Source organism: Dromaius novaehollandiae, chromosome 22, assembly GCF_036370855.1.
Source record: "Dromaius novaehollandiae isolate bDroNov1 chromosome 22, bDroNov1.hap1, whole genome shotgun sequence".
NCBI classification, from domain to species: domain Eukaryota; kingdom Metazoa; phylum Chordata; class Aves; order Casuariiformes; family Dromaiidae; genus Dromaius; species Dromaius novaehollandiae.
In genome coordinates, this window is record NC_088119.1 from 9,805,080 (window position 1) to 9,863,398 (window position 58,319).

At 52.8% G+C, this 58,319-nt stretch overlaps 1 protein-coding gene and 1 long non-coding RNA gene across 7 annotated transcripts; one reads left to right on the forward strand and one right to left on the reverse strand.

The window, feature by feature from the left end:
- The first annotated feature begins 8,416 nt into the window (after positions 1 to 8,416).
- Positions 8,417 to 56,219, forward strand: MLLT6 (MLLT6, PHD finger containing). 4 transcript variants are annotated; one of them, XM_064524686.1, is made up of 20 exons: positions 8,417 to 8,601; positions 12,308 to 12,387; positions 17,184 to 17,238; positions 18,861 to 18,970; positions 19,392 to 19,495; positions 20,196 to 20,289; positions 21,634 to 21,741; positions 30,613 to 30,711; positions 38,558 to 38,732; positions 39,520 to 40,110; positions 42,435 to 42,616; positions 43,389 to 43,506; positions 47,371 to 47,437; positions 47,829 to 47,971; positions 48,264 to 48,446; positions 48,666 to 48,754; positions 49,174 to 49,529; positions 49,668 to 49,776; positions 51,322 to 51,702; positions 52,549 to 56,219. In XM_064524686.1, exons 1-20 carry the CDS (start codon positions 8,493 to 8,495, stop codon positions 52,591 to 52,593), a joined length of 3,198 nt encoding a protein of 1,065 aa, XP_064380756.1. In that variant the 5' UTR covers positions 8,417 to 8,492; the 3' UTR covers positions 52,594 to 56,219. The 4 variants fall into 4 exon arrangements, with proteins under 4 accessions (XP_064380756.1, XP_064380755.1, XP_064380757.1 ...); XM_064524685.1 differs by having other exon boundaries at positions 21,637 to 21,741; positions 48,258 to 48,446; XM_064524687.1 differs by having other exon boundaries at positions 8,418 to 8,601; positions 48,258 to 48,446.
- On the reverse strand, positions 19,489 to 23,671 carry LOC135330610 (uncharacterized). Of its 3 annotated transcripts, XR_010392589.1 has the most exons (4): positions 23,411 to 23,671; positions 21,629 to 22,178; positions 20,069 to 20,365; positions 19,489 to 19,951 (listed from the first exon to the last, which is right to left on the reverse strand). It is a non-coding gene; the product is annotated as an uncharacterized LOC135330610 (long non-coding RNA). The 3 variants fall into 3 exon arrangements; XR_010392588.1 differs by lacking the exon at positions 19,489 to 19,951 and having other exon boundaries at positions 20,000 to 20,365; positions 21,629 to 21,853; XR_010392587.1 differs by lacking the exon at positions 19,489 to 19,951 and having other exon boundaries at positions 20,000 to 20,365.
- Positions 56,220 to 58,319: the final 2,100 nt, after the last annotated feature.

Here is a 58,319-nt window from a genome sequence, read left to right on the forward strand (position 1 = left end):
AATACGCCTGAATCAGGTTTTGCACGGGTGTGATTCACCAGCGGAGTCCGGTCGGTACAAAAACATCCGTCTGGACCCTTGTCCCGAAGTAGCTCGGGCGGCCTTGCCCTCGGAAATCCTCGCACCCAGATTTTCGACACTTTCAGAAATCATTCACGGGTCCGGGCAAAAATATTTGAGCATTTAGATAGATAGGCATGTTTTAATCATGGCTAAACGGATTTAATCTGGGTATTAGTTCCTCGTGACTTAGGCTGAGAACATGAGGGCCGTATTTGGACGCCTCGGCTCTCCCCGGGAAGCACCGGACAGAAAAGCGGTCCCGGTGACTCCGCACGAGCTGTTTTGGGAGCGAGCCGCAGGGACGTCAGAGTTTGGCCTTTGATTTTCCAGGGGACAAGATGACTCACCAGTGACTAAGTGACAAGTTACAACCTCAGAATTTCTGATGAGTAACAGGGCGTGTAAGAACATCGTCCAACTCGCTCTTAGCGGCCGCTGGATAGAGGCGCGATGAAGAGGGTGATGCTCACGGCGATGCAGGCTGCCGGCGTCCAGGAAAATCAGCAGCGTTACCAGCAAAGGAAACAGTCGCTTCCTCTGACAAGCAACTAGGAGGTTCATAGCAAACAGGCACCTCAGAGCGGCCCATGCAAATCTCCCAAGAGCAGCGAGCAGAGGGTGGGGGTTGGGCTGTGCTTGCTTTGCCGTCCCCGGAGGTCTCACTGCAGACCAGAGCCCCTCCCTCGCTACGGAGGTGCGGGAGGGTGCGCGCAGCCCCCCCGGCCCCGGCCCCGGGGGTCCGGTGGGGACCAGGCAGGGAGGGAGGGAGGTGGGTAGGTAGGTGGGTAGATGGATGGATGGATGGATGGATAGATAGATGGATGGATAGATAGATGGATGGATGGACGGACTGATAGATTCATGGATGGCTAAGTAGATGCACAGATAGACGGATGGATGGGTACATGGATAGATTGATTGATTGATACATGGATGGATGGATGGATAGATTATTGATAGATATGTGGAAAGATAGACAGATGGATAGATGCATGAATGGATAGACAGAAAGACTGATAGACGGACAGATTGAGTGCTTGCTTGATCGATAGATGGACAGACAGATGGACAGACAGACAGATGGACAGGCGCACGGCTGACGCACAGACAGACAGACGTGCTCCGGGGAGGCGCATCGCCTCTGCCGTCTGTGGGGCGGGCGGGGGGCGCCTCGACCCAGCCCCCGGCCCCCCCCGCGGCGGCCCCGGGGCGCCGCTTCCTGCCGGTGCCGGTGCCGGTGCCGGTGCCGCCCCCGCCGCCGCCCGCGGCGCCGCGCGGGGCAGGATGTCGTCGCCGAACCGCAGCGCTGCCGCTCGCGGCCCGAGAAGCCGCCGAGCGCTTCCTGCCGCCGCGCACGGGGCCCCGGCAGCTCCCGCCCCGCGCCCGCCCCGGGCTCCCTCCCCCCGGGCCCCTCCCGGCCCGCACCCCCCCCGCACCGGCGCGGAGAGCGGGCGCCCGGGGCGCGTTTCCCCGGGCACGGCAGGGAGCCGGAGGGAGCCGGGGTGCAGCTGCCGCCGCCGGCCGTGCAGAGAGCGTGCGGAGCAGCAGAGCTTTGTGCAGCTCCGTGCACGGCCTCCTCTGCAGAGCTCTGCAACGGGCTCTTTTGCATGCTGGAAACCAGCTTGAGAGGTCATTTAAATATATACACATGCATATATACACCTATGTATACATACACATATATATATGCAGCCTGGGAGGGGGGAGGAGGAAGAACGACCCTGTGCAGATTCAGCGCCCAGGAACACGCACAGCCTCCACCCACGGGCCCGTCCCCGTCCCGTGCGGCCTCCCCTGCCCTGCGCTGCCCGGGTGTTTCAGCCCCGGGGAGGCAGCGGCGACCTGGAACAGCCGCTTGCTTTTGTGCAGTCGCTGCGAGCTGTTACCTTCAGGCTTTTACCTCGGGTTTCCGGTCTTAGAGGCAGTTTCCGACAGCGCAGCCAAGAGCCCAACGCACAAGTGCAAGCTCAGCTGACGCAACATTTCAAGCCAACGAGAGGATGTCAAAACACGACGTTTAATGAAACTGGTTTGTGACCAATTACATGAGGGCAACTGGTGGGTGCAGGCAAAGCTTCAATTGCTGCCAAGTATTTTATAAAGGTGCTAAAAATGGAGGAATGTGAGGAAAAAGTCCCAAGGCGCAAAGGGAAACAGGTGCCTAACTCCCATTAAAAAAATCTGTTTGCGATTAGAAGTTCCTGCTCTCAAATCGGGACCTGGGCTGAAGAATCAGGGCCTGAATCAAAGCAGCACCTTGTACTCGGCAGAGCCTGTGTCCCGGGAGAGTCTAAGCGCCCTCGGGAGCCCTGGTCCCGCTCCGTGTGCACCAGCGACACCGGCACACGCGGACAGGGGAGCAGCTCTAGTGCCTGTGTGAGGCTGTACGAAGGAAGTTTTGGGTTTAAAGCCAGGACACCTGTTTGGTACAGGAGAATGAGCTTAAAAGCCTGACTTTTAGCCTTGCTCTCTGGACACACACTACGTTACTTATTCTCTGTTAGTTGTTGTGTAGCTTCACTGACTAATGCAAATAATAGTAATAATAACATGACACTAATGGTAAGTGCTTGCTTCTGCCCCCCGTAGGGAATTGGGCTAATTGGTCTCCTGAAGTTCCCTCCAAGGCAATGTTTATGTGATTTTATGGCTATCCCATTAGATTTGGGAAACTGGGCTTGTTTTAGAGATGTTCCTCACTTACACAGTCCGTACCACGCTCTCTCTTTTGTGGGAAGAAGGGAATAAATAGCTAAAGCACTTTGGAGTACATGACCCACAGGAATCCCCCTTTCCCGGTGGGAGAGGACAGCGAGGCGAGTGGGCTGGGAGGCGGTCAGAAATACACGTCTGTCACAAAAGCGCGGGAGCTGCAGCTTTCGGAGCAGAGAGAGGGTGCTTCTAATAACCCATTGCAACTATTTCCACTTGCAAAAATGAGCTTAATACCAAAACCGAATTCATTGTCTTCCTGTAGAATTACCTACTGTATTGACCAGCTTTACTGTTTTAAATGCATCAGACCCTGAAGGCGAACATGACATACCATCTCGCTTAATCTGAGCTGTGAGAAGAAAAAGGAGACAGGCCCAGAAGATATTTCAGCGGCTAATTTTTTCCTTGGTAGGTCATTAATGGCACGATTTCCTTTCAAAGCTGTTAATGACATCACTGTTTCCTTCCAAAGTCCTTAATGACAATGTTTAATGAATAATAGCTTGAATAACGTGCACTTGCACAGCACTTTCCAGACAAACAGCTCGAGAGGGCTCTGCGGCAGGGAGTTCCTCTCGCAGAGGGGGAAAACGGGGCACAAAGGGAGGAAGTGACTTGTCCGCGGCCGGAGAGCGGCTGTCGGAGCAGGGCCCGGAGCCCCCGCGCGTGGCCTTGGCCCTCCGAAGCGTTTTGTGTGTGTTCCTACGTGACAACTGCAGCATTTAGCCCACAGCAGAGCCAGCACCGCGTAACCCTTCTGATAAACACAAGCACTGATTCAGCAGCCTGTTCTAAGCACCGATTGCTTCTTTTCCTACGATTAAGCATCTCCACTAAAATGAGCTGTTTCTGAGGAAATACCTCGGTAAAGCGCTGTTTGCTAGGACACGAGCGGGCAGAGGCGAGCCGAACCCGTGGGCTTCCGTGGGTGTGGTGCGGGAACAGCGCGGGCAAAGGTCTCCCTTGCTTTCCCTTCGGAGCAACGCGCTGCTGAAGCTCCTGTTCAAACAGAGACTTTGGCTCTGCGGAGCGCAGCCGGGCCCCGGCTCGGCGCCCTGCAGGTGCACGCGGCCTCTGCAAACCTCGGCGGGAGCTCGCCTTGCCCGACAACGGGAAAGGAGAGCTGAGAGGCCCCATATGCTGCGGAAAAAACAGAAACCCCGGCACCGATTGCGACTGGGATTTCACTGAACTGGAAGATGGCAATCTCACCTCTCCCATCGCCGGATAGAGAAAAATCAAGATTTTGACACCACGTCCCTACCTGCCTGTGACTGCAGAGCATTTGTTGCTAGGAAACAGAAACAGGTTTTGGTGGAGAGAAAGGGAAAATGTTTTAAAATGTGCATCCTTTAAAAACTTACCACAGAGGTAGCCAGAGCCTAAAACTCTCCTCTTAGCAACATTGTATGAGGGAGAGGTAAGAAATAAAGCTGGGTAAGTTTTTCTGTGTTTCACTGAATCATGCTTAACTACTTACATCACTCTCATTGCCATCATTTCCATTTTTGGTCCTAGAACAATTATTATTAATTATGTTGATATAAAATACAGAGACTCTGATTAACACCAAGACCCCCCTGCCCCTGGGACCATGCGAAAGCAGTGCTAAAACAGCCTTCCTCCCTCAAAGGCCCAGTCACCTAAACAGAGACGGGACAAGGGAATTTACCCGAAGCAAACGGGTCACTGGCAGAGCAGCAGCAGGACCCACCTTCCCAGGCTCCCAGAGGAATCCTCTGACCAAGAGCTATCTGCAGCTTCAAGGAGCTCGCTCAAATTAACCCAACGAGGGACACTTGTTGGCATTGAGATTTGGCAGCTACCATCCTCTTCCTCACTGTTCTGAGACACGACGGAGCCTGGAACAAAGGATACAGAGAAAAACAGCAAGGGAAAACTTTAAAAGAAGCTGAATTAAATTATTTGCTTTAAATGATGCATGTAATTAGTGTGTGTAGTCTCATTGCTGTGCTAGTGGGCATTTGCAGAGACATGAAGGAGCCAAATCTATAAAGATCTTTGTGAGAAAGATGAAAAGTTTGGTCTAAAACGAGAAAGCAACTTTTTGAAGAGATGCTGCTCAGAGAGTCCTGCGATTCTGCCACATTCTCCCAGAGGCTGCTGCTTGCGGAGGATAAGCGTTCGCTGTTGCTATCTGCTGAACCGACCCCTCGCTTCGAACTGGAGACTTAGGCTTTGAAGCAGCAGTTGTGGGTAGCGACTCGGAGGAGTTTGGCTGCCTGGCTACGGCCGCCGCTCCTCTCTGCACCGTTCCTCCTGCCTTCCACCCGCCCGAGAGCAGCCAGATAAAATCTGACAGAACAAACAGGTTTGTTAAACGGGGGCACAGATTGGCCTGTCTGCAAATAGGCAAGTTGTAGCCCTGTTTGTAACCAGATAAACTGCAGTCCTTACTCTCGCTGATCTCAAGTGACAGTTCCCTCATGAGCAAAGGCGAGGGGGAGGCTTCGCCCCGGGAGGAACCGCTGGAAGGGCCTCGGCGCTGGGCGGAGAGGCAGGCCGGCGCTGCGAGCCGTTGATGTGCAGCCCGGGATTTCCTTGGCACTCGTGTAACCTAGGCCATAAGCACTTTTTCCAATATAGATCAGCCTTTAAACGCCTTAAGAGCATTTGGTGGTATTGCAAGCAAGAAGACTGATTCTGGTGATTTTTTTGTTCTTTTTTAACACAAGATATATATATTTTATATATAGAATGGCTGAAGTATGACTAATATGAAAAATACACTGGTTTGGTCTTACACCCCAAAATACGGCCTGGTAGAGTATTTTATTCACTATATCTCAAGGATTTCCGTGTCAGCCACCTAGATAATAACTAAGTTTCTGTTATTCTTAAATACTAATCCAGCAAATGCAAAAGCCCCCCCTGAAAATAAAAGATCATCTGAGACAAAGACTCTGCAGTCAGAAACCGGTCCAGCAGCTCCGTTCGTGCTGCATGAGCCTGTGGAGAATCCAGCTCCCTTATCCAAAATTTTCTATATATAGTAATAAACTACTAAGATTAGTAATAATTTTCGTAACTTAAGTCTGCAGTTATGACTGAGCTACACAAGGACAGTGGTTCTCATGAGTCAATAAATATCACTTTAATTTTGCCCGCTTCCTAAATATGGCCACATTTTCAGAACGCTGGCTGACAAAATAACAACCAAACAAAATAAATTAAATATCTCCATGTCTCCATTTTCACAGTCGCAACTTTCCCCCAAATTTCTCTCAAGAAGCAGTCGTGCCCTTTCCTCTCCGGCCTGGCCTTTCCTCACCGCAGGGATTAGTTATGTAAATTGGGACTTAATCCCCTGAAGGCAAATTTGCAGTTCAAGTCCAAGTGTCTGCTCGCATGGCCAACTGGAACCAAGACCGTCAGGGGATGGCGGATGTTTCGCGTTTTGTCCCGTAGTCTGAGACAACCTCACACCACAAGGATCTCCTTCAGGTTACAAAGGCACCCAGCCAGATTTCCCCCTTGCTTTTAAACAAGTTCATAACACAATAGATAAAAGAGAATAGAGGGGGAGAGGAGGGGAAACCCTCCTGGAAAAGTGAGCTAAGGCTCCGTGAATTTCCAGCAATGTGGCGAACGTATTGTCTGCCCCCGCGGCTCTCAAAGGAAGGCAATAAAAGGAGGACAGCGGCCCAGCGGGCAGCGTCTCGGGGAGCCGTCTGCCTTCCAGCCCCTTGCTGCAACGCTTGAACAGGTGCAGTATAAAGGATGCTAAACTGCTGATTATTAGGGCTGTTGGAACGGGTTTCCTCCCTGCGCTCTGATGAGAAGAGGTTTTTAAGGAACTACGTGGTGGGATACGCCGGCCTTTTAAAGAGTACCTATTGCAGGGGAAAGCTTTGAGCAGGGAGAAAAAGGTTGCCTGTCTGAGAGACATGGACACTGTTCCTGGTCTTGTTTAAGTTACCGTAAATCGGGAACAGTTCGCATGAAGCCACGAGGAGTGACAGGCCTGGAGGCAGAGGAGCAGCAGTGCTGATGCTGGGCTCCACCTAAAGTGTATTTCTGCGGAAACACTGATCCCTTTAAAGCCCGACTTTCAAGTAAGGATTTAACCTCCTGACCATTCACATATGTGTCAGCACCGGAAAATACTTTTGTCTGCTTGTGGGAGTAGAGAGAATGGCTTTTAAGTCTTTTTAAGATGTTTCGTTCACTGCCACAACCATCCCTCTTCAGAGCTCAGATCCCAGCAAAGAATAAGGGAAAAATATTCCACGTGGTCCAGTGATTCCATGAATTCCGTAATTTTCCTAAGCAAGATGCCATACAGTCTTCTTTGGATCTAATTCACATTAATTCCCTTTTAAAACACCAAGGATGTATTGGAACAGAATGGAAAAGCAGTAGTGCAAATCAGAGAGCTTTATATGCCTCTTTTACTGGTGGTCCTGTGTACCATCGCTCCGTCCACTCCCGTCTGTCCCAAAAGTATCGCTATAACAGAACTATGCGATATAGCAAATTAAGAGGATCAGACACCTTTTTCTTCATCAATGCAGATGAAAAAATGTTCACTTCGTTGCATTTTTACTGCTTCTCCGCCCAGCCTGGCACCGGGCACTTCCCTGGGACAGCGGGGGTGGCCGGGTGCGGACCTGGGCCCTGCGCTCGGAGCTGCTCCGTGTCCCTGGGCGAGCTGAGACCTCAGGCACCGCTGCTCCGATCCTGCCGGGGCACAGGAGCGCGCAGCACGAATTCTCCGGGTTTCTCCTAGGCCTTTCTTTTTAGATTTCATTGTTCACGTGCTCTGTGCTCTGATTTTCCTCATTCTCCTGGCCGGCTCTGGGTGATGCTTTCAAGGCAAGGGCTGTTTCTCGCGGTGCACCGGGGCACTGGCGATGCTCTGCGCAGACGTGTCTCCAGCTGCACCTCCGGCGGCAGCACCGCTCGCTGTGCTCCAGGGTTATTTCTGCCTGCTGGTTTCCAGCTGCTTTTCGGCGTTTGTCCGCACTCCGTCCTGCCGCCCTGGGTGCGACCCGCCAAGGGGGCATCTCCCTCCTCCTCCCCCGGAAAGATGTCCTCCCCGAGCAGGTGCCAGCGGGTCCAACGCTGCTCCTGGAGCCTCCGCGCGCGGGACGGGCGGTGGCGCTCGCGGCGCCGGGAGCTGTCAAAGCGGCGCCGCGGCCATAAGGGGCCTTGGGGACCGGGACCGGGACCGGGACCGGCCCGGGGGGGACCCGCGGGCTGCGCGCACCCGGCCCGGACACACGCTGCGCCCGGGCTGCCGGCTGGGGCTGCGGGGGGGGGGGGGGGGAGAAGGGGGGAAAAGAAAAGAAAAGAGAGCGAGAGAAAGAAAGGCAGAGCCGAACAGCGGCGGCGGGGAAGGGGCGGGGGGACGCGACACGCAGAGCGGGCGATGCAGCGCGCTGCCGGCCCGGGCGGGCTGCAAGCCCCGAACCTCGAATTTCACAAGTGCGCAGCCATGATTGCTGTATAGGCTGGTGTGTGCGTGTGTGTGTGTGTGTGTGTGTCTGCCTGTGTGCGTGTGTGTGTGTGTGTGTGTGTGTGTGTGTGTGTGTGTGTGTGTGTGTGTGTGTGCGTGTGTGCGCGCAGGGGCGCGCGTGTGAGAGGCGGGCGGCAGCGAGGCGAGGAGGGGGGAGGCGAGGAGGAGGAGGAGGAGGAGGAGGAGGAGTGTGTGCGTAGAGGGAGGAGGGGGGGGAGGAAACCCTCATGGAAGTATGAAGGAGATGGTGGGAGGCTGCTGTGTCTGTTCTGATGAGCGGGGCTGGGCGGAGAACCCGCTGGTGTACTGCGATGGGCACGGCTGCAATGTGGCTGTGCACCAAGGTAAGGCGGCCGCCGCGGCCCCCCCGGCCCGGCGCGGCCCCCCCGGCCCGGGCGGCGGGCGGCGAGCGGCGGCACCGGGCCGGGCCGCGGGGCAGAGCGGAGCCGGGGGCGCGGGCAGCGCCGCCTCCGCCGCGGGCGGCCCGGGGAGGCGGGAGGTGCGCGGGGAGGGGGGGGGGGGCTTTGTTTTATCTCTATTGTTCAAAATAACGGTGTTAGCGGCGGAGCGCGGCGGCGGGAGGGGGCGCGGGGGGCCGCGGAGCGGCGCGGGGCGCTGCCGGGGCCGGGGGGGCGGCGCGGCGGCGGCGGCGGAGCCGGGTCCCCCCCGGCGCTGCCCGCGGAGGCAGCGCGGAGCCGCAGCGGGGCCCTCGCCCGGCGCTGCCGCCGGCCCGCGGCCGCGCGTGGCCCCGCTTAACCCTGCCGGGGCGGCCGCGGGGCCCGGAGCCGCGTCCTCCAAGGGCAGGGAGGAAGCCGGCCCTTCTCCGCCGAGAGATAAGGGCTATTTGCATTTTAAATGACTCGACGCACGCCCCGAGCACCGGTGCAGGCTGCAAAGTTTGCCCTCCCCGGCTCCCCGGAGGAGAAAAAAAAAAAAAAAAGCAGTGTTTGCTTTCGCTTGAACGCGGCGAAAAGGGATGGCGATGGTCGCGTTTGGTTTTGTTTTGAACAGCGCGAAGCTCTCCGGCCCCCTCCGCCGTGCCTGCTCTCCCGTCTGTGGTTCCCTGGCCGCGCCGCGGCCCGTCCCGACCCCTCCGGGCTCCCCCTGCCCCGCGCGCGGCTCCGCCCGCCGCTGCCCCCGGCTCGGGGCTCCGGCGCTTTGTTTTGCTCCTCCGCGCTCGGTGCGTCGCTGCCGCCGGCCTCGGCGAGGGGTCGCGCACGGCCGGGTGGCTGCGGGGGTCGGACGGGGAGGCGAGGCCGGGGGGGGGCTTCTCCCTTCGGGGAGCCGCTGCTGGGGGTCTCCTGCCGTCAGAGCCCCCCAGCAGCGCGCAGCGACGCTCGTCTCCCCCGTGATTTCGGCGGCGTAATTCTGCCACTCTCCCTGCTGTTTATCAAACCACATGTTGGAAGATGGCTTTCCTCATCACCCCGTTTTGGAGGCACATAAAGGGCGCCGGCATCTTCGTGCCCATGCCCGAGACGAACATAGATACTGTTGTTTGCCGGCGAGAGCAGTTTCAGATTTGTGATGCTGTTCTGGGTTTAGGTGCCTCCTTTAGGCCCCCACAGGTGCGGAGACCGTCCGTGTTTTCTGCTGCTACCGTGAAGCAGGCGTGCGGCGTTGTTTTGGTGGCGTTAAAACACGTTAGCAAAGTCCGGAGACGGCACTGCGTGTGTGTTTAGAAAGCGTAGCTGTATACTGAGGACTTGGAAGACTCCTCCAGGATATAATAATTCACAAGGAATATAATTATTCCTAATGGATGCTGAAGACACCTTCAGCCCTCTCTTTGAAGGCTAGTCACAGACGGAGCAATAGCGTGGTGTTTTGGTAGAATTTTAGGTACTGAATAGAAACAAAGCACTATAGGGTGGTTCATCTGTCTCATCCTCTGCAATCCCACGCCGGATTTGGTATCAATTTGTACTGCTTTTAAAGGTTTGCAAAGCCAAAGTTATCTTTTGAAATAATTGTACAATTAAATAAAGAACCCTCTATGTTTTAATCTTATGTTGAAGCTATACATTAGGGCTGATTAAAAAAAAATCCGTACCATTTCTGTGACATTGTTTACAAATGTCTTTTCATAGAAAATTCAAAATATTAACAGAAACTTCGAACTGGAAATGAAGAACCTTGTAAGATAGCTGAGCATGTTGAAAAACAATGTCTTCAGCTCTACCTTTTGCATGTTCTGTGTTTTTGCTTGTTTTCTTGTTTTCTTTCTTTTTGAAGCAGTGGGCACAGGAGCTAGTACTGTCTCCAGCTGAGTGCTTGCTTTTGGCCCCAAGCCCACTGCTAAAGATGGACTCAAGGCAGGCTCCTCTGTCACTGCTTTTATGTAGTTTCTATTTTCTTATGTATGTGCCTTGGCTCATCTCGGAGTCAGCTCTCTTGGTTTAACTCCACAATCACGTTCGCTTTCCTGGCTCATGCGGAGTAATAGACATTAGAGAGATGGAGGAAACCTATTGGGGGTCATGTCTGGTCCGTCCCCCAGGGAACATCACAGGATTGCTTCCAGCAGGATATTTTCAGATGCTTTGTCCAACGCAGTTTCAAATGTCTCGAGTGATTGAGATTCCATTCCAACTGCCAGCTCAGATTTGGAGGAGGAATAAGGAAGATATAATTTCTGCTTTCCTGGATGCTCCTATACCCTAGCCGGAGGACACACAACCCCATTGTTTACCCCTGCCTTTACTTGCCTCTCTTGCTTTAAGCCCACTTGCTTGGTGGCTAAGGGCCCTTTCAGAGTCAGAAACGCTTCCTTCAGGACTCGCAAAGGCCAGCAGCCCTGGCCGGGTAGAGAGAGGAGGGTGCCAAAAGCGGTGGAGGGTCTTCAAGCAACCTTGTCCCCCCTAAAGCAGTGGGAGCTTCAGCTTGCGGAGGGAGACCCTGAGACAAGCAGGAGAGACACAGAAAGCAGGGAGAGAGGGGTGCAAGGAATTGCTGGAGACCTCAATAAAATAGCAATTCTGTTGAAATTTTCTGGGTTCTCAACTGGAGACTCTTATATTAACACAGAACCTGTTCCCAGCATTAAACAGCCTGAACTCAGTGATCTTCAAAGCGTGCTGCGAAAGGCTGCCGTTGGTATGACTGACGAAATTGAGGGTATGCAGGGTAAATGGGAGTTTCTCTGGGTGTTTATCTGAATTCTCATTGAGATGATTTCCTCCTTGCTGCTGAGATTTTATCTTAGTCTTAATTATGGTTAAGGTGCCTAATACCTATATATTTCATTATTTTGTATTTAGATCACCAGTGACACCCGAAAAGTTAAGGAGTAAGAAATTACAGAAATCACTCCTATTGTATTCAGTAGGCCAGAATTAGACCAAGTTTATGAAGCACTCTGTTCCCATTTAGACCAGATTTTCAGAAGAATTTTTCGTACTGGGCATGAGCTTATTTGAAAACTTGGATAAACTTATCACACTGTGGATCGCTCAGTTTGAGCACTTTCAAAAACTTGGCAACTTACTTAGGTGCTGAGTTCTCAAAAATGCAGCTCAGAGGAGAACTCTTCACTTTTACAACCTCCCACTTCTTGAAACAGGCATGCAGAGATGAGTCTGTTGAAGAGCAGCAATACGGTCTGGTGGGGGCAGGTTATTGGCCTCTGGATTCTAATTCCAGCTGTGCAGCGAGAACTTAAGCAAGTTACTTCACTGCTTCGTGTCCACGTTTACTGGCTGAAATAATATGGCCCGTGTTACATAGGAGTTCATATCTAATGGTTTCTCTTGACCTTAAAAATCAGCTTCAGAGTGGACATCTTTTCGAGCGCAGGTCGGACCAGAGTCAGCTATCCTAGGAAAAGACATTGAGCAGGGAGGTAGAGGAACGGGACCTTTACAAAGGGCTGTCTGCTGTTGCTAGATGTTGGAAACTAAAAAAGGGAATAAATTGCTATTTGGATCTAATTTTTGTTTTTGTCATCCCTCTCTGGCTGACAGAGTTCCTTCAGGCAAACTTTCATGTACACCTGAGAAATTAAACAGCCGGTTTGAAGGTGGTCAAATGAACTCTCTGCTTTTCTTCCAGCTTGCTATGGAATTGTCCAGGTTCCAACCGGCCCCTGGTTCTGCAGAAAATGTGAATCCCAAGAGAGAGCCGCCAGGGTGGTGAGTACGAAACACACTTGCATTTACACTAGCTAGGTTAGTCTGCTGCCCTTCATCTCTGTGCTGGAAGCAGTGTGGTCCACTGACAGGAGCGATAGAGCCTGGCATTCAGAACCACTGGGATTGTAATCCTGGCTCTAGCTGCTGTATAACTTGGGACAAGGCACTCGCCCCTCACCTGTCTGAGAGACCAGCTCTCTTTTAAAATCTTTTCCTTGATTTCTTGCTTAGACAATAGGAATAATTATATCAAACAATTTTATACAGTGGTCTTAGCCATTTTGATGAACATGCTGCCATAGGGACTTTTAAGCAAGTTATTCGTGACCAAAGTTTTGAGTCTAGATCCCTCAATCTTCTAAAAAATAATGACATTCTTCTCAAATGTGGCGTCCCTGCAGCTTTTCCCATACAAGTCCTCAGAAAGTTTTGGAGTGAAGGAAAGTTGGCATCACCTGAGATGCTGCTGTATTGTATAAATTATCACACTGACTGACAGGGTGGATTGGCATTCACGTCTCACTTGCAGCAACTGTCTCCTGCATAAAGTCTTCTGAGTTTGTTAAACAGCACAGAGAGTGACAGGAAGCTGGATCAGGGCTTAGTTTGTGTCCAAGTAGCAATTTAGCAGTGTAGAACACTTTACAAATGTTCTTAATTAATTCTGGCATTTCCCGGTGAGGCAGGAAAGTGGAAACAATCAGGCCGGGGCTGCTGCTTAGGTCTGTCTATGTGGCAAAGTTGCTTGTGCAGTAAACTAGGCTCTGAGTTTATAGCACACTAACTGCTCTGCAATAACTTCCCAGGTGAGTCCTCATCAGATACAGCTGCCCAGCCGCATGCGAAGGGGCCAGGGTGTGGAGCTTTATGCTAGTTATGCCACAGATGCTGCTTGTGTATATACACTTACCATACAATAAATCCAAGATAGCTCTCCCCCCTTCACTTCATTAAAAATGCGTTTAATTTAAACTTTGGCTTTTCTCAGATACACAAGGCCTAAATCAACTCAAACATTTATCAATGCATGCACTGCCTTCTGAACTGATTTAGCGAAATCTGTGCTATAGTACACACCTAGTAAAGCTGATGTAGGTGAACTCCAAATGCACATATCTGTGCAGGCCTAAGCAAACAGTGTACTCCATCTCAGCTGGGTTCTCTGTGCTCGCTGCAATACAAAAGTTTAATCTGTTTCGCAGATGGGCGAAGAACTTGGCAAAGATGAGTGAATGGGGGAATTAGGTATCTGTACCATGCTTTCTACGTTGCATTAACTCATTCCTCTTTGGAAGTGGGAGTGTAAACAAGACCAGACTTTCAGACCCGAGTTCTTTTACCATTGTAAAATACTGCTCTTATGCACACTGCAGTAAAGAAGATCAAATGTGTCTTTGAGTGGTTTTACATCATGCATATAGTAGCATAGCGAAGAGAGAAATTTGGATTTCCCGTGCCTCCTTCCCCCCACCCTGGTTCCCAGCTGTGCAGGCAAAGAGCAGCTCTTCAGTGTTAGTTACAATTCGAATGGCATCTAAGCTGGAGTCATACATGTACACACAAGTCCTCCTCACCTGTGCTCCTTGCAAGAAGGATTGTAACTTTTCACTTGTACGTTATACGCTTCAAACTGCCTCCAAGGTATCCAGAAAACAATACCCTGCAGGTGGCTCCTTATTCAACTCGCCCCCGGTAAAATGTGTTAGACAACGCGTGGTGGGCCTCAGTCATGCCATTCAGTCCTGTGGCAATCAGCCCTGCTACTATAGCTGAACAGTGATAATCTTCCTTCCTAAGCAGAGCTGGGGATGATTTCCTATCTAAATCCCTCACCTTTTGAGTTAAACACCAGCAGTCATAGCAACAGACACGCAGATGGGTAAAGACATGAAAAGAATCTAGTTCTTTGATGTAGGGAACAGCATGATCAGAGTAAGGGAAATGAGTCAGGTCTTAGGAGATCTGTGCTTGGCTCCGCTACTAAAACACTATTTGAATTTGTGCTTCGTAGTCCGGAGAGACCGGAGGGTGTGGCTCTTCCACTGCCCTTGTGTTTCCCTACCCCTCTCCGTGCCTTGCTTTCTCCAGCTGTGGAAGGAGCATTAGCCGCCCACAGACACTGCTTTGAGGATCTTGAGCGAGAGAGGCTGCGCTCTGAGTGCAAAATACATTGCCAAGAGGAGGATGGACTGATACTCATATTTCTCTGACAAAGACTCTATGGCAAACTCCTTTGAAAAACAGTAATGTTTTTCTTCCCACGTGTGTCTTCATATAAGAATCTTAAAGCAGTTTACAAGCTTCATCCATAACAAACATGTTTATTGGCTAAATATTGATGTTTTGGCTTTGACAATGAGACTTGAAGGCATGAAGAATGCTGCAGGTCTTAGTGAAGGTTTTAAAACATAGGTCTCCTGATTTCGGTATCTCTCCTTCAGCTAGCCTAGACTCCATCTCCTGCTTCAGTTTAGGAAAGAGAAACCGGGAGTCCTAACTGCAGTTGGTCAGTCTGATCACTTGGTGGTACATCCTCTGAGGCAGAAGACCTGGCGGGTCAGAAGCTCTAACCTTAGCCACCACAACCTGGTTTTAATCAACCAGCTCTGCTCTTTTCCCAGAGCTGGAATAAAAACCTCGGAGACTGCCTAGGCCTAGGCAGGTCGAATAAAAGGAAGAGGTACCACTAATCCCCGCTCATAAACCCTCCTCAGATGTGCAGGTCCCTAAAGGATGCCGTGGACGCTATTGTGCTTACAGTAAGCAACTGAAAGCCCATCCACTTTGTAATCAAATTGTCTAGGAAGCCCGGTGAGCCGCAATGGCCAGAGGGCACTCATGTGAGGGATCATGTGAAGGCTTTAGCTGTCATTTAGAAGCAGGGCTATTAAAAGTCTTGTGTGGGGCCCGATGGAGCTGTTAACCCCTCTTGTTACAATCAGAGCTTTGCTAATCGCGTGGTGGGAGAGCCGCTTTGATCTGAGGGGTGGAGGGGAGAACGGAGGGGCCTTTTCAAGTGCAAATTTCTTATTACAGTGTCTCAGTTAACCCAGCTCTTTCTGTCTTGGCTTTGCCGGGCTTTCCACGGTAATGGCGAGAGCAGCTCTCCGCTGCGCTGCCGGGCTGGGCCCAGCCAGCGGTGGTGGGAGATACCTCCTGGGGTCACCCATATTTCAGACTAAGTTGCGTGGAAAGTGATGCCGGCGGCGTTGGCCTTTGCCCCCTCATCTCTTATTTATACGTTATCACTTGGGTTTTGTGCGGGCCGCAGGTGACAACCCTGCGCGCTCGACTCCCACGGAAATTTTTTGCTCCCCGGCTCAGCCTCCCTGCTCTACACGGTCCTGCAGCAGTTTTATTTACTGTGCCGGTCTGCCAAGAGTTAAAAATTTCAACAGAGCAAAGCTTGAGCTTGCTTTAAGAAGCCCACCTTTGTGGAAGGTCCTCAAGGACTATCTGGTGACAGGTGCCTTGGCTGGGGGGGCCAGTTACTGCTTAATGTATTGGTGTTTTTTTTGGTGGTTTGGGAACATCTGTCCCGCTGAGCGCTAGATCCGCTAGAGCCGATGAGCGCAGCAGAAAAAGCGCGCGGGCAGGAGCAGCAGCCCGCGCACACTCATAGCAGTACAAGCCACCGCCTCACTGCCGCTGCCTTCGTGGCGACAGCTCATTTCAAAACTTTCTGATGAAGCATATTTTTCACAGAAAGACAGCTTTTTTTTTTCAAAAAAAAAAAAAAACAAATTAGATGTTTCCATTAAGAAAGGAAAGAAAAATCCTTTCGCTCTGCAGAAACCGAACAACAACAAAAAACCCCGAAAAGATGTTTTCCCTGGATGACAGCATGGGGCGGGGGGAAGCCCGTTTTCAGGCCACTCATGCCTTTCCGGGCCGCGGCGCTGGGGCCGGAGGCCGTCCCCAGGCACGGCAGGACGCCCCGAAAGCTGCCCTGGTGGCCGGGAAGCCACCTGAAGCGGTAATGGGGCCGACAGGGCTGAAATTAGTAAAAATGACCGCGAGGACTCACTGTCTAGCTGCCAGGCGAGGCGCTTGGCCCAGGCGGTGCCTCAGAGGCCTCCTGCCCGTCGCGAGGGGACGTCGCGGGGGGCTCGTCCCCCGGGGCGGTGGCGGCTCCCCTCGCCCCGTGCTGTGGAGAACCTGCCCTCTTTTGCCCCCACGGTCTCCCCCGAAGGCAGCGAGCGGGCGGGCGGCACGTGGAGGGCGGCCCCGGGGAGGAGACGCGGCGCTGGGCCCGGCGAGGCCTCGCCTCGTCCTCCCTCGCAGCCCGGCCATGGCGGGGCCTGCGGGACACCCCGGCGGCCCTCCCGTCCTCCCCGTCCCGCCTCAGCCTTTCCCCACCCCGGGGAGAAGGGGCCGGGAGTGTTGGGGCTGGGCTCGCCCGCAATTCGTGAGATTGGAAAAAAAAAATCGCAAGATAAAGAAAGAAGGAAGGAAGGAAGGAGGAAAAAGATAGGTAATGGGTGCTTTTTGTTTGCCTTCTGCTTTCTGAGTCATGATTTTCAGTTTTACTCCCTGACCGCAAGGACTAGAAACTTTCTTTAAAAAGCCCCATGAAAGTCAGGGTTCTCCTAGAGCCTCGGACCAAGCGGCAGCCAGACACGGCGATATCTAGCTGTGTCAGAGCATCTTGTTGCACCCAAACCATTCTGCGCCCTTCTCCCACTTCCTCTCTTTGAAAGCAATTTTCATAACTGTACTGTAAATGAATCATCTCTTTCTGATCCGGGGCTCCTGGGACTTTAGACTAAACTTCTTGTTTCTCTCTTTATTTCAAGAGATGTGAGCTGTGCCCCCACAAAGACGGAGCCCTGAAGCGGACCGACAATGGTGGTGAGTACCTCTGTGCCCAGCGGCCGCCCGTCACTTCTCGTGTTGCCTCTGGGCTCTCGGCAGCTCTTCCCGGCGTGGCATAATTCGTTTCAGAACCGACATCGCCAGAAAGGGAAGGGTGGAGGCTGCAGAGAAATGAGAAACGCTGCCGTTTCTCACAAAACTTCACCTTTGGAAACCTCTGCTGTTCCCCGGGTGGGGAAACCTGCCCGAGCTCTAGCTGACGTTGAAGCCCAGGCCGCGAAACGTGCTGTTCCTTAAGTTCAGCCCTGCTACAATCACTGCACGGTCTGGCCTTGCTTACAGAAATGCGGAGGTTGCTGGGTTATTTGCTGCACGGTTGCACAGCAGCAGCGTGATCCTCCAGTTAGCTGAACCTCAGCCTTGCACTGGAGACGCGTCCCCGTCCAAGAGCAGGGGACCGGGACGAAGTGAAGATGTTTTCTCTCTGCAGGACTTATCTCCTCATCGTTGATGCGTGTCAGCCTCTGGTGCCACGAAGCACTGTGGAGTTTGGTTTCAGTTATCAGAGCCTGCAGCTACTGATGTTATCAGCTGTATGGATCAAACTTTGTTTTTCTCAAAATCTTATTATTTTTCAGAAAGGCTTCTTTACCTACCTGCCACTTACCTTAATACACAAAGAGTCAAATTAGGCAAGAAGGCCTTTATTCTGATAGATCCCATATTTAGAGAAGAAGCTCTGAGTCCATGATATTTTGTAGAAGTATCAGTTAGAGTTGGTCAGAGCAGTGCCAAGAGCCTTACTGCAATAGTCGAAGTATCGTGTTGGGGGATTGTTTTATAATAACATAGCATCTTCTTCCAAACATGTTATTATGTGGTTTGGTCAGGTCTGCAGACAGGCACAAGAAGTGTTATAACCATGTCACTATACAGAATTATATAGCCCAAGTGCTTACAGTTTTGTAAAATGATTCTGTAATCACGGAGTTTGGATTCCGCCTACCCAGGTGAATCCGTCCTACTTCTAGCAAAATCCTTCCAATGCAGTAGACATAGCAGTACGCATATGCCCCCAAAGGCTCCTGACCTTCTAGCGTTCTCAGTTCTACCCTGACCAGATGGAATTTCAACTTGTACGTCTGATTTGGGAAGTGCAGTGTTTCTTGGTGGATTTAGATTTTAATCTAACTTGGCTTGCTGAAAAAGAGCCTTCTTTAGCCGTTGATAACAGCCAATAATGGGAGCTTTGTTTCCAGTGGTATGGGACTGCATGTCAAACCTGTCCCATCAGCATCATCTGCTGTTTAGATGCTTTTCCTGTGTTTAGTTAGGTCTTCAGCAAGTCTGGGCATCACATCCTGAGGGGGTGTATTTAAGGAGAATGAATGTTGTGCATATCCTTTCCCAAAGAAATCTCTACTTTCATATTTAATCTGGAGGTGGTATTTGTCTCTCTGTTCATCCACAAATGATTTGATTCATAACCAAGTTAAAACAAGCAGTATTTCAAATCTAACATTTAACATAGGTTGGCTCCCTTCCTACACCCTCTTCCTTCTCTCCCTCCTATGCTTGTCTGCAGCCCTTTCTGGGTTTAACCATCTTGTGAGTTGCTCCATGTGAATCTCTGCTCTCTGTCTCGTTCGCTTCCGCAGGGTGGGCCCACGTCGTCTGTGCTTTGTACATCCCAGAGGTTCAGTTTGCCAACGTGCTCACCATGGAGCCAATTGTCCTGCAGTATGTACCCCACGACCGTTTTAACAAGGTGAGACCACCTCTTTCTCCTGCTGCCCTAAGTATACTTGTCTTGCCTTGCCTTTTTCGGGTCTTCTTATTCTTCCGTGTCTCCTTCCTGAGTACCTTCCAGGTACTCAAATCCCTTTAAAAATAAGTTACAAAGTAAATCCCCATTCTTTCAAATAACTTTTGGTCCTTCATTTCTGTCTCCTCCAACTCCGCAGCCTGAGAAATCCCCTCCTTGGAGAGGGATTTGGGATTTGGGGAGAAAAAGAAGATGCATGGATTTTGTGCAACCCACTGAGAAATAAGCCAGAGGTGTTGGCGTAGGAAGGAGATGACTGGACACAAAGTTATGAGTTCTTGAAGGCTTTGCCTCCTGAAGAACAGTGAGAGTGAAGCAGATGCTTTGGCTGCCTCTTTAAAGGAGCACTTCTCCTTTTTTGCAGACCTGCTACATCTGTGAAGAGCAGGGCAGGGAGAGCAAAGCAGCCTCAGGAGCCTGCATGGCCTGTAACCGACACGGCTGCCGACAAGCTTTCCACGTCACCTGGTGAGTTCCCCACAGCATCGCCTCAGGAGCCGCCCCAGATATTGTTTTTACTGCTATGGCTTTGGGGCCACACAAAACAGGTGGCATGGGGAGTTGGACACATCACCCTTGATCACCCTGGGTATATCACCCCTGCTCAATTCATGAAGGGAACTTCCCCAGGATGGCTGAAATTTCACCAGCGAGCCTTCCCTGGGGAGAATGAAGGGGTGGGGATTTCCCTAGGACTGTGTGGAATACAAGGAGAGAAGAGATGAGTCACAAGCCAGGAATGTTCTTTCTTGAGCACAGCACATGCAAGAGTGTCATCTAAATGATGTGATTTTAAGGGCTGATATCCTCATGTAGCCTGGGAGCCTCAAAACAACATTCTGGAGAGTAAGGGGATTCCCAGCTTTACATGAATTCCTTGTTCATGATGTGTCTTTCGCCAGAATTGTTACTGGTCCCCCAGGCCTGCCTTAAGAAAAACAGAAATTGCAACACAATCTGGTAGAAAAGTACTCAGAATTTCGGAGATCTTAATTTGAATTAAAAATACGGTAAACTTTTTCCTCCCTCCTTGCAAACCACTTGCCAAGCGGGACAGGAGACTCCAAGATCCTGCCTGAGTATCCTGAGCAATTGTTCACCTGTTGATGGGCTGTGTAGTCTGGCTGTACAATTTGCTTTATCAACCTCCCGACTCTGTGTATTTCAGTGCCCAGATGGCTGGCCTCTTATGTGAAGAGGAAGTCCTAGAAGTCGACAATGTCAAATATTGTGGCTACTGCAAGTACCACTTCAATAAAATGGTGAGTCTCTTCATCCCTCCAGTGGAGTTTTTTGTCACATGTAAGGCATCATCTTCATCCTAGATTGTATCTGTGCCTGGAACGATAAGAAATGTCAAAAACATATAAACAAGGTCTGCAGCCTGCTTCCCTTTTCTGCCATTCAGGCAGAGTCACTTAGGAATAAGGCTTAATATAGATCTTGCATTTCTATAGCATCTTTAGACTTATTTTCAAAATTAGGGGTTGAATTCTTCCCATCTGCTTGGGCTTCCCTGGCCCTCTCTGTATGGCTGAAAGACAAGCCCCAAGAAGTCAAAGGGATGTTTTCTCTTTGAAGAAAGATGCTAAAGCACTGTTTCTGGTGCAAGGGGCAGTGTGTGACTAGAAAGGAGAGCACCAAGGTGTTTGATGTTCCAGAGTTAGAGGTACAGCTCAGGGACCTCGTGGGGGAGGCTGTAATGCGGAACAATCATAACTTTTGCCTGAGGATGGTGGCAGCCCAGAGGAGACCTGGAGCCACTCAGCATTTGGAGAATATTTGCAGCAAAGGATTTCCCCCTATTAATTACAGGACCGAGAAGAAGGAGAACCCTTTTCCTTTTCTGTATAATTAGTAGATACCTGTACTCCCCCCTCCAGCAAAAAAGAAACTTAATCCTTTCACTGCATCTTTATGTCTCAGTGGCTCCTTTGTTTCTGGCCTTTCCCGCTTTCCTTCCTGCTTATCAGTGCTGTCACATATAGTAACTGATGTCTTCAGCTTCTCAAAGTCAAACTGGAGGACACCTTCCCTGCCTTTCAGATACCCTCAGTATCCAAGACAAGTGTAGCTCTATATCGAGTCTGCTGGTGCTGAGATAGGTAGCAGGAGTTGTGCTAATGCCTGGGGTCTGGGAACAGGGCAGCTGTCCACGCAGCCCCCCACCCCGCTGTGCATGGGCGCTGGCTGTTGCTCAGGGCCTATATCACGGGTGTAGGCTTGGCGCTGGAAGCCGGACACGGCTGTTCAGGATGACCGGCTTGTCAAAGCAATGTTGCTGCTACCATTTAACATCTTGTTTACAGAACACTCTCCCAGCAGCTGGGCCTTTCTTCTTACATGGGTTGGTGTGTGTGGGCCACCAAGAACCCAGGATTTGGGGAGTTAGATTTACACGCTGTTTGTAAGCCACTGTGATTCCCCCCCTTAGGAACCAGGCTGGGCATCTGGTACTCACAGAACTTGGTCCTGCATGTTGTAGACAAGCCCTTTACCATAACATTGTTTAACAGTGAAAGCTGGAATCTATAGGCACTGTTTTCTCTCTCTGTTTTTTTTTTTTCCTATTCTCCATCTCCTCTCCCCTTCCCCACTTACCTCAGAAGACCTCGCGTCACTCTGGTGGTAGCTCCTTCATTGCTGGCAGAAGGAGCCGATCCACGTCCCCTGCTCAAGAGAAGCATGTATCCCACCACGAAAGGCCAAAGAAGGTAAGAGCTGCCCAGGGTCTGTCAGTCCAGAAAAGCAGAGTCATATGGAATGGAGGTGAGGAGGGGAAGAGCTTGCAGAGAGCGCTGATAGCTCCACAGGTGAACTCTGGCTCTGCAAAGAGTTTCACAGTCAGAGATTTGAACGGTGGCTGCATTTTTAAACAGGCCTCTAGAAATGTGTATGCAAATACACCAGCTCAGCCACTGGGGACCGTGAAGCCAGTTTGCATGTTCAAATTATGCCGGAGGGGTCCTGGCAGAAGATGCCTATAAAATGCGTGACTTTCCCCTTTTTCTCTTGTGCCCGGTCCACTTCGAGGATGACATTGTGCTGTGGCTTCGAGCTACTGAGTTGATCAGTTGACTTGCGTGGAAGCACTTTGGGCTGTGGTTTTAAATGCAGCAGCTAGAGAGCATAAACTGAAGGTCATTGTCCTCTGATCCCAGAGTTCAAGTTTTAAAGGAGAAAAAGATACTGATTAATAATCTGTATCACAGCCAGCAGTTTAATTGTAGGCAACAACAGTTAGTAATAATAAGGAAAGTATTTTATTAGTCACATTGAGCCAGTCACGAGGATTCCACCTGCTTCAAGCTTATCTGTGAAAATAACGTATCTTCATTTAACGATTATTTAGAAGGGCATCACATGCCAGGTCTGCCTGGTATAGTAGTTTTTTAAACTCTGCTGGTTAAGACATACTCATCAGAAGTGCTGCAACGTTGCAGGACATGTTAACAGCACACCAAGGTTCATAATTAACCAACTGACTCATGTGACGCAGGCTCATATTTCAAAGAAAAACAGCAGCAAACATGTCATGCAGAATCCCAAGCAAAGTCCCGGGTTTGAGAGGGATGCAGGTTCCAGTGTGGAAGAGTCTATACAGAAAGAAATGAGGTGGCCAGAGGTTTACGGGCTATTTATTATTTCTAACAATAAATTGCCCTGAAAGGCAGGACACACACTCTTTGGAGGATTCAGGTTCTAGGGCAAGTTTTAACAGAATAAGAAATTTTCACTATCCCTTGAGGAATAGAGCTTTTTCATTATCAAGAACGCCTAACATAGAACTGCCGCCTTCCTTTGCACCGTCTATCCAAAACAGTGGTATTAAAATCTGAAGCAGAAATAGCTTATACGGGGATGCTTTCTGTATGGTCAGTTCAGGTTCTGAATATATTCCACTAAACTGACAGCCAAATTTACCGTGTTGTATAAACACAAATGGTGACACCCCTGCACATCACAGCGCGAATCCTCTAAGCCTCGCCGTGGGTGCCTAGCTGTTTACTACCTTTTTGCTTGTTTGCTTTTGTTGCGAGAGGCATCCTCGCAAAAAACAAACAAACAAATGAATTTGAGTGGTAATGATAGTGACCCACAGCCAGAACAGCCTGACGGCACTCCAGCGGGTTATGTGCAATAAGTCTGGTGGATCTCAGCCCAGTTCCAGGGGACGAGGGCATCCAGGCTTTCAGAAGCAATATGGCCATCGGTTAACACCAACTGGCACCCTCCTGGCAGCCCAGCTGAGAGTCCAGGAACTGCCTTGCCATGAAAGTCATCCCCGCTCTTTTTATTTACAGAGGTTAATCCCTCTCTATCCAGTTTGAAACGCTGCCCAACGTGCCCGTTTCGCGTTGGGGAAGCTTGCCCAAACTGTACCTGATACGTGGGCACACGAGGCAAACCTCACTGTCCAAAAGTGCACGTACGAAGTCGTGCGTACCCCGCGGCCGACATCAGCTCGGTGAATTTCCTGCCGTCGGCAAGGCTGAAAGGCGCTGGCAGTGTTTGCTGCTGGTGTATATTCAGCTGCTGCGAGGAGAGGAGGAGGCAGGAGGGAGAAGGCGCATCTGTGCCGCGGACGGGGCGCGGGAGCGCTTGGCACAAGGTGAACGGCTGCGCCGGAATGTGCTATTTTTAGCCAGCAACGCGGCGGAGGGGGCGAGGGCAGCAGCGGTGATTGACGGGGCTTTGGAGAGCTCAGCTGTAATTATAACTGACAGACGGAGCAAGGCCGAGGCTGGGGACTGACTGCAAGAGCTTTCTATATTTGCACAGCGTCTGGTCGCGGGGCGGGAACTCGGTCACGTGCGGGCAGGTAGGAGCGGGGAGGTGCTGCTTGCGAGCTGTAGCTGGAAAGCAGGTCAGCGCCAGGGGGAGAGCGAAAGCAGCAGGAATATGGATTTATTTATAGGCTTTTCAGTGGTGCTCGGCACTCGCGTTAGCCTCTGGGCTCGTCACAAGCGTGCGGGAACGCTCCCCTCCCGACGGCTCGTGCCCTGTTTGTGAGCAGCAGATGCAGGGGCCTGTCCGGGGGCAACGCAAGGGCAAAATCATCCCCTGCCACCTGCGGAGAAGGAATTGGCACGGAAAGGGGTGCAAAGGCGCCCGAAAGTGTGTGAAGCAGCTGAGATGGGCGGGAGGAGGAAAGCACTCGCTGCCGCCGGAGGCGTCCGGTGGTTTGGAGGTCTGGGAGCAGTTGTGACGTGCGGGGGGGACTGGCGATGTGACGGCGTGGGGCTGGGGCACCCAAGGGGCCCCCAAAGAGGGGTGAGCCGTGGCTTCCCTCGCAGCTTCGGGGTGCGTGAGCGGCGGTGAGTGATCTGATGGCGCACGGGGCCCCGGGCGCGCTGCTGCGCTGACCTGACCTGTCACCTGCACATTTAGGGCCATGGCTGTTTACTTAGGCTCTACCGAAGAAAAACTGCCTGCAGCGACGACTAAGTTAGGAGCACAGCATTTAACACAGTGGCTTCAGTGGGAGTAGTAAGAGTGAAGACTCAGGGTTTGGATTCCTAAATGCTGCTGTATAATAGCTCGACATTTCTGAAGAGTCTTGTTCTCCGCGGGACAAGGGACGATTGTGGTGTGGGACGCGGAGCCGGTGCTGGGATCGCCCGCCCCTTGCAAGCGCGGATGACGCCCACTCGAGCGTTTCCTTCTGCGCTGCCCTGAAAATGGGCGAGCTCCAGGCCTTGGGTTTTCCTCCGAACGTAGCAGGCCTCAGCAAACATTTATTTCTTTGGTGTTGGTTTTGCAATATGTGTGCTCTGCCCTGTGGGGGCCTTTGCAGGGTTTGTTTGTTTAAAAAAAGAAGAAGAAAAGAAAGAAAACAAGAACTAAATACCAAGAAAACGCTGGATGACGCACAGGGCTTGAATGAAGTACAGATGTTGTCACCTATATTGTCTGCTTGAAACTCGCAAAAAAATTTGCCATGCTCCGTGGGATGAAGTTTGTCACACCAGCAACAGGCGGAAGCACAGACCTCTCTGAAATGCTACAGCGTTTTTAGGCACATACCCCATGGGAGAGGCACGCAGCCCGCGCTGTTCTTGGAAACACCTGGAACCCAGGACCAAACTCGGGGGCCTTTGGTGTCGGCTGTGGGACATCCTTAGGAGAGGAGCAGCCTGGAGACTTCTAGGGACATGGAAAGGAGAGACAGGCGCTCGAGCAAATACACCCACCTGCAGCTGTACCTCGGTCCAGGTGCAGAAATCCTAACCCACCTTCAGCTCCCGAACTTTAGCCACACGGATGACTTCAGGGAGGTGCACGACTGTGGCTGTCCCGTCCCCTGCTCCCTTTGGTCCTGCCAGTGCCCGAGCCCCGGGGCCGCGGTGGCCCGGCAGATGTGGGGCAGAGCCGCCCCCCCGCCGTAGCCTGTCTGTCCGGAGCTGGTGCCAGGGGAGGGACCGAGCCGAGGATCCGGCCTGGCGGATTTTGCACAGTGGAGAAGTTGCAGCAGGCTGAAATCCCAACCGGGAGGGTTTTGCGCGGGGCTCTGTGTTCGCGTTGGCGTGGGCGACCCAACGCGGGTGACCCAGGCGTGCCTCTGGGAGCTTCGTCTCCACGCCGGCACCGAAGGGCAAGGTGGACATTTTTCTGAGCGGGACGCGGATGACTGCTTGCAAGACCAGCACAGATATGGGAGAAGGGCTGCGCCGAAATCTGCTTTCTAGTCTAACCGTAGAAGCCTTGTTTTATAGCATCCCCAGGCGCCTTTCTGTGCAGGCCCCCCAGCAAAGCGTCAGGGAGCAGGGGTGCAGCACCAGCGCGAGGGCACAGCGCAAAACCGCTCAGCACTCGGAGGGCATCTCGGCCCCCGCGACGTGCAAAACGGCTCCCGGAGCGCCCCGAGCAGCCGTGGCGCAGGCGAGGTTGGCGGCGGGGGCACAGTGCCCCTCTGCCCCCGGCTGCCTCCCTCCTCCCCGCCGCTGCCGTGGCTGCAGCCCGAGCCCGGCCTCCTCCGCCGGCGAGGGAGTTCAGGGAGCCTGGGAAGGAGGGAGGGAGCAGCAGAGCCGCTTGGCTCTTCCCGGCTCGCGGCTCTGCCCTGCCTCCTTCCCTGCCTGAGCTGCTTTCCGTGCTCCCATTGCTGGTGTCCAGCGGAGTGGAAGAGGGGGCTCCGGGAAGGGGGGACGGCGGCGGGGGCAGCGGGAGGAACTGCGCACAGCCCTTTTTGGCAGCGAGGGATGCTGTTTCGTTCCTCCTGCGCCGAGGAGCTCGAAGGGAGCTCGTGCGGCCGGCACGCCCCCGGTGCGGCCGCGCTCCCCCCGCCGCAGGCCGGCCTGCTCCGTGCCCACATGCCAAGCCCCGGCGGCTCGGCCCTGCACGGGCAGCGCGTGTCTCCGATGCGGTTTGCCGCTGGGGACAGGTCCATGCTCCCGGCAGAGCCCGGCTCGCCAAGCCCGGCAGCCCGCGGCAGGGCGGCTCCAAGGTAGGCTCGGCTTTCGCTCGCAGGGGTGGGAGGGGGCCATCAAAGGTTTGCTGCTCTCACATGCATCCTCCTTCCCTCCTCCTCCTCCCCGAGCCCTGCCAGCCCCCGCGTCGTGGCCCGGCCAGGCGGGCAGGCAGGGCTGCTGGCAGGGGCTCTGGTGGCTGCACTGCCTGTGAAGCTGCCTGGAGGGAAGATTAGCAGAGGAGAGGGTGTGTGTGCAGGGCAGAGAGGTGCTGGGACAGAAGAGCAGGGTGGGGAGGGGGGGCTTGACAGGCAGGGGAGAGCTGCCTGCCTCCTCTGGCGCTCGCCCTCGCCGGTCCCTTTGCACCCGGTGGCTCTTGCAGGAAGCATTTGGAGCCTTCCGGCTCCCGGAGGGAACCCGCACGTTTGTGGTGCGCGCTGGGGAGCGCCCCGGGCCGGCTGAGTGCCTGCCGACACAGGCAGGATACCCAGGAGTGACAAGGGCGGTGACAGCCTCGGTGCCAAGCCGCTGTCTCTGTGGCGGCCAGCACAACCTGCCCAGCGGCGCCCAGGTCTGGTGCAGCCTGGCCCGTCTGCAAGGCACCCGCCGGGTGACGGGGTGGAATGACGTGCCCGGTTCACACGGGGCAGTGCGTTTCCCTGGTAATATTGAAGCAGGTGTCACATCCCTTTGCCTGGCTGACCCCAAAATATTGGAGAGTAGCTGGTCCCATCGCGGGTGGGAGGCCGCACTCCTGCGTGTGCACCGGCAGCGAGCACCCAGGCTCTGGCAAAGCTTCGGGGCAGCTGGCTGCAGCCCAGCAAGCTCCTGGCCTCCAGGGTCTGCGGTTTCTGCCCTGCCCGAGCAGGGTGACGCGGGAGCCCGCTGCCGGAGGTGGCGTGGGAAGGGGAGAAACACTCGGTGAGCACAGTGAGGAGCAAGGTCTGCTGCGGCCCGCCCGGGGCTCTGCACCGACGCAGAGCAGTTGGGCTCCTCGTCCGGCTGCGGTGGTTCTGGTTTCTTTGAGCAGAGCACGGAGACTGGTCTCTGTGGGACAGATTTGCTAAACAGTCCAAGCGCAGTTGCTCAGCACATGTAGTGGGGCCAGATCTTCAAAAGAGCTCAACACCAAGTGCTGAGCTTTTTGGAAAACCTGACCGTTTATTCAAGCATCGAAATGGGAGCTGAGGCGTTCCAGAAATCTGGTCGCTATTGTGCAGGCTGGGCTCTTGCTGAATACGCACATATGTATGCACTCCTACAGACAACCAGGGGACTGCTCAGTTAGCGGCTGTGCGTTCTGCGTTGGTGACAGTGAAGGGAGATTTTCAGGCAGGAGACAGCCAAGATTTGGGAGCTGGCGGATGTGTGTTTGGTTGTTGCCATCAGAATGAAATCCTGGGAAGTTTTATTGTTCAGTATGGTGACAGTCATGACATTTCTGCTTTTCCCTCACATGCACATGTGTGTTTGCATGTGCGTGTGTTTAGGTTTGTATATGTTCATTGTCATTAATCAAAAATGGCTTCGCTCTGACTTGTTTCATCTCAACCACAGTGGGGAAATTAGATGATTGCAGTGCTGTCTCTGCTGGCATTTGCAGCGTTGTATCGTATTCCTTCCTGTTGCACCTTCCTGACTGAAATACATTTGGGATTTGGCAGGGCTAAAAAGAAGAAAATAAATTTTGCGGTAGTCAGGAAGTTTTGGGACCTGGGTTTGTGCAGTTATTTGGCGAAATGCATTGTAATGAGGTGTCTGGCTCCTGTTTCTAGTTTTGTTTCTGGCTTCTGAGAGTGGCATTGGCAGCATCTGCAAGTAGGCAAGTGTATATCCAGGAGGGGTTGGGATCCCTGACTTATTTTCCTGATTTTTCTGCTGATTCTCTGTGAAAGTTTTGCAGGTTATTTCATCCCATGTGCCCTGGTTTCCCCATTTGTAAAATGAGATGTACGTATTAAACACCTCTCTGGAGCTCATTGAAACCCTCTGCTGTGTACTATTGAGTGCAAATTATTGCCACTACTAGAGTAATGAACTACCAGTTCCAGCTCTGCCACTGATGGGCACATGGTCTCTGGCAAGACACTTAACTGGGCCAGTTTCCCCATCTTCCTGTCCTAGAAGGCCCATGACACTCAGCATTAGTGCTTTGCAGCCCCAAGCCTTTAAAACATTATAAGATTTTAGTAAAGAATTCATTTTAATTTGTCTTTCAGTGCTTGGTCGTTAGAAATCACATTCACAAACTTTCCTTGCTCACTGCCAAAGATAGAAATGTACTTTAAAAGAAAAAGGAAACAGAGATTCTTGCAGAATACTGTTGTTCCAGGAACTGAACAGCTTTAGCAGAAACGCTAGACATCGGGAGTCTTGTGATAAAATGATGGGTGCTGGCAGCACTGCTCGTGCTCGGTTGGGCACTCAGCAAGCGCAGTGAAGTTCTCGGCTGGATTTGCCTCCGTTCCCCACCAGCTGATGTTGGTGAGAGCTGCTGCGGCAGATTTACGCTAGTAGAAACGAGAGCAGAGTCACCGCTGGCTGCGGCCTGGGTCTCCTTTCCAAGTGCATTGAAAATTCAGCCAAAACCACAGTGGAAGGCGCTGATTTTTGGAGCACTTCTGCTTCACCTCTGCTTCACTTCCTGCTTTCTCTAGCCTTTTCTTCCTGCCCTGACCCTCCTCATGCCCCATTTTTCCCATCTAGCTTATTGTCTCCTGAACTAATTATTCCAGACACTTCTCTCTTCAAAAAACATGCTACGAATCTCTCATATATGCTGCAATCGCATCCTCCCTCAGACAGCATCCCGTCTTTGGCATATGCTGGCAGCAGTAGCCTCAGGGCTTTGCCTGCATGAGGAAGCAATCAACATCCTTCTGGAGAATCGATGAGCTCCCATGGACAGGACACACCTTCAGTCCAGAATAAGGGCTCCACTTCAGCTTCTAGAATAAATCATGCATGTGAGGGAGTTGTATCAGTATAAGCATCCTTTCCCCCAGAAAGGTCTCAGAAGCAAGAGGATGGATTTTGCTAAGCCCAGCATCTCGTGCAGGTATATGTGTGACAGCAGCTCTTCGCCCACACACCAGTGACCAAACTGGGAAATGGGGAACTGCACATAAAAGTTTCTGCAGCTTCAGCCAAGAAGGCCCCATCGTTAGCTGAGATCAGTGGCACAGAAAAGCTCTTGCGGTTCACTGGGTCTGTCTGCGTGGGAACATGCAGCTGAGGGGCCGGGGAGGAAGCAAGAGTGCTTGCTGGAGCGTGCTGCTCTCTCCATCCATCCCGTGTGCCAGATGGCCCAGGCACCCACAGACCCCGCTGGCTTCAGTGGGAGCCACGGCCCTTCGCACAGCCCCACGTTTTCAGTAATGTCCGTTCACTGAAATCATCTCGTTTTTAGCACAAACATCTAGAAAGCACCATAAAAGAATAGTCACCTTGGTTACAGTTTATTCCCCAGGAGAATATAAAATCAGGACTCGGTGTTTCTCAGGCCATGATTTTTCCTTGGTTTGCAATCTGGAGAGTCCCATTGGCTTCACTGGGGCTTTAGTGAGAGAAAAAACAGGATGCAGAAATCAAACAAAATAGCCTGGCTCCTGCTAATGGGGATGGACCCGGAGCAGCTGTTGTCTGTTGGGAGGGGAAACGTGGAGGATCTCTGGGTTAGGTTGAAGCCTAGTTTCTGAGATCTCCACTGGCTGATTTTCTTACCTGTGCATGTGCAGCATGTGCTGAAAACAGGATCATTCCACGGGCTGTACAGGGTGGATCTGAGAAACGTTTGAAGAAGGTGAAGCGCAAGGGCAAGGGGGCACAGAGCCCCTTTGGGGAAATAGCAAGAGGAAAGCTCAGGTTTCTTGAAACCAGCCAGAGCTTGTTAAATCTTTCCCTATCATCTTACCATAAACTGATTGTGGGGCTTCTGTTGATATTCTGCACTCCAGATGTTGGCTGCAGCTGGGGTAGAGATAGTGGGACATTCCCAGCCAGAAACTGGGATGTGGGGGAGGAGATACTGGGCTTGTGTGGATGGGTGGAGAAGGAAAGAGGAATATGAATGTATGGTTGTAAATCCACCCCTACACACCCTCCTTTCTTCTCCCTTGCAACTGCTGCTCTCAGCAGAGGAAAAGTTAGCCTGCTAGTGTTCTCTGGTTTCTTTTGCAGAGTCGGAAGGACAAGGAAAGACCTAAACAGAAGCACAAAAAACGTCCAGAGTCTCCCACCAGCCTCACGCCATCCTCGGTGCCCGTCGCGGCTGAGAAGGTACTGGACCCGCAGGATGCTAGTGCGAGGATGCAGGGCAGAGGGAGGGTGGCGGAGACTGTCAACACTGGCTTTGCTCGGAAGTGGGAAGGACAACGCAGAAGAGCTGAGAATGGGCTTTGTCCACTTATTTTGATTCCTGATTTGTCACATTCTTGCTCTCTCTGCCCGACTCCCCATCTCAACGCCCACTTTGGGAATTTAACGTGGCAGCTGTCTTGATTTCTGTCAGCACTGACGACACAATCATGAAGCTAAACTCCCAAGTGATTGAACTCTAAGTGCCAGCCTGTTCTGCAGCAGATGTTCAGATTTAAAGCTCTCGCAGAATAGATAAATAGCCATTCTTTGGCCTTTTCTGCTGCCACATTGTAAACAGCTCAGGCAGGTGGATAAGCAAGGCAAGGCTTGTGGGAGGTGTTATTCTTTATTAGACAAAGTGGTATAGCTGGGAGGAAAAAACAGACAATCTTACAAGCATGTAAAGTCTTCAAATGCATAGTAGAGGTAGCTTTACTGTGTGGTAATTAGGGACAACAGGAGTTTGAGTCCCATTTAGTAATATTGACCCTTCGCTAATTCTTTCTGCCCAGTGCTCTCAAGGCATTTCATGTCCGTTTATCAGTGGGCCTGATGAAGCTTCAGGATACCCCCACCAGGCTCTCCGTTTTGGGGAAAATTCAGGCAGAGAGGTACAGCATGGCAGCCTATTTTGCTCCTGAGGTATAGAGGCAGTCCAGTGGGAAGACCTCCCTGGATCACGTGGGCCCTGATTCTGCCCCATGCCCAGGGTTCATGGGACTGGTGGGGCACGGTCAGGATATCAGTGTATTTCTGCTATTCACTGCTGGAGCCGTACTGCTGACTTGGGCTTTTGCACCTGGCTGTAAATCAGAACGGCCCTGAGCTTTCTGTAACTCGTGCCAGCTCCAAACTCCAGTAAAGCAGAGTAGACACAGTGGAACTTGCCTCAAACTTGCATGCAACAAGGTGAAGGCCAAGTTTGCACTTGTACCGGGTCAGGGAATGAGTGAGGTTACTCCAGCACCTTGACCTTTGGAGTCATACTCGCCTCTCTGTATCAGGAAAGCAAAATAAAGCAACTCCTTAGCAGGCCTGTTCTGGTATAAGTGAGAGTAGGACTAGGGCTAGTTCCTGCTAGAATAAATAAACAATGAGTCCCGAGGTGCACTGGAATGCTACTTGGGAAGGCTTGTGTGTCTTCCCCATGGCAGAACTGCCTCGTGGAAATGCAAATGCACGGGCTAGCAGTATCTTCACGTGTGAGAAGCAGTGCAGGGGCAGTGTGGAGGAACAGAAGCTCCTGCAGGTCAGCGCAGGGCTGCTTTGGGTTAGGCTTGAAGAGAGTTTTCTATGTTCTTTGCAAAGCTAAACTCGGAAATGGGGAAGAGATGCCCGTTAGAGCTGAAATGGCAAAGCTAGTCACATGGGTCTCAGGCGGTGAGAAGCAGAAAGTTGCAGTGGGACAGGCTGGAGGAATATCCTCTGAGCTGCAATTGCTCCTGGCTTACCTGCGATCAGGTTAGGGCAGCTCAGCTCTGACTTTTGGGAGTAGCAGATTCGCTCAGTTAGCAGAGCTGTCAGTAACTGAGGGCTTAAGAAGATTATTTTCAAGCTAAACTGAAATCCAAAACCTGACTCTTGGCCAGCGAGAGTAGTTGTTAGACAATTACCCACTGTCTCCTCCAGAGCCCTGCCAGACCTTTATAAATAAGGAGGGAACGATGTAATTCAGTTTTACAGGCAGCTTTCAACTCTTTGTAAGCTAAAATTTAGGAGATCCTAATTACTGTAGCTGTGCTTGAGTGACAAGGTTTTAGTGTTTCCTTAGGGAGTTATTATTAATCGTCATAACAGTGAGTTTGTTCCCTTGCTTTTTTGTGCATAGATCCCAAAACATTGTTCAAACCCCTTGTGACCAAAAGATTCTCACTCTGGATCAATAAGAGCTGCTCAGCAGCCTGCTACAACCCTCTACAAACCCCTCGGTTGATGGTTGCGTGAGATTTTCTGGATAGTTGCACAAGTGTAACGTTGTACTGGTTGGTCTAATGTAAAACCGTGAGATGCACTAAGGTAGCGTGTCCACACAGGTTTCCTCTTCAAAGCCAAAACCATCTTTGTCCTTTGTGGGGCTTAGATTAGTAGTTCTTAGAGTCTGAAGAGAGTTAGAGTCTGTTCCTTTCTTTACCATTTTCTTGTTGTAAGATCTTGGACAACTCTTTTATCCCCTCCGTGGTTTCCTCCCATCCCGAGAACCACCGAGTTACCCAGTGAACCAGAGCATAAACTCCCCAGGGATGATCCCTGCAGGTGACACAGCCACGGGTCTTTTGGGGGGAGCGGCCGGGCGAGCGCAGGCCCCCACGGCCCGCAGCAGCCGGGGCAGCCGGTCGTCTCCGGGTGTCTGGGGGAAAGGCGCCAGCCCAGAGCAGCCGTGCGGAGCCGCAGGAGGCTGGCGCAGCCCGGGGCGTCCCTGCCAGGCCGATGCCGCCAGCTCGCTGTGCCTCACGCCAAGGTGGCACCGCATCCGAGGTTTCTTGAGTTCCCGTCCCAGTGCACAGGCTGTACTGGAGCTGGCGGGCTGGGCTGGAGGCACTGAGCCTCGCTGGTGTTTTGGTGCCAGCAGCAAGGAGCAGGAGGAACAACGCTTTCTACCTCCTGATCCTCCCGTCCGCCTGTTCCCGACTCTCCTGCTGCCTGCGAGTGACACTGGTGCTATTTCAGCCAAATCTCCCAAGTCACCTTTAGGGCTCGGGGAAGTGCCGATGACAACTGGATTTTGAATGTCACTGGGCTGAGAAATTCCTCCTTGGCTCCTCCTGCAAAGAGGCAGCCCCTCCGCCGTCCTGCCGCATCACTTGCGTTGGTGAGACAAGGCAGCAGAAGGGCCCTGGCACCGCTCGCCCCGTGGGCAGCGGGACTGCGGACACGCTGCGGTGAGGCAGCAGCCACCAGGCCATGGGCGGTGGTGTTACTGGTACCTGCTGCCGCACTCCAGTCTGCTCCCAGTTCGGCCAGCCTAAAAATAGCCTGGGGCTAGCCACAGGCGGCTGTGTTCCAGTATCCAAGATATTTCTTTAATATTGCAATCCAGATTGATTTCTCAGTTCCACTTTTCACCTAATACGTCACCCACCCTGTGCTCCCCTCTTGAACCATTTAGTTATGAAGAAGTATCTTTGATGTGGTTTCAGTCTTCCTCTTGAAATGAATTTTGCCAGACCTCTGACTTGCGCCAGATCTTTGAATGTCTCACTGAGTGCTTCCCTGCATCTTCTAGGAACCTAAACACTGTTAGTATCTGACACCTGGACTCTGCCAGGCCTTGTTGTCCCTTCTGTGCAATGAGAAGCCGTACCGCTCCGTGGGTTCTGGGGATAAACAAGCTGAAAACACGGTGGTGGCCTCAGCTCTCGTCTGCACCGGAAAGTGAAACTAGGGTGTGAATTTACAGCATGCAAATGACTCTTCGTAGCACCTCTTCCGAGCTCTCTTTGTGCCTCTGAAAAGTGTCTTTGGGCGATGCAGTTTTCGTTGCTCACAGAGAAGCAGCCTGGCTCCTGGGGTACAGCAGGAGCGTCCCGCGCGGGAGCACGCCGCGCGCTTGCCGTGCTGGAAATTCCCCAGAGGGAAAATTCCCCCTGGACTAGGGCGTGGATGGGCTGCGGGGAGGTTGTAGAGAGGGGGCTTGTGCTGGATCTGCAGCTCCCGCTGGCTTTGGGGGAGTGCAGGGAAGACAGAAAACCCGCCCTCCGAGTAACAGCTTCCGCCTGTTTCATGGGATGCATCCAAAAACTCCAAAATGCAGCCAAGAAGCAAAGCTTTGGAAAAGCCTCTTGGAAAGACGGCATTAACGTAGCGGGCAGTCTGGGGCAGAGGAGGGGCTGTCAGCAGGGGAGGAGCAGTGAGTGTCACCAGTGAGTCTTGGAAGCCAGAGCTGCTCTGACGCCGTAGTCACACACCACGAGACAAATCCAGCGCAGTTCCTGTGTTCGGGGGCTCTCGGTGAAGCTGGTGCCTGGTGCCGGCTGTCCAGGTTATGAACATGCTAAATAACAAACACCAGGTCTCTCCTCTCCCCTGCAAACGCCCCCGGGGAGCCGTCCTGCCGCTCTCTGTTGCACTTGCAGTAAATCTGCAGGATTGCAAGCCACCCCAGCTGCCTTCCTCTGCCAGCTGCAGACATCACGATCACTTGTTGACACACACTCACACATGCTACGTGTTTTGGGCTGAAACATCTGGCTTGCTCTGGGTTTTGTAATCTAAGCCATGGATGCCAAGGCCTCCCCGCACCCACCCGCTGCCGGTCAGGTGCCGGGAGAGGGAGCATAGCAGGGCAAAGAGTGCGCGATTGGAGGCGGGGAGGCTTTCCAGGTTTCCTGCTGTCATTTGAGCTCTGGGCGTCCACCAGCAGGCCTGGAGCTGACGGATCCCGGGAGCCGCTGCACTGTGCCTGGCTCAGGCAAAGTCACAGTTGCTGGGATGGGGTAGGGGTGTGTGGGGAAGGCGAAGGATTCCTCCGGCTAATCCGCTGAAAACCAAAGCATGTCTCAGCATGGATATTTGCAGTAAGAATCCTAAGCCTTTTAGCATCCCTTGTCCTGACATGAGTGGGAATTTGCCAGTGACATCAAGGACTTAAAAATCTGGTCCTCAGCCCATCTGTGTCTCCCGTCCCTACCTATAAAGAACAGTAGCACAGTCCTGCCTGATCGTGGGGCTGAGGGAAGGGACGTAGTAAAGGTTGCGAGTGGCTCACACACAGAGCTGCTGGAGCTCACAGAAGCACTTAGACAGGCCTAAAGCTCCTCATGGAGACTTGTTTGACCTCTGCCTAGTGATCCGGTTTGGAAAGGCACCTGATCCTTACCGTCTGCTTGGGCGGCTGCTTCAGTGTGTGCCTCTGCTGTGCGTGGGCTGGGGGAGCTCCTGCTCTCATCAGCGCGTTGTTCGTCGTGTGCATCCTCCCTGCTTCCCATCGCCAGTAGTTTAATCCAGGGCAAAGCAGCTCTGTGTTTTCGATGCTGCACCAGCCTCCCCCCCCGCTTCTGCGTTTCGTCAGTGGTTCCCTCTAGGAGCTCGTCCCGCCAATCAGCAGGCAAAGAGATGCTCTTCTGATTGCCCATAAATAAATTAATGAACGAAGAGCTTGGGTGCTGCACAGTGTCACAGGGAGGCCGGGAAGCAGGTACAGCTCCTCGGGGACAGCGAGCGCCGGGGGGAGGAGGTGGTGCATGCCTGGGCTCGGGTGCCTGCGTGACTTTGCCTCGCTTCTCCCAGCTCCCGGGTATAGGCAGGAGTTTCCCTTCGAGATTTCCACCTCCAGCTGGGACAGCAGGTTTATTCTGGTTGCGTTTTTCACTTGGCTGCTTTAAACAGCTCTTCAAAATGTAACTGCTGCCTCATTTTGAAAGAGATCTCTCACTTCTTCAGCACTTCCCTGTTTTCTTTTCTCTACAGCACGCCCTCCCACGCACACACCTGTTTGCAGCACACACAAGCGTTCATGTGTGTGCACGCGTGCACAAGCGCACACACACAGCTCCGGGCTGGAGACAAGCCGATGGTCCAGAAACCAGGGAGGCCTCTGTTTACGCACAAGGCGAGCAGCTGGCCTGCAGATCCCTCCTGTCCTGCTCCTTCTAGGCAGCTGCCCCGAGCTGGACCATCTCCTTCGTTAGGGAGGTGATGGGACTGAGCCCCTTGTTGCTGTTGTTAATATTGGCGTTATGGCAGCAGACCCTCCCCGTCGGATCAAGACCTTGCTGCGCTTGGCGGTCCACGTGCGTCTCCTGGACGGCTCCACCGCCTCCCAGAGCCTACGGGCTCCATGGAGCAGAGTGGGGAGAAGGAGAGGCACAGAGAGGGGAAGTGATTTAATGTGGTTTCGGTTTCCCTCTCTTTGCTCCTCGGCCGCAAGACTTGGGCCCTTGCCCCAAACTCAGGCTCTCTGGAACAGCTGCCAGGGAAGGGTCTGTGATGGTGAGGAAGGCTTGTGGTAGCACTGTGCAGATCCGTTTGCCGTGACCTATTTGGCAAACACCGCTCTATCTAGGACAGCATTTGGCAGTAGGTGGTGAAATCCTGCCTCGAGGTCCCCGGGAGGCTGTCAGGGAGGTCTCTGAGGTCAAATCAGCCCCACAGGTGAGTGTCTCTGTTCTATTCACTGCCTTCAGCTGAGCCAGCTCAGCTTCTCTTCCCCTCCTTTTTTGTCTTTAATATTGCAATCAAGATTTATATCCCAGCTCAGATTTCCCCCTTCCACCCTGCACTAATTCATTACTTGCCCAGCACTCCCTTCTTGACACTCTGGATTTAGAACATGTCTTCTCATGTGGTTTCTCCCTGCCCTGCTGTGGCCTCATGCACCTTGTACGAAGCTCCAAAGAGGTGAATTTATGGGGGGAAAATTCAGGGCTTTGCATTTCTGCTGAGACATGAGACATCTTGTCCCTGTGACTTTGTGAACAGTCTCAGAGCTTCCCATAGCCCCCATACGCTGCTCCCCAGGCAGATGTGGAAAGTCGGAAAGATTTTCATGCTCCCTCTGAGATCGTAAATCAAGAAGGCTTAATCTCCCACATCCAGGAGTCTGTGATGAGAAAATACAGATTCCCCCTTCTCCCCCCTCCCCTAATTTCCACCACTCCCTTCCTCCTGTCTTTCATATTCCCGGCACATCTGGTGTGTGTTAGGCTGCCAGCTGTTGCATTGTGCAGAGTGATTAAACCATGTGGGAGGAATGGGGAAAGATTTTTATCTGGGCATTCATGAGTCTGCATTACAAGCCCTTTTTTCTTTAACTCTCCCCAAGAAGAGGTCATCTGGAGTCAGGGTCAGTGGCCTGTAAGAAAGGTGGCTTCTCTGTGTCTTCCTTTTATCTGCTCCTCAGTAGGAAATAAAAGGTGTTTCCATTAATTTACAGGTGTTATAATTTGGGCTGTGGCCATTACGTTGGAACTGTATCTATAAGAGTGATTTGGTTAAAGTAATATCTTGGAAGAAATGATCTTTGAACGCTGTTTGGCTTCGAAGTGACTTCAGGGTGAAGGTTTCACATCCCAGTGTGGGTGCCCCGAGGGATGGGGGTTTTGGTTTGTTCCATTCTCCTTCTGCTTAACTCCAGCACTTCTCTGTCTCATCCCAAGCTCCTGGATTTCCTCGCATCTGGCCAGCCTCTTCATTCCCCGTGCCCCTCTGGCTCCTGTGGGCTTACGTGGGGTTTGGATAGCATCTGTCACTGCATGGTCATGTTGCTCTAGTCATATCACTGTGCAAAGCATTTGCTGCAGTAGATTCCTGGGAAGGTCCCTGGCCCTGCCAGGCTCAGGTGGGAAGTGGAGGGGCTTCAGCAGATGCATTAGGGAACACATAGAAACTCCCACTGCAGCCCAAGGAAGGGCAAGTTGCCCCTGAGTGGCATGACCTTGCCGGGAATATCACACCTGAGAGGTGCAGCTGGGAGACATGTTTGAATCACACTCAAATTCAGGCTTTGTTTGGCCTGAAGACCCCTCTGAAGGGGGATGCCCTTCTCTGCTGGTAATGCAGAGAACCTGTGCTGTCTGTGCCCTGGCTGCAGATGCCCTGTTTCATTTCCTGCAGTGAGATGGGATGAGTGTGGTCCACAGGAGTGTAAAACCTGCTGCCATGGGGCAGCAGTGGAGGGGAATGCTGCTTTTCTCCTTGTTCTTGAGTAACGTGACCTGACCATTGCTTTGTGGGCAATTAGTTCTTTTAAGGGGAAATTGGTAAAAGGAGCCCCTGCTGTGACCACATCTGGCCGGAGTGAGCCACCCCTCTGTCTGCCGTTTCCTAGGGCTCCACCAGCCACCATGAGGGGAGCAAAGAGACCTCGGAGGTCAGCAGGTCGGAGGTGAAAGGCAAGAAGTCCTCAAGCCATGGCAGCAGCCACAAGGGGAAGAAGACGGGAAGTGGGAAAAGCTCAGCTGGCTTCAGCTCCGCTTCATCCAGTGGGACGTTTCAACCTGCAGGTAAGGGGCAAAGGAGAAGCAAGAGAGGGAGGGGTGGATGGGGTAGTGTTGTGCTTTGCTCTTCCTCGGTATCTCTGTCTATAAAGGTACCCACCTGCTCACCACCTAGCACTGTGAAACTTTGCTGATTGCTGTTTCTTTAATCCCTTGAAGAGAGGGAAAAGTCTCATTGCTACGAGCTGCATGCACAGAAGGAATAACCAAGTCAAATGAGTGTTACGGCTCCCTTCCTGCGTAGGCCTGCTGCACTGCAAGGGAAAACAGATCCAGATGTCTGAGCGCAGGGAGGAAGGAAGGGATACTGTGCGTGGGCAGTGCGGGGAGCACCTGCCCTCTCCTCCCTGGGTGGTACTGCCCGCTGCAGCGCTTTAAGGGGTTCTGTGGGACAGACCTGAGCCAAAGCCTGATACCAGGCTGCCCCGAGCTTCGAGTCGGAGCCTTGCAGGATTCCCGTCCTGCTGGGTTCTTCCGTGGGCTGTCGCTGCAGCCACTAGCACGTTTCATCTCCTGGGAGCCTGGACAAGGCTGGAGGGGCGGTGATGATGCAGGGCCTCGGGGGCAGAGACGAACGTGTCTGCCTGGGAGGAACCTGCTGCTGGGCAGGTTCTCTGCCAGGGAGCATCAGAGCAGCAGTGGGGGGGACCAGGGGCTGGAATGTGACAGATGTCCTGCAGCTCAGTAGCTGCCCTGTGCCAGAGGACCTGCATCTCATGCTCCTGTTGCCTCGTGGGTTGAGTTACTGCCACCGTGGGCTTTCCTCCATCTCCTTTCTCTCTGCTTTCCCCAGGCACCTCCTGCAGCTCCTTGCAGTGCTCCCAGGACTTCGTGACGTTCCCCAAGCTTGAGCAGGAGGACGAGAAGTACCGGAAGCCTGTCTCTTCCTCTTCATCTTCCCATTGCTCCCCTCTGTATGAAGGCCAGAAGGGGGATGTTTTTGAGCAGAAGGTGATCTTCTCAGGCTTTGGCTCCATCATGCGTTTCTCCACCTCTGCGGTGAGCCAGCAGAGAGGCCGTGACGCTTCTCCCGTGGACTACAAGGCCTCAAACCCTGTGAGCGGCCCTTCGGTGGGGAGTGGCGGGGCCAGCGGTAGCAGCAGCAGCCACAAGCGCATGCCTTCTCTCAGCGTCGAAGAGGGAGAGGTGCTGAAGGAAAAGAAGCACAAAGGTAGCAAGAAAAACAAGCATGGGCCTGGCAGGCCGAAAGGGGGCAAAAGCAAAGAGACTTTGGGGGCCCAGCTGGCTGGGTCTACATCCACCTCCTCATCACCCTTCTCCGGGGGCTCTCTTGTTAGCTCCAGCATCGGCAACTCGTCACGATCCTTCAGCCACACAGGGAACCTGCCCAGCCTCAGCATGGAGTCTCCGCTGCTGGGTTCAGGTATGTTCCTCTTTAGGGTTCTGGTTGCGCATGGTTATTCCCAGCCCTGCTCCCTCCAGCGTCACATTTGGCTGGTGTCCGAACCTGTGTCTGCACAGGGTCTGCTCCCTTTAATTCAGTCCTAGGAGCTTTAAAAATCCCGGTTTGGATCTCCCTTTTCCATCCCGGCCTTCATCTTAGAATCCCCTCTGGGTCAGCTTTTCCTCTCCTTGGAGCTGGGCTGCAGATCTGAGCTGGGGGACAATTCAAACCCTTCTTGCTCGAGTGCTGTAAAACTTCAGCGTCACGGGCCAAACCGGAAAAGCCACACTCTGGCCCCAAATGAGGGATTCCCATGAGTGGTTCAGATTTAACCCCTCTTTTAAAAGCAAAACCTTCACCTAGTTCTACTCTGCTTGTAAACAAGAGCCAGTGAATGTCTGAGACTGAGGCTTAGTCTACCAAGAGTTTTGTTCCGATTCGCCTCGTTTGGGTATGTTACCTTACTTTTACCAGTACTGCTCCCATTATTTAAAACTGCTTCATGTGGCTAAATGGCCTCTGGCCTCTCTCTGGGAGTCAACACCGGTACAACACCTATCATCCTGGTCTGACCACATCCACTTGGGGTTGGAGGACTTGCACACCGGTAACCACACCAAGAGGCTCACAGCTGTTGCTGGCCTCAGTTCCCATCCCAGGGACCTGGGACGAGGGCAGCTGGGATGTGTGGCAGGAAAGGGTTAAGGCAGCGGGCAGAGGAGGGGCCTGCTGCTCAGGGCTGAGGTTTGACACTGTTCTGGCAGCAGAACTTGTCATTGGTCTATTGTGGGTTGTTTGCAGATGCTCTGATTTAGGTCAAATCGTGTGTGTATGGGGGGGGGTATAATTTTGTTGTGTGCGCCTGGGAGCTGTGGCCCATTTGTCTGCACTGCCTAAGAGCTGAGGGAGAAGAGGAGCTGCAAGAATTGACGCAACTTCCATAATCATAACCTTAGGCCATGTTTTCCCCTCCCTCGGAACAACAAAGGGGTGTTTCCAAGGGGAGGATGGCTGCCAGGCCCCGCGGTCTCATGCTCCCGCTCTTCTCTTAGGCAGAGATGTTGGCAAGGCTCTGGAGGACCGGGCTTTGGGCACTGCCTGCACCGCGTGCCTGGGCGGATGGGGAAGGCGGATGAGTCCCCTCCCTCCGCTGCTGGCTCCTCGCCCTTCCTTCCTCATTTATCTGGCCTTGCCACACCTCGGTCTCTGGGCATCGTGGGAGGGGGCAGGTTAGCTTGGCAGGAGTACGGCCTGTTGGCCAGAACAGGCAGCAGGGAGTGGGACTCCGAGTCCTCCACCCCCTTCTGCCACTGACTCGTGCTTCTGGTGAGTCACTTTGTGCTGCGGTTTCCCTGCTGGCTTTATTGGGGTGCGGTGAGCAAACAAGGAGGGACAGGGGGAAGGGTTACAAGGTTGAAAGAGCCTTAGATACCTTCTGGCAGAAGAGTTGTGGGTTGTCAACACCCTCGCTGCAGGCCTGGCCCCGAGCTGCCAAAGTACGTGCTGCGTTTGATCCTGTGCGCTGGTGCTGCCCTCCCATTCTGAGATCAAGCCTGACAAAAAGCCAGCTGCCTCCAGGCCATCGCTGCTGGCCCGGAGGCTGCTGGAGTGGAGCGCTTGGCATCCCGCAGGCTGCTGCTCGTGGGCCTCCATTTTTGGAGGGTTCCTCTCTCTGGGGAAGTTGAGCCAGAGATTCTTTAGACCACGAGGACCTGATTGCCCGTGTGCCAGGAGAAGTGCTGGGAGAGCTTGCCCTGCACTGTCTGACCGAGGTGGGGAGGGCACCTGAAATCCAGGGATGCCCAAAGCTGTAGGCCCCAATGCCCTTCTTCTCTCCACCCCCAAAACTTCACCTGGGGTGCACAGGGCTCAAATCTAAGCCTCAGAGGGATTGTTTCAGCCAATGCCTTATCTTGAGCCTGTTGGCATTATTAAGGAAAACATGGTGATGGAGTTACCGTGGTAGAAAGACAGTGGTGCAAAACCTGAACGCAGACATGTTTCTCTGACACAGGTGGTCTTGCTGCACTGATTCAATCTGCTAATCAGATGAATCAGGCCAGCTTTGCCCTGGGGAGGTCTGTAGTGTTTCTGCTGCTACAAGATTTGGGATGCCTTTGGGGACAGGCAGTAGCATAGCCTGGGCAGGGGGCCCTGGGTGACAGCTCCATCCCAGTGACATGCAGTAGCTCAGAGGAGATGGTCCAGGCTTCCCTGATAGCCTTGAATCCAGGAATGCAGAGAGTGGCACACTCTAACGCCCGTCTTCTCCCCTTGACATATTTTTTTTTCCTTTTTTGCAGGGATCTACACCAGTAACAAGGACCCTATTTCCCACGGGGGCGGAGTGCTCCGAGCTGTGTGCAGTACACCCCTCTCTTCCAGCCTGCTGGCGCACCAGGGTACATCGTCTCTCCCACAGCTCAACCGGTCTCCCTTTGCTAGCACCATCCCAGCCTCCTCTTCCTCGGTCTCCACCACGCAGGTAAGAACATCAGGAGCAGGGCAGGTGAGGGACTGTGGTTCAGGAGGGCATAGGACAGGCCAGTCACTGGCAGAGCAGGAGCAGTTTGTGGGCTCGGAGGAGTCCCTTTTTCCACTTTGGAGGAAGAATAACACTGTTCCCATTCGGAGGGAAGCTGCCAGCTGCAGCTTCCCTTCAGGTCAGTGGAAAGATGTAGGCAGCTATGCATCACGGTCCCCGTGGCCTGCTTCGGGGTGAGAGGAACTGCAGCCTCTTTCTCTCTGGCTGTAGCAGGAGTGCGGGCAGAGTGCTCAGGAGGCAGAGACCTGGGGCCTGGTTGTCAGCGTGTGCTGTGTCCCATGCTACTGTTCTCCTGCTGCTTGGGTGCAGCTTGGCTGGACACTGCTGCCAGTGCCAGCCCTGCCTTCGCTCTGCAGCGGGGATAACGTGGAGGATGGGGCTCGTACACCCCAGCCGGGAGGGCTGCTTGTGTGCCGGGAGACGTGCAGGCCTAGTCCTTCGTCAGGAGCTCGCTGAGAGCTGTTTTACAGGGAGGAGAGAGTTAGTTTTACAGCCCCAGTGATACGCAGCTCATTCAGACCACTTGGCTCTGAGATGAGGCTGGGAAAATGTCAGCTGTCTAGTGAGACTTCCAATGAGATATTTTTAACACTCTCTCATGACCAAGCTGGGTTCAAGAGTCAGGAAGAGATGGAATAACGCAAAGCTATTTTCTTCCAGGCATTCAGGAAGTCATTTCTCCCTGTCTCTCTCTCCTTGTTTTGCCATGTAGGTGTTCTCACTGGCAGGTTCAACATTTAGCCTTCCCTCCTCGCATATCTTTGGAAGCCCCCTCACATCTGGGCTGTCGATCAACCCACTCTTAAATCAGTCGGAAAGCAGCCGGGCAGGTACGTGAATCGGAAGGTATGTGAGTTTGGACATCCAAAGGGGTCTCCCTGGAAGAGGCAAGCCAACTGCATTCATAGTTCTCCAGCTCCCCTCCCTGCTTGCTGCCATCCTGTGTGTGTGAAAGCCGGGGGCTAGGAGATGGGGACAGCGGCTTTCTGCTCTGGGCAGGGGGTGCTTGTGTTTGCCTTAACAAGGTGCTGGCCTGCAATCCTGTAAAAGCACGTCTGCTGGGGTGTCAGCTGGATAACGTGTCCCCAGACATGTGTTAAAAAAGTGCAAGAATGTAAAACCTTCTCCACAGAAACCTGTTGTCATTTCATGCACTAAAGCTGTGCAAGCCTAGTGAAAACTACTGTGATTTTTTTTTTTTGGTTTTGTTTGTCATTATTTGTTTTTATATGAAGAGTGCTAAAAATAAGTTAGTTTGTTTATTCTTTTTATCAGAGATATCTTGCACTCTAAATTTTCACCTTCAGTTTCTGTTTTGAGTTGCTTTCTGCCCTTCCCCTCTGGCTTTGTCATGAGATGCAACAAAATCCATTCTTTTCAGCTTCCAAATGTGAATGTGCCAACAGTGAGTTACTTAAAACTGTTCATTTTTTCCCACCAAGGCAAATTCATTTTCCTTGGAAAGTTGCCTGGTTAATAAGCAGGAGACTTGAAGCATCATAAGATTTCCGCCCCCTCCCCCCCCCCCCAAACAAAATGGGCCTGTTTTTTTTTTCTTGTTTATTTATACCAGTAGCTAAGCAAACACCCTCCTGATTATCAGTTATTGCAGTTAGTGGTGCGACTGTCTCATGTTCCCCTAGCCCAGAAATGTTGGCAGCTCAGCATGTTGGATCCTGAACTCTTGGGAGGTAAAACTCTACCCAGTGTCACGCTGAGTGACAAGCAATTTAAAACACACAGTCCTCTTTGGATAATCTGACACCGGCGTGCCCTTGTTTGCTTTAACCAGTGTGCATGCCTGCATGTGATGCATGAACGAGTGCGTATGCTTGCTTACCACCTGTGCAAGCCCGTGGAGGGTAGCTGTGTGTCCGTCTGTGTGTCACTGGCAGTACTTGGTTCTTATGCCCCCCTGAGAATTTTAGCTCTGCTTGAGTGCCAGGGAAGGTAACTGTGCGACTGACACTGGTGGGAGTGAGGGCCATCACATGGGACCTCTGAGTCAGGAATGATTCAGTCACCTGGAATTAAGGAAGGAATGGGATGAGTCAGAGACTCACTCTTCCCTCATGGCAATCCACGAGAGAGGAGATGACCCACTGCCGCTTTCCCTTGGCTGTTACTTGCCAAGGTGCTGACAGAAGAAATCAAGTTAACTTTCAGGAACAGCCTTGCAGCTCAGGCACAACGTGGGGGCTCGGCAGTCTGTGTTCTGTTCCAGCCCTGCAGCTGATGATGGATGAATCATGTAGGCAAAATCCAACATACAGAGTGCTCTAAAAAGCCTCATCCTTAGTTTCCATTTCCAGGATTGCTGTTCTTGTTTCACTGGGATCTTGCAAGCTTCGGGACATGTTTCTTCCAGGTCCAGGCAGCTTTCAGGACAACTCCTGTTGTTTGTCACCTTTTAGGGCTTCTCCATCACCATCTCCTCTTGTTCGAGCTAGTGACCTGGAGGGTGTTAAGCCAAATTCACTTTTTTCCAGGAAGGTTAATTAATGAAGGTTAAACTTCCTGTGTGGCCACTTGCACTTAGAATTGTGATGTTTGATTTGATCCCGAATTGCTGAAAGGGAGGTTGTGAAGTTTTCGGTAGTCCTGCCATATCTTTAATTCAGACTGCCTTTTATGAGAGTGTCTGTGTAAACAGATGCTGTGTAGAAATAGCTTCCGTTGCAATAGTATTTGAGTTCTTTACAGTTTTAGTGTAGAGAAATGGTGTTATCCTGTCTTACAGATGGGGGAACTGAGAAACTGTTATCACTGATGCAGGTTGATACCAGGGTGCCTTTGGCAGTGCAAAAAGTCAGATTCTTATCTTCCTACTCCTTTAGCTGCTGTCTAGTTCTTCCTCCCACAATTTGTCCTGGATTCTGTCTCATTATGATGACAGGCCAAATATATTTATCTTCTGTAGTCATCCTCCAGCCTCCTTTTCATACGTGAAGCCTTGCAAAGTGCTGTCTCCGTGAGATAGCTCAGTCATCTCCTGGTCTTCTAGACAGCAGGGTGGTGCTGGCCAGGAGATAATTGGATATGGAGCCTGGTACTGTTCCAAAAAACCAAAATTGTGTATGTGCATTTTACCTCTTTGGCTTGCAAGCAAACAGTATAACAGTAACAAGCAGACAGTCAAAGTTTAGCTGAATGTTTATTTGATTCCAAATTAAAACCATTGTGGCAAAGCTGCACATAATGACTGTGGGTGTTTTTCTAAGGGGTTAGGTGGTCCTCGGATGAAAGCAATACTGAGAAGCACTACTCTAGACTAACTGTTTCCAGCCTTCTGGTAACTGGTCCTCGCTGGAGAAATTGGGAAGGTTTCATGCCTGGTGATGTCCCCCAGATCAGACTTGCTGGCCTTGTCTCCACGCGGTGCCTTGCACTGGGAGACTGCTGTTGCCTGGGAACTGCTGCTCTCAGCAATGTGGTCACCTCCAGAGGCTGGTGGCCTCTCTCCAGAAGGGCGAACCCGTTATAATTGACGGCCAGGAAGACACTCCCAAGTGGATCGAGGGGTGAGGATCCCACTCACAGCCGTCTGTAACGCAGCTGCTCATCAGCAGCCCTTTACTTGTTCTCAGCAGTACAAAATACTGCCAGTAACTAATGCCCTGCTCGGGGCATTGCCCTGTAAATCACAGCGCCTTGCAGTGTTCCCCGCAGGAGGCTTCCTGGATTCTTGCACATAAGAAATGTCTCTTATTATGTGAAGAAGAGGAGGGGCAAGCCAGCCAGCTGGTGCAGGCTATAGTCACAACATCTGACACGTCCCAGAGCGAGGGGAACGTGTGTTCACTGGCTGGCAGACAGCGGGGATAGAAAGCAAATGGCAGATAAATTCACTTCACTTTGAATTCTCTGCAGCTGGGAGACATCCCGCACGTGCACACCAGCTCCATCGCCAGCACTAGCATGTCCCAGCTCACTGGGACAGGTGTTACGGAGATCTGACTGAAGACAGTTCCTGGATTTAAGCACTGCAGAAAGGAGCTGAGCCTTTGGAAGCTTTGGAGGACTCGAGCTGGGTTTAGAGAAAGGATCCTGGTGGCACTGGGTTGCAGTGGCACCTAGGAGAGCTGAGTGGGGCTTTGCACAAGTCTGATCCATCCTTGCAGCCTCAGCAGAGAGAGCATTCGCCTTGCTTTACGGCTAAAGGAAAAGTCTCCTCCTGTCCATCGCTCCAGCTGGCAGCTGGCGAGAGACCCGGGAGCCGCAGGCAGGGCGGCTGCGAGCTGCCAGGGGCCGAGGGCAGCTCTTGCTGCAGGTCGTGCAGCGCCTTGCACCCTCCGTGCGCACCTCGGACTTGCGTCTAACGCAGCCTTAGCGATGGTGCCTGTGCAGGCAGCTGAGGGCCAGATACTGCCTTTGTGGTTCAGCTCATGCCATTAGGAAGGAGGCTGTGTTGCCTGTCAGTGACCTTCCCAGGGTGACCCCGTCCCGGTGTGACACACGGTGACACGCAACGCCACGCAGCCCCTCCTCCGCCGCCTCCCACGCCGCGCAGAGGCGCATGCGGCGCAGCGCTGTTATGCAATGACAGTGCCCTGAGCTGCTCTGTGCTCCCATCTAGCGGGGACCGCGGCGCTCGCCGTCCTCGGGCGCGGGTGACAAACCCTCGCCCGCCAGCGGCACCCGCGAAGGCTGGACGCGTATGAACACTGTGCCTCTCTGTCCCTCTCCCCACCCAGAGCCCGATCTGGAAGACTGCAGTTTTGGCTGCCGAGGGACGTCGCCCCAGGAGAGTCTCTCTTCCATGTGAGTGTCCTTCAGGGGTCCTCCGCTGCCGCTGGGCGTGGGAGTGTCACAGCGTCTGCGTGGGCGCTGCTGTACCCTGGAAGCTGTGGGGTGACACAGCAAGTAAGGGGAGAGACTGGGAGAAGCGGAGGCAGCTCCTTCCCTTCTCCTTGGGGCAAGGGGCGAGGTGGGGTGGGAGGAGGCAGCCGCTTGCCTTCCCGGTACAAGCTGAGGGGCTAACGGGAATGGAGAGCTCTCCTGAAGTGGAGCGGAGGAGGCTGCGGCTGGGAGGAATGCCGTCGCTCCCGGGGTGGGCAGGGGAAATCTGGGGGGCAGGGAGCAGAGGAGTGCCGGCGGTCCCTCCCGGGGCAGGCGAGGGAAGCGACTCTGACTTCCCCCAACCTCTCCCCAGGTCCCCCATCAGCAGCCTGCCAACCCTCTTTGACCAGACTGTGTCCTGCAGCAGCAGCGGGCAGCTGGAGAATGTTCCCCAGGCCACCCCAAACATCGAGCAGCTCCTGGAGAAGCAGGGCAATGGGGAAGCCGGCGTAAACAGTGAGTCATTCAGGGCATGGGCTGCGGGAGGAGAGGTCCTTGTGCATGTTTGTGCTGATGCCAGCTGGGATTTTGCCCACAAGTGAAGGAGCTGGGTGGGGGACAAAGCACTGACTTGTGCCAGGGGCAATACTTGGCAGCAGGACTGTGATCTGGGGGCCAGCCTGCTCCCCCAGCATGCTCTAATTGTCATACCCCGCTGTGGACCCCCTTCTCCTCTTCCCTCCATCCCCCCCATTTTCTTCCCCCTGACCCTGTCCCCCTTCCCGCTTTCCGTTCCCTGCAGTTGTAGAAATGCTCAAAGCCCTGCACTCGCTGCAGAAGGAGAACCAGCGGCTCCAGGAGCAGATCATGACGCTGACAGCCAAGAAGGAGCGTTTGCAGCTCCTCAACGTCCAGCTCTCCGTCCCTTTCCCGGTGGTGACCACCAGCAACGGCCCCGGCAGCCAGGCCCAGTACATCCTGCCTCCCAACGGTGAGGGGCTCGGTGGGAAGCGCCTCCGCGTGCCCTTTCATAGTGGTGCTCCCCAGGGCGATTGGGAGGGGGGCCATGAGGGGAGGATCTGACCAGCCATTTATTTCGCTGTAGCTGCACAGGATGTAGCTATTGGTTGTCCCTGCTGTCCCTTACTGTTGCTGTGTCAGTGTTGGGCTCCACCCCGACTCCTCATCCTCACTTCTTTCCTCTTCACAGTCTGCAACAACGATTCCCTGAGCATCAGCAAGAGCCCCCCATGCAAGAACAGCTTTGGGATCGAGAACTCGCTCTCCACCTCCTCTGAGGTACACAGGCCACCGCATCCCCCAGCCAGCTGGGGAAGGGACTTGGGGAGGGACCAGGGAAACGCAGTCGCAGTACCATGACTTCATATCCAGCTGATAAACCCTTATAGTTTTAGGCCCAGAAATGAGGTTTCTTTTCTGGAATGCCCATTCTTCAGCTCACCTCAGTGCCGAGGGTCTGAGTAGAGTAACTGGGGCTGGGAACAAGAGGTGAGAATGCTCCTAGGCTATTCTGGCCGCATCCTTAGGGATCTGTCGAAGCACGTCAGAGTTGTAAGACTGCTCTGAGCACGCACCTGCGCTTGCATTCACAGCCCCCTTTCCCACCTCCAGCTCCTGACCCTGAAGCATTCCTGGAGCTGATCTGATGTTTCACAAGGTGCCCCAGTCCGACCCTCTTGTGTCCATTTCTCCCCCAGGACCCTCATTCAGGTTGCCCCAGCAGGAGCAGCTCTTCCCTGTCCTTCCACAGCACTCCTCCGCCCCTACCCATGCTGCAGCAGAGTCCTGCCTCGCTACCCCTGCCCGGGGTGCAGCAGGTGAATGGCCTGGCCAGGGTGGCAGGCAGCGGGCTGGGGGGAGGCACCACTGCCAGCCACTGCCTCTCCACGGTGCCCATGGTGGACGGCCTGATGGGGACCCTGGCAGGAGGCCAGCAGATGCCCATCAACGGGATCCTGGGGAATCTGAACGGCGCTCAGGCCGCCCAGGCTCCAAGCGCGCTGACGCAGGCGAGCGGGCCTCCGACCTTGCAGCTCTCCACCAGCCTGAGCAGGTGAGGATGAGGAAGGGGAGCTCACGGGGACGGCCCTGCCCTCTCCAGCAGAGGCTTAGCACTGTGAGGGAGGGAGGCCCTGTGCGTGCAGGGCCACGACGGGCTGCACTGACATTCGCTGCCCTCCTCCCTTTGCAGCGTGCCCAGCCTGAGTCCCCTGACGGAGCAGCAGCGGCACGTCCTGCACCAACACGAACATCAGCTCCAGCAGCTTCAGCAGCTCCTGACTTCCCAGCCACTTAATCCGGTAAGTGTGCCTGCTGGCGCTTTTTTTATCTGATGAGCTGTTTAACGGGAAGGCCTTGCAGCAGGGAGCAGAGCTTAGGGCTCCGTCCTTCACATGAATCCCCTGCCCACGGGGCTGCCGAGTCATGTGCCTTTTCCTTGGCTTGGAGCAGCTGTGCATTGAGTGAGGAGAGCTTCAGGCAGGAAGATGGGGCACCTCCTGGAAGGGGGAGATGGGGATTTGAACTTTTTCTTACAAAGGAGCTAGTATAATCTGGGTTTCCCACATCCTGAGGGTGTGAGAACATAGTAACACTAAACCACCAAGTAAAATCGGAAGGGCTGTTACTCCTCCAGCCATCTTTGAATGCAAATCATGTCTATTCCTGCTGCCGCCACCACACTGGTCTCTGGGCTTGCAGATGCACCGAGGCCCATGGGAGAGGAGGAACTGGCTTGAGGAGGCTACTTGAGTTTAGAAAGAGAGAAGCACCAAATTGGCTTAGTCCTGAGGCAGTCAAGCCATGTCTGGGCACATTGATATGGAGAACTGGAGATGCCAGGGCGACTTGCAGCATGTAGGTGGCTGCGTACTTTAGGGTCAGAGAGAGGATCCGGCAGCTGTCCTGCGGATCTTGGCTCTGTGCCTTCATCCTCACTGATAAAATAGCAGCCCAGTCCCAGGGTCTTGTGAGAGTGACTGCATGGCTAGATAGTAAACAAGCTCTGAGTGTGTAAGGATCCATTCACTCACCCTGCAGAAGCCTCCGTGGTGTCCCTCCCCTGCAGTCGAGCTGCAAGGGAGCGTTAACAGTTCCTGTCAATGAAGCTATGCTAATTTATCTCCCATGAACTTGACCCATTGCTTTGGATACATTTCTGGGTCAAGCTATTTATAACCCGGGAAAAGCAAATTTCAAAGGGCTTCTCTTTACAGCAGCTGATGTCACTGTGTCATCAGCTGCCTCCCTATGGGTATGGAAACAATGTCAGCTCTCAACCTGCTGTATTGGTCGATGGTTGCTATAGTGATTTCCGTGATTTGGTTGGATTTGAGCACATCCCTTCAGGCGCAGGTGAGCTGCAGCCCTCCATCTCCCCAGAGCTTGACTTGCTTACACCGACCCTGTGGGACAGGTTGAGCTGTGAAGTGAGACGGGCTGGGGAAGGAAATTAACAGCCAATATAGAAGTTCAGGGAAGTGAATTCCACGGATTGCTAGAGACTTAAAATCTGTGACTCGACTGATTGGACAGAGCTGAGTAGATCTGTGTGCCTGCAGGTGTCTTAGTCTAGGTAAGCTAATCCCATGCTCCAGGATACAACGGGGTCGGAAAGGTCAGGAGCGCAGGCTGTTAATGAGCACAAGGCAGACTCATCCTCTCCCTACCTACAGACGTAGTCGGGGGGCTGGCGGCTGTCCCCGGGAGCATTGCCTGGGATGGAGCGTGCTGATATCGGTCCCAGCTTCTGGCTCATTTCCTTCCCATTTGGAGCAGGTGTCACGTGTTCCCTGAGGCCTTTTGTCCCTCCTCTGATGCCGGCTCTTCCTCTCGCTTCCCTGTAGGAGCAGCAGGCCCTGGTGTTCCAGATGATGCAGCAAATCCAGCAGAAGAGGGAGCTGCAGCGGCTGCAGATGACGAGCTCGTCCCAGCTGTCCATGACCAGCCTCCTGGCAGCCACCTCCGCCCCTCTCCTGCACTCCAGCACCAGCGCCCTGATGACCTCAGCCCCCCAGGCGCCCCCCAGCAGCAGCTCTCTCATGGCCTCCCTCTCCCCCCAGCAGCTCAATGCTAGCAATGCCCTGCTGGCTCCCCAGGCCACCCCACCGCTCAGCGCTCCTGGGAACAGCCTCATGGCTTCAGGGACAGGCATCCCACCCGTCCTTACAGCACAGACTAACCCATTTCTCAACCTGCAGGCTGATGGCAACACCCCGAAAGGAACGGTGCGTATGCTGCTAGCACTACCCTAACCCCACTGCGCTCATGGTGCTAGGCGCTGTACAGAGGCAGGGAGAGGCAGTCTGCACTGTAGCTAACTTGGGGGACCGAGGGGACCATTTATGCAACAGCCAGGACACTCCACTGGCTCTGCTGCATCCCTGACTAGACAGTGTCATGTCCTGATCCTACCTCCAGTGACTTCTGCGGGGTCCAGACAGGGTCGTGGGTAGGCGTGGAGGCCCCAGGGTGCCCTTACGTGTGCGCGTGCACACAGACGTGCAGCAGACCTGCTGCAGAGGCAAGGCAGAGACAGGCCGTAGGTTCCTCTCCATTAGCCCTCGGACTCGAACGGGACAGTGCTCCCCTTGCAGTGCTGGCCCTGCTGGAGCCCCTTGGTGAAACGTGAAGGTGACTGCATGTCGAAGCCCTGGGTTAGGAAGGAATCTTGCACCCGACCACTGGGTATAGAGAGGTTTTCAGCCTCTCTTTAACGCAGCCTTGTACTGGAACACCAGCCTCCAGGGACTGATGGTGTGGTATTTGCACAACATCCCTTTCACCTGTCTCCTCCATCCCTCCCCTGGCCTGTACCTGTACCCAGAAGGCCTGGCCCTGCTTGGAGACGCTTAGGAGCCAAAGGCCAGGGTTGAGGGGCCAGTTCGGCCTGAACTGGGCAGAGGGGAAACTTGGGGCTCTCTGCTCTCAGATGGTGGAGTCCGAGAGGTTGCGGTGAGCAGGGCCAGGTCAGCAGCACAGCAGGGCTCTCTGCTTCTGCTTCCTTGTGTTGCTGCCTGTCCAGTACTGATGCCTGTCTCCTCTGCATCTCTTTTTCTGTTTGTTTTTTAAAGAGCATGAATGAAAAGGGAGCTCCTCTTACCCAGGACAAGGGCTAAGCTCCCCCCTCACCCTGAACAAACCAGCAGCCAACTCCTCTCAACCAGGGGAATGTGGCTTTCCACAGTCAGCAACTTTGATACTGTTAGAGCAATGAGCACAAGGCTTCCAAGAAGCATTTCCTGCCGCTGGGCAATGCCAAGAGGTGCTTTGGAAGACAGTACGTCTCTGACCAAGCCCTGGTATCGGGAGGAGCGAAGGTGGGGGGCTGCCTGCCGCCCTGGTCCGTGCCACACATGCTCAAAGTGAAGCTGTGTTTCCGTGCAGAGTGGAGGAGAGAGTTAACACCAGATGCCTGCCAGTCTCCTCCCTGCCGTGAGTGCAAGCGTGTGTTTACGTGTGTGTAGCCCCCAGGCTGAGGCACTAGAGACCATGAAGCATCCTTGGCCAAGACCTTGGTGGAAGGAGGCCTCTCTGCTGAGGACTCTCCTTTCTGCACAGTGCAGAGGGATCTGGCAGTGCCCTCGGAGGCAGCAATGGATGTAACACAGCTGGGGAAGAGGGACGTGGTGGCAGTGCTTGCGTGGTCTGCTTTGTCCAGATGGGGAGGTTAAAAAGAAGTCCCATAGCTGAGATTTCTCACCTGCTTTTCATCTGCTGGGCTCTTAGGATGCTTTTCTCTCTGTAGCCATCATATGAAGCCCTTACACCTCAGCTGGATCCAAACCCAGCCTGAAAAGACATGAGCAGTGGAGCGATGGGTGAGGATTGGTGCTTAGGGAGGTGAAAGCCACCTGCTTCTTTAAAGGACGTTGCCACATCTGCTCTGCCAGCTGCTGTCGGTTCGGTGCTGTACTTTTCACATGAAAAGCACACTCCTGCTCCTTGTGCCGTCTCTCACTCTTTCCTTCCAAGGTTCCCAGAGCCCAAAACTACAGCTTGCCAAAAGGGGCTGTAGCCAGTATTACCCCTCTCCTAGCCAAGTTCAGAAGGTGCATCTGAACCTGGCAGTTGTCTCCCATGCGTAAGCTGGGAGACGGAAATGTCTGTGGGGGAGGAAAAAGAGTCCCAGTACCTGTTCTCTCTTACCCCCCACAAGAAGTAACCCTAGTCTGGCAAAAAATGTTCTTCCACTGGTCTTGGGCACTTGGGAAAAGGAATCTCCAAGCAATGGGAAAGTTGCCAGTCTCCCAAACTGTGACATTGGACCCCTTATTTGTTTTTGCACCTTTTGACCTTAACTCCATCTTGCAGCCTGGGAGCCTCAGCAAAGAAACCTGCTTCCTCTGAGATTGGATGCAATGGATTGAGTGAAGGACAGGTGGGGCAGCTTTGAGGGAAGGGGAGCATCTACGTCAAACGTACAAATCCTCCTTCCCTTCCTTGTCCCCTGGTTAAATCCAGATCTCCTGGGGGACAGGCATGAAGACTCCAGCTAACAGAAACTCTGAGGGTCTTTTTTTGTTGTTTTTTCTTTTCTTTTCTTTTTTTTTTTTTTAATTGTCAGACCTTAATGGATATTTTCAGCACATTCCCACTGCCCCTAACTGGTTTGCACTATTCAAATTTGTCAGCAGTGGGTCTGTGCTGATAGTAGAGAAAAGCTCTATAGGCAAAACTCATCTGCTAAATAACTTCCTTTTGGGGGGGGTGGGGGGGGTGGGAGGGATATTATCACCACAATGGTTGAATAAGGCTAAAAGGTGAGAAAATACCCTTCTGATCTCAGCCTCCAGTTCTGTGAACTGAGCAGAATGTTGCTGTCTGCTCAGAAATATATATATATATTTATAAATATATATATATAAAAAAATAAAGAAAAGCTAATGTTTTAACAATGTCAGGAAGCTAATAGGAAGTTGGAGATGGCAGCTAAAAGTGAAAATGCAGAAGAAAAAAAAATACTTTCTCTCTTCCTAGCAGTCTCTGCAGTATAGGCACAGATAGGAGCTCCTGGAAACGTGGCTCTCGCTAACACATTCCCTGTCCCCAGCTGGCTCCTGAGGAAGTTAAGGGCCAAGATGTGCCAACTTCTACCAGCCTGGTACATTTACAAAATGTCAACGATATCTTATGATATCTTTTTAGTTTCAAATGGTTTAATTTTTTTTTTTTTCTCCTTCCTGTCCCTGAAATTGCTCTGGCACAATTGTGTGCTTGCACTTTTTGTCTCCCCCCTCCTCCCCAGCTCCTCCCCTCTGCAAACAGAGGTACTGCCCAACCCGCCCCCGTCCCCGGGACCCTCCGCTCCGTAAAGGACCCGCTGCCACGGCGGTGGTCTGCCTCGCGCTGCCCGGGCACAACATGCAGCGGGGCTGTTTCAGAGGCTGCCACGCTAAATTCTGGCCCTGAAGTGCCCTGTTTGTGCATGTAATGCCACATGTACAGAGGGCTGCAGCTACCAGCCTTCGGCAGGCAAATGGGTCTGTGGGATTTGGGAGCAGATGTCCCTTAGTGGTGGAGTGCTGGTTTAGGTCAGCAAGATGGTGGACAGAATTGCCAGAAGTAAACCAGTGGCTGTTTAAATGTGCAAATATGGTATTCTGCCAGCTGCTTGCTGATCTGGATTTGCTTTTTTGGTTGGTTGGTTGTTTCCCCTCTCCTTACTCTAACATCCCAAATTTGAGTTGCCACCTGTTCTGCTGTCATGCCCAGAATGATCCGTACCACAAGGGCTTGACGTTGTGCCTAGATCAAAATGCTTCAAAACTTAACTGCGTTTCAAGGTTGGAACTCGAAAACAAGTCAGCCTGGGAGCAGGAAGAGCGGGGTGGGCAGCGGGGGAGTCTGGTTAGCGTCTGTCCCTTTTGTAGTTCTGGCCAGATCTAGTGACATACAACACCCGTCATCTCCCAGGGCAACAAAAACCTCCTTCGAGTTGCTGATTTGCAACCTGTGCTTCCCAACTCCTTGTGCAACGACAGGAGCTTCCAAGGGCTCGGGGAAGGTACCCGGAGGTGAGCTTGCAGGCAGGAGGCTGAAATGCGCCGTACAGGGCAAATACCTGGGGAGCCCGCGCATCAGAGGCTGGAATCAGGACTGAGTTGGAGGGATCTGTTTGTAGACAGGCTCTCCGTTAAACACGGAGATGTCCCAGTTGGGGCCGAGTTGTGCTGCGTTCCTGGTTGCCCTTGCTGGGTGTCAGGCGTGCCCGCTTACTTCTGCTCATGGCGGTAGTTTGAGTACGAAGCCTCTCTGCTCCCTGGGGCTTCCTCGAGTGGGTAGGGGAGAGGCTGGAGATCACAAGTGGGGAAGAGACGTATAGCACTTACACGTTTCTCTGACATCTTCCAAAGGTGCCTGGTCCCTCTGCCTTGTCTGACCACCTCAACCTGTCCCAGAGCCAAAGGTCCCTTTGGCAGGTTGAGGGGAAGAGAAGGGGGCACTTTTGGAAGGTTGACATTAAACGTTTGTATCTTTGGGGAAAACGAGGTAGAGCAGGGGAAAGGAAAATAAAAGCTAAAGATTATCTGTGTTTCAGTTGCACTGGGGTACGTTTCTTTACCCGTTTTGATGCTAATGTCTCATTTAGTATGTTGCATGTGTCTTTTTTTGTTTTGATTTGTTTTTTATTAAATAAAAGAGAAAAATGTGTATATTTTTGGCAATTTAAGGTAATGTAGCTAAGATATATTTTTTTCACGCTGCTTGACTTCTTTATTATAATAAATAATATTAATATTAATATCAAAGACTTTTTTTAATACAGTTAGGGTTTCAAAAATTAAATAAGAATAGGGTCTGTGTGATTAACTTCCTGTCTATGTGCTGAAGTCTGTTCCCTGCAGTGGGCTTAAGTGCACGCTTAGCGCTGTCCTGAGTAAGCGATGCTTTAGGGGAGGCAGGCGTGAGGCACCGGGAGATGTTTTCAGCCTGTCTCCACGGGAGCTTTGCTCCTAGTCCGTCCTAGTCAGACGCTTCTGGCTGGTTGGTAAAGGGAGACCAGAGAAAGGGAAGAGCATTTGGTGGTGGTGGTGGGTTGGGTTTTTGTTTTTTGCTTTTTTTTTTTTTTTTTTTTTTTTCCCCTCTCTGTTTGCAAAGAGGAGGCAGTTTAGCCCTGATGATGATGTCTTAACCTTGACCCTGCCAGGAGAGGAGGGAGAGGCTGAATGCTGACTCTGGCCTCCCCTGAAGGGACAGCAATCGCCTATTTTAATCAGCAGAGATGTCCCCAAACCAAGCCCTGTTGACCTTGGCAGTTTCCCAGCCGGCTCCGCTGCCCTGGATTCTCCAAAGAGTTTGTCTTCTCTCGCAGGCACCGAAGGGAAGGGCTCGCTGTGTCTCTGCCTTCGTTCTGTTTTTCCCCAACAGCCCTGCATAGCTGGGTGATGAGGTCTCTTAAAAATATGGTTTGAAGGGACGTCCTTATCTTGAGAAAACAGCTCCTGCTTTTGAGTGCTCGGCTCTTAGATCTGGCCTGAAATCTGAACAGGTTGTGCCTCAAAACTGTCTGCTTTCTGGCTCAAGGACAGCTCAGAGCTCTCAGTCAATGGGCTCTGTAGTTCCGCCTTCCCTTTCTGTTTTTAAATTGGAAGCTGTTTGTATTGACCTTTTGTTTTTTCCCAACCATATGTGCACATCTGGTATGTCCCATCCGCCTGGCTGGATCTGCGGTCCCTCCGAGTTACCAGGACTCCCCTAAAAGGTAGGGGAGAAGTTCTCCCATAGCACCTGCTTCTTCCGTGGTGCTTTTCCTTTCTCAGATTGCTTTACGCGAGCAGTCAGCATCGTTACCTGCGGAGAAATTGGAGGCCAAGGAATTTGCCCTGGTTTCTCCAGACAGCCAGCAGCAGGACTGGGGAGAGTCCTGGTCTCCTGAGACCAGCGGAGAGTTCGTTGCATAGAGCACGACCAAGGTTGTCAGGAAGGGAGTGCGGAGGGAGCTAGAGACACGGCAACTGATAGGTTTTGTCAAGGGTGTTCTTGCTCATTCAAACAGTTCTCTGGCAGAAGGAGAGTTTTCCAGGCAAAGGCTGGTCTTGCCGAGTTGGATTGTCAAATGCTTTGGGTCATTGTGGGAAACTTTTGGCTGTTAAAGTCAGTTGGATGGAAATGGAAGTTTGGCGTCTGGTTCTGAGAACTCGGTTGCTCTTGGCTGTGTAGCTGCTAGCTGCAAAACTTTGTCTTCGTGCATAGAAACATTGGAGATGGAGCAGATTCCCCACTGCTGCAAATGGTGTCTGAGGGTGGACAGCAGTTTGTGCCAGCTAAGGAACTTGTCCCACGGTTTCGAAGTCTGCAGGGAAATGCTGTGCTCCTTGTTTCAGACCTTTGGCATGAAAGTCGTTGGAGAAGTGCCCTGCACAGGAGGAAGTTCTCCTGTGAAGCTGGCAAATGTGGAGAAGAAAGTGTGTTAGTGCTGGTGGTGCAGGTTGGGAGGAAGAAGCGGGGGATGCCTGTGGAGCACTAGGGTTGTAGAGCCAGTTCCCCTGTGTTTCTTGGAGCCCTGAAACATTCTGCAGAAATATTCAGCTTCTTTATGTTGACTTTTTCCTGGCATGGTTCTCCTCTTTCCACCCTCTACCCTCTTGGTAGCATTTCTGTTTCCATTTTGCAAGGATGGGGACAGGAGGGGCGTGTGCGGGTGGTGCTGAGCTCTGTACATTGGTTTTGTGCCTGGTGAGCAGGTTGTTGCATCTTCTTGGACAAGGAAGAAATATATCTATAGCAGGTGCATGATCTGCTGCAGAAAATAATTCTTCCACAAGCCTTAGATCCTACGGACTTCACTCCAGGCCTCTTCCAGCCCTTCATCAGGGTGTCACCTGCACGCAGCTCTTGTACA

What these genes read in the sequence shown, in the direction of transcription:
- MLLT6 (XM_064524687.1), top strand. Translation starts at nt 8,493, where the DNA reads ATGAAGGAGATGGTGGGAGGCTGCTGTGTCTGTTCTGATGAGCGGGGC. An exon ending in ACCACGAAAGGCCAAAGAAG is followed by an intron (nt 21,742 to 30,612) that starts GTAAGAGCTGCC and finishes TTTCTTTTGCAG; the next exon opens with AGTCGGAAGGACAAGGAAAG. An exon ending in GCAACACCCCGAAAGGAACG is followed by an intron (nt 51,703 to 52,548) that starts GTGCGTATGCTG and finishes TGTTTTTTAAAG; the next exon opens with AGCATGAATGAAAAGGGAGC.